The 72,089-nt window shown below is 47.1% G+C and overlaps 2 protein-coding genes across 3 annotated transcripts; one reads left to right on the plus strand and one right to left on the minus strand.

Moving 5' to 3' along the window:
• The first annotated feature begins 6,613 nt into the window (after window positions 1-6,613).
• On the plus strand, window positions 6,614-17,148 carry LOC132820826 (protease-associated domain-containing protein 1-like). The gene is made up of 5 exons (XM_060833164.1): window positions 6,614-6,816; window positions 8,366-8,504; window positions 9,629-9,738; window positions 14,892-15,059; window positions 17,028-17,148. Exons 1-5 carry the CDS (start codon window positions 6,614-6,616, stop codon window positions 17,146-17,148), a joined length of 741 nt encoding a protein of 246 aa, XP_060689147.1.
• Window positions 17,149-20,241: 3,093 nt separating this feature from the next.
• On the minus strand, window positions 20,242-55,008 carry smyd5 (SMYD family member 5). Of its 2 annotated transcripts, none has more exons than XM_060828086.1 (13): window positions 54,899-55,008; window positions 50,031-50,139; window positions 49,114-49,253; window positions 46,217-46,338; window positions 42,059-42,128; window positions 38,897-39,001; window positions 37,301-37,363; window positions 36,428-36,498; window positions 34,980-35,086; window positions 27,987-28,043; window positions 27,166-27,260; window positions 26,025-26,095; window positions 20,242-20,547 (listed from the first exon to the last, which is right to left on the minus strand). In XM_060828086.1, the coding sequence occupies exons 1-13, from the start codon at window positions 54,986-54,988 to the stop codon at window positions 20,409-20,411; spliced, it is 1,239 nt and encodes a 412-aa protein (XP_060684069.1). In that variant the 5' UTR covers window positions 54,989-55,008; the 3' UTR covers window positions 20,242-20,408. The 2 variants fall into 2 exon arrangements, with proteins under 2 accessions (XP_060684069.1, XP_060684074.1); XM_060828091.1 differs by lacking the exon at window positions 54,899-55,008 and adding an exon at window positions 52,506-52,589.
• Between the last annotated feature and the right edge of the window lie 17,081 nt (window positions 55,009-72,089).

Consider the following 72,089-nt stretch of genomic DNA (forward strand, 5'->3'; position numbering starts at 1 on the left):
ACTCCTTTAGTTTGGAGGAAGTGGGAGGATTGAAAAGAGAAGTTATTCAGGGTGAGGACCAGTTCAGTCAGTCGAAGGAGGGTGTCAGTGGAAGGGTACTGGTTAGTGCGGCGGGAAAGGAAGAAGCGGAGGGCTTTGAGTCCTTACACATTAATTAGTCTCAGGGGAACATTCCTGTACCTAGCACCTGTTACAAGGAGGCGCCCACCTACCACCTCCTTAACCTCAGAGATGGTGAAGTTTCCTCCTCGCAGCAGAATACCCACCCCAGAGAAATGGCAATCATTGCCTCCTGACCAGATCGAAGGGCCATGGCCCCATAAGCTTGACCATTTCCTGTCGCTGCTGAGGTGTGGGATCCCACACCCCTGCAGAAACAGGAGGCTTTGATGTTGGCCAGGTAAGCCATATTGAGAAGTGACTTTTACGCTAGGCAAGTTCATGCTGGCAATGTTCCAACCCATTTTAAGAGTTTTAGATCACCATACTAAATAAAAAAGGTTCAAGTTGAAGAGTATGGTGCTGGAAAAGGTTCCTCTACACTGGGGAGACAGGACGCCAACTTGCGGATCGTTTCAAAGAATATCTCTGGGACACACGCACTGACCAACCCCACCGCCTTGTGGCTGAACTCTTTAACTCTCCCTCCCACTCCACCAAGGACATACAAGTCCTGGGCCTCCTCCACTACCGAACCCTAACCACCCGATGCCTGGAAAAACACCTCATTTCGCCTTGGGACCCTCCAAACACATGGATCAATGTGGATTTTACCAGTTTCCCCATTTCCCCTCCCCCACCTTAACCTTCCAACTCGGCACCACCCTCTTGAATGGTCCTACCTGTCCATCTTCCTTCCAATGGTGGATATTTCGGTGTATAATGCAAAAGTTGCAGGGTCAGTTCATTCCAAAAAGGAAGAAAGATCCTAGGAGGAGGCATGGGTGGCCGTGGCTGGCGAGGGAAGTTAAGAAACATATAAAGTTAAAAGAGAAAAAGTATAACATAGCAAAGATAAGTGGGAAAATGGAGGACTGGGTAGCTTTTAAAGAACAGAGGATTACTAAGAAGGAAATACACAGAGAAAAAATTAGGTACGAAGGTAAACTGGCCAATAATATAAAGGAGGATAGTAAAAGTTTTTTTAGGTATGTGAAAGGGAAAAAAATGGTTAAAACTAAAATTGGGCCCTTGAAAAGAGAAACAGGGGAATATATTACGGGGAACAAAGAAATGGCAGAAGAATTTAATTGGTACTTCAGATCTGTGTTCACTGGGGAAGACACAAGCAATCTCCCTGAGGTAACAGTGGCTGAAGGATCTGAACTTAAGGGAATTTATATTTGTCAGGAGTTGGTGTTGGAGAGATTGTTAGGTCTGAAGGTTGATAAGTCCCCGGGGCCTGATGGTCTACATCCCAGGGTACTGAAGGAGGTGGCTCGAGAAATCATGGATGCGTTGGTGATTATTTTCCAGGGTTTGATAGATTTGGGATCAGTTCCTGTGGATTGGAGGGTGGCTAATGTTGTACCACTTTTTAAGAAAGGTGGGAGAGAGAAAGCAGGAAATTATAGACCTGCTATAATTTCCTGACCTCAGTGGTGGGAAAGAGACTGGAGTCTATTATAAAGGATGAAATTATGACACATCTGGTTAGTAGTAACAGGATAGGACAGAGTCAGCATGGATTTATGATGGGGAAATCATGCTTGACTAATCTTCTGGAATTTTTTGAGGATGTAACTCTGAAGATGGACGAAGGAGATCCAGTAGATGTAGTGTACCTGGACTTTCAGAAAGCTTTTAATAAAGTCCCACACAGGAGGTTAGTGAGCAAAATTAGGGCACATGGTATTGGGGGCAAAGTACTAACTTGGATTGAAAGTTGTTTGGCTGACAGGAAACAAAGAGTAGTGATAAACAGCTCCATTTCGGAATGGCAGGCAGTGACCAGTGGGGTACCGCAGGGATCAGTGCTGGGACCGCAGCTTTTTACAATATATGTTAATGATATAGAAGATGGTATTAGTAATAACATTAGCAAATCTGCTGATGATACTAAGCTGGGTGGCAGGGTGAAATGTGAGGAGGATGTTAGGAGTTTACAAGGTGACCTGGACAGGTTAGGTGAGTGGTCAGATGCATGGCAGATGCAGTTTAATGAGGATAATTATATGGTTATCCACTTTGGTGGCAAGAACAGGAAGGCAGATTACTACCTAAATGGAATCAATTTAGGTAAAGGGGCAGTACAGAGAGATCTGGGTGTTCTTGTACACCAGTCAATGAAGGTAAGCATGCAGGTACAGCAGGTAGTGAAGAAGGCTAATAGCATGCTGGCCTTCATAACAAGAGGGATTGAGTATAGAAGCAAAGAGGTTCTTCTGCAGCTGTACAGGGCCCTGGTGAGACCACACCTGGAGTACTGTGTGCAGTTCTGGTCTCCAAATTTGAGAAAAGACATTCTGGCTATTGAGGGAGTGCAGCGTAGGTTCACAAGGTCAATTCCTGGAATGGCGGGATTACCTTACTGAAAGACTGGAGCGATTGGGCTTGTATACCCTTGAGTTTAGAAGACTGAAAGGGGATCTGATTGAGACATATAAGATTATTAAAGGATTGGACACTCTGGAGACAGGAAACATGTTTCCGCTGCTGGGTGAGTGACGAACCAGAGGACACAGCTTAAAAATATGGCGTAGACCATTTAGGACAGAGATGAGGAGAAACCTCTTCACCCAGAGAGTGGTGGCTGTGTGGAATGCTCCGCCCCAGAGCGCAGTGGAGGCCCAGACTCTGGATTCATTTAAGAAAGAGTTGGATAGAGCTCTCAAGGACAGTGGAATCAAGGGTTATGGAGATAAGGCAGGAACAGGATACTGATTAAGGATGATCAGCCATGATCATATTGAATGGTGGTGCAGGCTCGAAGGGCAGAATGGCCTACTCCTGCACCTATTGTCTATTGTCTTCCCATCTATCTGCTCCACATTCCTCTTCAACCTATCACCTTCTCCCTTACTTTCATCTACCGATCGCATTCCCAGTTACCTTCCCCCCAGCCACAGCCCCCTCCCATCTATCTCTCAGCCCACTTGGCCCACAAGCCTCATTCCTGATGAAGAGCTTATGCCCGAAATGTCGATTCTCCTGCTCCTCGGATGCTGCCTGGCTGGCTGTGCTTTTCCAGCACCATACTCTTCAACTCTGCTCTCCAGCATTTTCAGTCCTCACTTTCCCCTAATATAGGTTAAAACCCGTTTACCTTATAGTCATAGAGCCATAGAGATGTACAGCATGTAAACAGACCCTTCAGTCCAACCCGTCCATGCTGACCAGATATCCCAACCCAATCTAGTCCCACCTGCCAGCACCCAGCCCATATTTCTCCAAACCCTTCCTATTCATATACCCATCCAGATGCCTCTTAAATGTTGTAATTGTACCAGCCTCCACCACATCCTCTGGCAGCTCATTCCACACACGTACCACCCTCTGTGTGAAAGAGTTGCCCCTTAGGTCTCTTTTCCCTCTCACCCTAAACCTATGCCCTCTAGTTCTGGACTCCCCGACCCCAGGAAAAGATTTTGTCTATTTATCCTATCCATGCCCCTCATAATTTTGTAAACCTCTATAAGGTCACCCCTCAACCTCTGATGCTCCAGGGAAAACAGTCCCAGCCTGTTCAGCCTTTCCCTGTAGCTCAAATCCTCCAACCCTGGCAACATCCTTGTAAATCTTTTCTGATCTCTTTCAAGTTTCACAGCATCTTTCCGATAGGAAGGAGACCAGAATTGCATGCAATATTCCAACAGTGGCCTAACCAATGTCCTGTACAGCCGCAACATGATCTCCAAACTCCTGTACTCAATACTCTGACCAATAAAGGAAAGCATACCAACTGCCTTCTTCACTATCCTATCTACCTGTGACTCTACTTTCAAGGAGCTATGAACCTACACTCCAAGGTCTCTTTGTTCAGCAACACTCCCTTGGACCTTACCATTAAGTGTATAAGTTCTGTTAAGATTTGCTTTCCCAAAATGCAGCACCTCACATTTATCTGAATTAGGGGCAACATGGTGGCTCAGTGGTTAGCATTACTGCCTCACAGCACCAAGATCCCAGGTTCGATTCCAGCCTTGGGCGACTGTCTGTGTGGAGTTTGCACTTTCTCCCCGTGTCTGCGTGGGTTTCCTCCGGGTGCTCCGGTTTCCTCCCACAGTCCAAAGATATGCAGATCAGATGAATTGGCTATGCTAAATTGCCCATAGTGTTAGGTAAAAAATGAGGTCTGCAGATGCTGGAGATCACAGCTGAAAATGTGTTGCTGGTTAAAGCACAGCAGGTTAGGCAGCATCTCAGGAATAGGGAATTCGACGTTTCGAGCATAAGCCCTTCATCAGGAATGATGATGAAGGGCTTATGCTCGAAACGTCGAATTCCCTATTCCTGAGATGCTGCCTAACCTGCTGTGCTTTAACCAGCAACACATTTTCAGCCATAGTGTTAGGTGCATTAGTCAGAGGGAAATGGGTCTGGGTGGGTTACTCTTTGGAGAGTCAATGTGCACTTGTTGGGCTGAAGAGCCTGTTTCCACACTGTAGGGAATCTATTCTAATCTAAACTCCATCTGCCACTTCTCAGCCCATTGGCCCAGCTGGTCAAGATGCTGTTGTAATCTGAGGTAACCTTCTTTGCTGTCCACTACACCTCCAATTTTGGTGTCATCTGCAAACTTACTAACTGTACCTCTTATGCTCGCATCCAAATCATTTACGTAGATGACATAGAGGACCCAGCACCGATCCTTGTGGTACTCCACTGGTCACAGGCCTCCAGTCTGAAAAACAACCCTCCACCACCACCCTCTGTCTTCTACCCTTGAGCCAGTTCTGTATCCAAATGGCTAGTTCTCCCTGTATTCCTTGAAATCTAACCTTGCTAATCAGTCTCCCATGGGGAAACTTGTCGAACGCCTTGCTGAAGTCCATATAAATCACATCTACTGCTCTGCCTATATCAATCCTCTTTGTTACTTCCTCAAAAACTCAATCAAGTTTGTGAGACATGATTCCATGCACAAAGCCATGTTGACTATCCCTAATCAGTCCTTGCATTTCCAAATACATGTACATCCTGTCCCTCAGGATTCCCTCCAACACCTTGCCCATCATCAACGTCAGGCTCACTGGTCTATAGTTCACTGGCTTGTCCTTACCACCCTTCTTAAACAGTGGCACCACGTTTGCCAACCCCCAGTCTTCTGGCACTTCACCTGTGACTATCGATGATACAAATACCGCAGCAAGAGGCCCAGCAATCACTACTCTAGCTTCCCACAGAGTTCTCGGGTACACCTGATCAGGTCCTGGGGATTTATCCACCTTTACCCATTTCAAGACACCCAGCATTTCCTCCTCTGTAATCTGGACATTTTGCAAGATGTCACCATCTATTTCCCAGTAGTCTGTATCTTCCATATCCTTTTCCACAGTAAATACTGATGCAAAATACTCATTTAGTATCTCACCCATTTTCTGTGGCTCCACACAAAGGCTGCCTTGCTGATCTTTGAGGGGCCCTATTCTCTCCCTAGTTACCCTTTTGTCCTTAATGTATTTGTAAAAACTCTTTGGATTTTCCTTAATTCTATTTGCCAATGCTATCTCACATCCTCTTTTTGCCTTCCTGATTTCCCTCTTAAATATACTCCTACTTCCTTTATACTCTTCTAAGGATTCACTCGATCTATCCTGTCTATACCTTGCATATGATTCCTTTTTTCTTAACCAAACCCTCAATTTCTTTAGTCATCCAGCATTCCCTATACCTACCAGCCTTTCCTTTCACCCTGACAAGAATATACTTTCTCTGGATTCTTGTTATCTCATTTCTGAAGGTTTCCCATTTTCCAGCCGTCCCTTTACCTGCGAACATCTGCCCCCAATCAGCTTTCGAAAGTTCTTGCCTAATATCGTCAAAATTGGCCTTTCTCCAATTTAGAACTTCAACTTTTAGATCTGGTCTATCCTTTTCCATCACTATTTTAAAACGAATAGAATTATGGTTGCTGGCCCCAAAGTGCTCCTGCACTGACACCTCAGTCACCTGCCCTGCCTTAGTTCCCAAGAGTAGGTCAAGTTTTGCACCTTCTCTGGTAGGTACATCCACATACTGAATCAGAAAATTGTCTTGTACACTCTGGATGAACTCTTGAATCCCTTTTTGGTGTGGGTGAATGGTGCAAGTTCATAGGGCTAAGGGAGCTGTGCTATTGCTCTGGGGTGGGGATGGGGGAGGGGGAGTGTTCATTGCCCTGATCTGATAACCCCGAGGATGTTGATAGTGGGAAAGTCAGTGATGGTAATGATGTTGGATGGTGCTTAGAATGTCCAGTGTTGGAGATGGTCATTGCTTGGCAGTGTGATGCCAATATAACTTGCTACTTGTCAGCTCCTGATAGAGTTTGCCCAATGAGATGGTGTGGAACCTGATGGATAGTGTATCTGTCCAATAGCCACGTGGGGTGGTGCAGTATTACCCAATGGGAGGTGGACAGGTGTGTGGCTCCGCCCACCCTGGACCCGCTGATTGACAGAGGTTCTGACCAATGGCTGTGTACTGGTACCCCGTGGATAATGCTGGTTGCCCGGGAGACGGTGCTCAGATTGACAGCGGCTGCAGGAGGATGCGGCCGTGGGTGCCGCTGGTGTACAGTTGCTTCCAGACTCTCCTCCTGCTCCACCAGGCGCTGCTCAATGCAGGTCAGTCAATGCACCGACACCGCGCATTGCATTGCCCTGGCCTGGGCGGGTGGGCCGGCACTGAGACCCCTTCTCGCTCCGGATTACCGCGGTTTCCAAAGCCCCGAGGTCGACAGGGAGACGGAGGAGAGTGACTGGGAGGGAGGGAGAGGGACGGGAAGGTTGACAGGGAGGGAGATGGAGGCTGATAGGGAGGAGGGGTGGAGGTTGACAGAGAAAGGGAGGAAGAGGTTGAGAGGAGGGGAGAGGTAGGTTGTCAGGGTGAGGGAGAGGTTGATAGAGAGACAGGTGGAGAGGGAGAGAGAGGTTGACAGGGAGGGGGAGAGGTTGACAGGGAAGGGGGAGGTTGACAGAAGGATGGAGGGAGGCTTGACAGGGCGGGAGCAGGGAGCAGGGAGGGAAAGGGGGTGTGTAGATGCTAGCAATCATTACATCCGAGAACAGGGTTCAATGTGTCTCTACTTGGAAACCCCCTGGATCACTGAGTTGACCCAAAGAGTATAGATAAAGTTGTTTCTGTGGGGTGGGGGAGTTCAAAACTAGAGGGCATAGGTTTTAAGGTGAGAGAGAAAAATTGGAAAGGGACCTAAGGGGCAACTTTTTCATGCAGATAGTGGTACTTGTATGGAATGAACTGCCAGAGGAAGTGGTGGAGGATGGTACAATTACAATCTTCAAAAGGCATCTGATAGGTATCTGAATAGTAAGGGTTTTGAGGGATGTGAGCCGAGTGCTGGCAAGTGGGATGAGATTAGGTTAGGATATCTGGTTGGCATGGACTAGTTGGACTGAGGGGTTTGTTCCCATGCTGTACATCTCTATGACTCGATAATCTCCTCTGGCAGCATCCACTCCATAAACTGAGCTGGCTGAATTACCTCACCTGTGCCTGTCATCATTCTATCATTCCTGCCAGGCGGACTGCAGGATGACCGGGCACAGCTGCAATTCAGTTAAAGTTCAGTTCAACCAAAACAGAAAATGCTAACTCCTCAGCGGGTCATGTAGAAGGAAAGTCAGAATCATATTGGAGTTTGATAACCATTCCACAGATTTAGTAAATTATAATCAGGTTTTATGCAAGTGAAGTGAGGGTTCGAAAACAAAACCAGAAATTGCTGGAAAAGCTTATCAAGTCTTGATAGCATCTGTGGAGAGAAAGCAGAGTGAATGTTTCGGGTCCAATGACCCTTCCTCAGAAATGTTCCAGCTGTTAGAATAGATAGATGCTTAATGATTGCTGCAGATATGATGGGCTGAAGGGCCTCTTTCTGTGTGGTTCAAACTGAATGGCTCTCTAATGATATCTGGATGTGGATGATTGAATGGATCCTCTGAATTGGGGAGATTTTCTTTTCCAGTGTGTACAGAAGAAGGTTCAGTTGGTGTTTAGCAAGAGAATGTGGCTTGAGAATGATACAAGGAGATGGTCTTAACCTGTGAGTGAGGCCAGAGATTTACTGAAGTCATGGGTTAAGGTCATGGTTGGGGGAAAGTGAGTGGGTGGGGGGGGGGGGGGTGAAGGGGGTTCTTAGAACTGTAAACATGTACCTGCTGCCCCAAACCCAATTCATTAAACTAGAATAGTCTGTTGATAGATTGTCGAGATTTATACTGTTTTCTGTGTTTCATTCAGGTCTAGGGGTCAACGAATATTTATATTTCCAAGTGCTGAGCCCTGGAGACATACGCTACATCTTTCAGACTAATTTGGCCAAGGACTTTGGAGGTATTTTTGTAAGTACCACTTCACTTTACAATATCTGCTGCAGTCCTCCAACATTCAGTGAACTTGGACAGAGGACCAAACACCACAAGGATAGTGCTGCTTTCTCGTCAGTCTGACATAGAACATAGAACAGTACAGCGCAGAACAGGCCCTTCAGCCCATGATGTTGTGCCGACCACTGATCCTCATGCACCCTCAATTTCTGTGACCGTATGCATGTCCAGGAGTCTCTTAAATGTCCCCAATGACCCTGCCTCCACAATTGCTGCTGGCAACGCATTCCATGCTCTCACAACTCTCTGTGTAAAGAAACCACCTCTGACATCCCCTCTATACTTTCCTCCAACCAGCTTAAAACTATGACCCCTCGTGTTAGTCATTTTTGCCCTGGGAAATAGTCTCTGGCTATCGACTCTATCTATGCCTCTCATTACCTTGTGTACCTCAATTAGGTCCCCTCTCCTCCTTTTCTCCAATGAAAAGGAGACCAACTTTCATTGGACATAGAAGAAACAATTTTAAGGAACCCTTGGTGTACAATTTCATAGATCCCTGAAGGTGTCAGTACAGTAGACATGGTGTGGAAGAAGGCATACAATTGAATACAAGTGTAGGGAGGTTATGCTTCAGTTATACAGGACATTAGTGAGACCCCATCCGGTGTATTGTGTACTGTATTGATCACCTTATTTAAGGAAGAATGGGCCACAGCGTTGCAGTGATAACATCGCTGAACATCCAATTGCACTGGCAGATAGTGTGGGGACATGGGATCAAATCTCCCCCCTCCATGGTCCCTAGTGGAATTGAAACTCAGTTCCTGATTATTTAGATTTAATTTCAGCCATGGTGACTACAGGAGTATCATTGGTTGTAACCAATTGGAGCTCACAGATGCTGCTTAATGTGGGAAATCTGCCTTCCTTACCCTGGTCTGCCCTATATATGACTGTAGACCACTGACTTTCTGAAAATGTCTGAACCTGTCCAGTTGTATCAAGCCACTGCAGACAAGTCGGTCAATAATGGATGGGTATCCAATTCTGATTCTCCTGGTGGTGCCCAGATTCAAAGCAAGAATACACCTTGACTTGTTTGCAATGTTGACTGGGCTCTTTCTTTCTTCATGCAGCACACGAGGTATGAGCAGATCTATCTGGTTCCTGCTGAGCCACCCCACGCCTGCAGTGATTTAAACAATGGCGCCTTCATTCAGGATCAGATTGCCTTGGTGGAGAGAGGGTAAGTTTCAGCAGCTCAACACTGCTCTACAGCCACATTTGCATTCAACTGGCACCTTTCAGAAAGCTCGGTTATCCAAATGATTTGGAGATGCCAGTATACGAAATGCTTCATAGTCATCTCTGTTAGAGACAAGGGAAGGCCATTTTTCCCCTTGAGTCTATTCTTTTAAGTAGATCTGTGTGGAGTTGCACAATCTCCCTGTTTCCGCATGGGTTTTGTCCAAGTTCTCCTGTTTGTTCCTACAGACCAAAGATGTGCATGTTATTTAAAGTCTGGTTGAAGATTTGTAGCTCGGGTGTCCGTTGTTGTGGTTCTGTTCGCCGAGCTGGAAGTTTTTGCTGCAAACGTTTCGTTCCCTGGCTAGGGAACATCATCAGTGCTATTGGAGCCTCCTGTGAAGCGCTGCTGTGATGTTTCTTCCGGTATTTATAGTGATTATAGATAATCCCACTGACACCCACAGTTACTTTGACTGTACATCCTCACACCCTGCTTCCTGTAAAAACTCCATTCCATTCTGAGCAGGAAGGTTCATTTCCAGACATTTCATCATCCTACTAGGTAACATCTTCAGTGGGCCTCCAGGCGAATCACTGTACATGATTCCTGATTTCCATTTACTGGCTTTTATTGGGAGAGGAATTGAGTTTCGGAGTCCTGAGGTCATGTTGCAGTTGTATAAGACTCTGGTGCGGCCGCATCTGGAGTATTGTGTGCAGTTTTGGTCGCCATACTATCGGAAGGATGTGGAGGCACTGGAATGGGTGCAGAGGAGGTTTACCAGGATGTTGCCTGGTATGATAGGAAGATTGTATGAGGAAAGGCTGAGGCACTTGGGGCTGTTTTCATTGGAGAAAAGAAGGTTTAGGGGTGACTTGATAGAGGTGCACAAGATGATTGGGGTTTAGATAGGGTTGAACATGAGAACCTTTTTCCACGTATGGAGTCAGCTATTACGAGGGGGCATAGCTTTACATTAAGGGGTGGTAGGTATAGGACAGATGTTAGGGGTAGATTCTTTACTCAGCGAGCTCATGAGTTCATGGAATGCCCTGCCAGTAGCAGTGGTGGACTCTCCCTCTTTTTGGGCATTTAAACGGGCATTGGATAGACATATGGAGGATAGTTGGCTAGTGTAGGTTAGGTGGGCTTGGATCGGTGCAACATTGAGGGCCGAAGGGCCTGTACTGTGCTGTATTTTTCTATGTTTCTATGTACTATGTTTGGGCTTCTTTGGGTTGGTGATCTTGTTTCATGTGGTGATGTCACGTCATGTGGTGATGTCATTTCCTGTTCTTTTTCTCAAGGGGCTGGTAAATGGGGACGGACTCGATGTGTTTGTTGATAGAGTTTTGGTTGCAATATCGTGCTTCTAGGAATTCTCGCGTGTGTCCCAAGATGGATGTGTTGTCTCAGTCGAAGTGGTGTCCTTCCATATGTGTATGCCAGCGACCTAATTCCATTAGACTTATAATAATGATGGAAAAGGATAGACCAGATGTAAAAGTTGAAGTTCTAAATTGGAGGAAGGCTAATTTTGACGGTATTAGGCAAGAACTTTCAAAAGCTGATTGGGGGCAGATGTTCGCAGGTAAAGGGACGGCTGGAAAATGGGAAGCCTTCAGAAATGAGATAACGAGAATCCAGAGAAAGTATATTCCTGTCAGGGTGAAAGGGAAGGCTGGTAGGTATAGGGAATGCTGGATGACTAAACAAATTGAGGGCTTGGTTCAGAAAAAGAAGGAAGCATATGTCAGGTATAGACAGGATAGATCGAGTGAATCCTTAGAAGAGTATAAAGGCAGTAGGAGTATACTTAAGAGGGAAGTACGGAGGGCAAAAAAGGGGCATGAGATAGCTTTGGCAAATAGAATTAAGGAAAATCAAAGAGTTTTTACAAATACATTAAGGACAAAAGGGTAACTAGGGAGAGAATAGAGCCCCTCAAAGATCAGCAAGGTGGCCTTTGTGTGGAGCCGCAGAAAATGGGGGAGATACTAAACGAGTATTTTGCATCAGTATTTACTGTGGAAAAGGATATGGAAGATGTAGACTGCAGGGAAATAGATGGTGACACTTTGCAAAATGTCCATATTACAGAGGAGGAAGTGCTGGATGTCTTGGAACGCATAAAGATGGATAAATCCCCAGGACCTGATCAGGTGTACCCTAGAACTCTGTGGGAAGCTAGAGAAGTGATTGCTGGGCCTCTTGCTGAGATAGTAGTATCATTGATAGTCACAGGTGAGGTGCCGGAAGACTGGAGGTTGGCTAACATGGTGCCACTGTTTAAGAAGGGTGGTAAGGACAAATCCATCTTAGAATTTAATTTTAAACCAGGAAAACAGAATGGAATCTCAAAGGAAGTGACTGTTTCCTTTGAAAGCATAACCAGGTAAAGGGCTCGACAAATGTAGGACACCAGCTGAAGGCCTGATCTTTTCCAGCTGTGATTCTACACTGTGACTTTTCTCTGAGTCACCGATACCTTCTAATATAATTGTTAAGGATTGTAATAGTGCTGGAACTTCACTTAGATATTTCCCGGTCAGCATGTTCAGAGGTATTATTACACACTAATTGTATTGAACCTGGGCCTTCTGATCTACACGTAGATTATTTATTAGATTGTTTTAGATTCCCTACAGTTTGGAAACAGGCTCTTCGGCCCAACAAGTCCACACCGACCCTCTGAAGAGCAACCCACCCAGACACATTCCTCTACGTTCACCCCCGACTAATGCACCTAAAACTACAGGCAATTTAGCATGGCCAATTCACCTAGCCAGCACATTTTTGGACTGTGGGAGGAAACCCACGCAGAGACGGGGAGAATGTGCAAACTCTACACAGACAGTTGCATGAGGCAGGAATTGAACCTGGCTCCCTGGCACTGTGAGGCAGCAGTGCTAACCACTGAGCTGCAGTGCTGCCCCGAAAGTGGTAGTGACGCTACCACTGCATCAGAAAGAGCTCTTTCGAGTGTCACTGATGTTTTGATTGGTGAGCTGTGCATGCTGTGGAGTTAACCCATAAAGGACAGCAGTGTGCTTCATCATCAAAGAGTGGATCCTACATGGATTGTAATTAAAGGGAATAGCGTTGCATTTAGTCAGTCATGGAGGTTCACAGCATGGTAACAGGTCCTTCAGTCCAACTTGTGAAAACTAGTCAGGATGGACAATTAATCCAGCCCCATTTGCCTGTGTTTGGTCGATTGATTGATGTTGATTCATTGTGTTTTACTTGACCACCGCTGAAACAAATGACTAAACATGAGCTTCCCCACTTCCAGTAATTACTCCTTTACCTCAGCTTTCAACTCTTGTAACCATCTTCAAGATATTTTTAAACAACTTGCTCAACTATGATATGACACATCTCTGGAGCAGGTGGAATTTGAATTCAAGCTCCTGGTCTAAGGGGTACGGACACTCCCATGACATCCAAAGAGCCATTCACTTAATCTTCTAAACTGGAAGAAAAAGACTCGTTCATGCAATCTGACCCCATCATTGACCCGTTCAAGCCTCACAGCTCTCAGGTGAATCTGTAGTGCACCCTCTCCAAGGCTCAGACTGCATTTCCTGACTGATCTAACTGGAACTGAATGCAGTCCTTACAAACGATATCCCAGCAGAGCTCTGTACAATTGTAGCCAAGCTTATTTTTGCCTGGTGAAGTGACCGAGTGAGCCAATCAGTTGAAAGACAATTAGGAATGAGCAATAGATATAGACTTCGTCAGTGACACCTCACATGCCTTGAAAGAAAACTAAAGCTTAACATAAGACATTGGAAAAAAAGATTGGTGCTTTATCTGGGACTTTGCTGTGCACAGATCGGCTGTTGCATTTCACTCTTTATCTGTGATGACATTTCCCAGTGAATCGAATCTCCACGTTAATTAAAAAGTTTCAATTTTTCTATCAGATTTACTGCTCACTCGTGTTCCTGGGATCCAAGTACTCACCTAGAGAAAAGTGGCTGAGGTTGAAAATATCATTGACTAGACTGGTTGTGTTGACTGGACAGTTTTCAAATCCCTTGCTATTCAGTACTCAGTGTAACCTGCAAGATGGTTTGTGTGAAAGATTGTGGTTTTGCTGTGTCTTTCTGAGCATCCCTGAGATTCTGCTTTGATACCACTGGCTCCTTCCCATGTCTGGGTGGATTAATGCGGTGTATGTGTGACATAACATAATGTTCTTTCTTTGACAGGGAAACCAGACCCCAACCACTGTGCAGTCAGTGCTGCTATCGTTAGTTACAATAGTCAAAGGCCAATCCCAGAGGAGCGGTCTAGCTCCCCTCATATGTTGATAGAAGTCTATAGCACAGACAAAGGTCTTTCAGCCCATCAAGTCTGTGCTGGTCAACAACAAACTGCTAACAATCCCAGTGTCTGTGTGAGTTTCCTCTGGGTGCTCTGGTTTCCTTCAACAGTGCAAAGATGTGCAGGTTAGCCTGGATTGGCTATGCTGAACAACCCATTGTGCCCAGTGAAGTGCAGGCCAGGTGGATTAGCCATGGGAAATGCAAGGATGGGCTAGGTGCTGGGTCTGGGTAGGATTCTGTTTGGAGATTCAGTGTGAACTCAATGGGTCAAATGGCCTGCTTCCACGCTGCAGGGAGTCTATAATCCCATCAGGGGAGGTAATGGCCAAGTGGTATCATCACTGAACTTCTAACCTAGATAATGTTTTGGGGACATAGGTTCGAATGCCGTCATGGCAGCTGGTGGAATTTGAATTCAAAGACATCTGGAATTAAAAGTCTAATGATGACCAGGAATCCATTGCCGATTGTCAGAAAAACCCATCTGTTTCACTAATGTCCTTTAGGAAAGGAAACAGCCATCATTACCTGGTCTGGCTGATATGTGACTCCAGACCCACAGTAAAATGGTTGACTCTTAACTGTCCTCTTGGCAATAAATGCTGCCCTAGCCAGCAATACCCATCCTGTGAATGAATAAAAGAGAAAAACAAATTTTCCAGCACTCGGCCCTGTACAGTTATGGGAATGTGTTCCGAAAATTGTTCCCTTGCCTGAAACAGTGAAACGTGACAGGGAAATGTGTGCCCGCAGTGGGAGGGGGAGCAATGGATGCAACAAGTCTGTCTGTCTCTCTCTCTCCGTGTCCCACAGGGCCTGTTCATTCTTGTCAAAAGCTCGCGTTATCCAGGAGCACGGTGGCAGAGCAGTGATCATCTCGGACAACATGTATGACAACGACAACTCCTATATTGAGATGGTGCAGGATGGTACGACCAGGGACAGTGACATCCCAGCACTGTTCCTCCTCGGGAAGGATGGGTGAGTTTGGGTATTTCCCGTCAGCGCTTCCTTGGACAACATCTGCACTTCGATTGGGTCAGCCAGGGCAGAGAAAAATCAACTGAAATTGGACCAGTAAATCGGGGCTGCAGAGTCTAACAGAGGTGCACAACTGGAATATTGCATTCAGTTCTGATCGCCATGCTTTAGGAAAGATGTGAGAAGGTGTGGGGATACCAAGATTGGGGAGTTTTAGGTCTGAGGTTGAAAAGATAAGATAGAAGAGCAGGATTAGGCCAGTCAGCCCACTGAGTCTGGTCTGCCATTCAATCATGGCCGATCTGTTTCTCAAAATCATTCTCATTCTGTCTTCTCCCCATAACCCTTGATCCCCTTAGTAATCAGGAATCTGTCTAGCTCTTCTTAAATACACTCAATGACTTGGCCTCTACAGCCCTCTATGGCAATTCCACAGAATCACCACCCTGTGGCTCAAGAAATTCCTCCTCATCTCAGCTATAAAGGGTTGTCCCTTCACTCTGAGTTGATGCTCTCGGCTTCTACAATGGAAACATATTCTCCATGTCCACTCTATCCAGGCCTCTCGATTTTCTCTAAGTTTCAATCAAAATCTCTCTCTTCCTTCGAAACTCCATTGAGTACAGACCCAGAGATCATATGACAACTGCTCCTCGTATGACAAGCCCTTCATCCCTGGGATAATTCTAGTGAACCTTCTCTGGACCACCCTCCAACACCAGCACATCCTTACTTAGATACGGGGCCCAAAACTGTTCACAATATTCCAATGGTGGCACAGTGGTTAGCACTGCTGCCTCACAGCTCCAGAGACCCAGGTTCAATTCCTGCCTCAGGCGACTGACTGTGTGGAGTTTGCACGTTCTCCCTGTGTCTGCGTGGGTTTCCTCTGGTTTCCTCCCACTGTCACAAAGATGTGCAGGTCAGGTGAATTGGCCATGCTAAATTGCCTTAGTGTTAGGTAAGGGGTAAATGTAAGGGTGGGTTGCGGGTCGGTGTGGACTGGTTGGGCCGAAGGGCCTGTTTCTGCACTGTAAGTAATCTAATCTAAAATGCGGTCTGACCAGAGCTGTGTACAGCCCTGCTCTTGTATTCCAGCCTTCTCAAAACGAATGTTAAGATTACATTTTCCTTCCTAATTGCCAACTGAACCTTCTTGTTAACTTTAAGGGAATCCTGAACGAGGACTCCAAAGTCCCTTTGTGCTTCACATTTCTCAAGCCTTTCCCATGTTAGAAAGATTGGGGTTGCTTTCCTTAGAACATGGAGATCGAGGGGAGATTTGATTGAGGTGTGTAACATTAGGGCAGACCTCAAGAGAAAGAGAAAGGGGGGATATTGCGACATAGCAATAGTTTTTATAACTCTGTACTTGGAACCTGGGTTCAAGTCCTATCTGTTTCGGACGTGTTTAATAACATTTCTGAACATGCTGATGCAGCAAAAACATCCACATCTGCAGTATGAGGCTTTGTCTCTCTGCAACAAAAATAAAGATGCTGCTCTGATTGGACAAGGATGAGGGGATAGAAATATTGATGCTTTGGGTAAGAGGTGCAGAGGCAGATGGGAAGGAATGTCTTCACACAGCGAGGGGTAATAGCCTGGAACTTGCTGCCCATGCACAGGGAGTAGAGACAGCAAATGGTTTCATAGAGCAAATTGGGAGGCAATTGAGGGAAATAAACTTGGAGAGCTCCTGGGAGCGAGCCAAGAAAAAGGCAGTTGCAGAAACATTCTTATTACACAGTTGTGATGTAGAATGTACTGCCCGAAAAGCTGATAGAAACAGATCCAAACATAACAATCACAAGAGAGCTGGATAAATTCCTGAAGGGGCCACGGGGGACAGAGAGCAGAGGAGTGGGACCAAACCAAACAGACAGCACAGACATGATGGGTCAAATGGCCTGTTGGGCAGGTATCATGCTATTATTTGACAGTGTTTGCTTTCCCCACTGTTGGCAGGTACATGATCAGGCGATCTTTGGAGCTGCATGGTCTCCCGTGGGCTGTCATCTCCATCCCAGTCAATGTGAGTGGGATCCCAACATTTCAGCTCAAACAGCCACCATGGACCCTCTGGTGACAGCAGCCAGCCCTCGGACTCTCAGCCAGTCCGTTTGCACTAATCTCTCTTGATCATACTTTGTGATGTCTTCTCAACTTTATTTAATAAATTAATCTGCTGTTAACTTTCTACCTCTCGCTGTTTGTTTCCATCTTTCCTGTAGTTATGGACTAGGCTGGAAACATGCTGCCACATACTTGTCCATTTTCATGCCTACGTTTCGCATTCCTGCAGTAGTCACAGGATCTTCTCGTACAGTGATTCCTTCCGGGGACATCACCCAGTCTCTGTCCTGATACTCATTTTGCTGCCACAGGGACCCCTGGCTGACTGGCCGAGCATAAACCCATGCCAGTTCAGAGGTGTTACAATTCATCTGCCTGCCAAGCTTGGTTTTGTGGGGAGGGCTTTGCTGGAAGTTTGAGTGGAACAAGTCAATCCGTTCAGGGCTGGAAGTCTGCTGTCCCTCCCCAGTCTTTGCTGACACTCGGAGCCACACCACAGTTGAAGCATCACCAGCCTCTGATTGATAACACTCCACTTCTATCAACCCAGCAGTGTTTCAAAATAGCAGCTCACACCCCACCCTGTCCCAACTGTAAAGGACAACATGACCCTGAGGGTGAATTAAACATCTGGATAATAATCCATTACCAATTTACTACTTGCCGCAAAGGAAACCCTCCCCACAAGCGCACACAGAGTAATGTTACCGGACTGATAATCCAGGTCGAGTCAAGAAGTGTGGCACTAGAAAAGCACAGTGGCAGCAGCCGAGGAGTAGACGAGTTGACATTTCGGGCAAAAGCCCTTTGTCAGGAATGTAAATATCCTGAGCTAATTAATGCTCTCATGATATGGATTAAAATCCTGCAAGATCAGATTGTGAAATCTAAATTCAATAAAAACTTGAGTTCAAGCTTGTCCAGTGGTTAAATATCCATCTGGTATAATGATACCAGGGAAAGAAATCTGCCATCCTTACCTGGTTTGGCCTACACGCGACTCCACACCCAGAGCAATGAGTTTGACTCTTAAACTTCCTCTGAAATAGCCCAGTGATTAGAGTTAGACAGTGATGTCCACCTCCCGTGAAACAATAAAAAGAACCAGACTCCATTTGCTGTTTTCCATCATTTTATTGAGTACATGCAGATTGGTCACACCTCAGTGCTGGGAGAATCTGTGATGATTAAATGGGAAGCTGCTACACTGCTGACCCAAGTGGAGCCTGACTGCTCTACCCTAAAGCTAAGTATTGATATAGAATCTTTCTAGATTATATGCAAAATCTCACCAAAATCATCTCTTTACCACTCCCCATTCCGCCCCCCCCCACCCCACCCCCAACCTCACAAAGTTCACATTGGGACCTGGGATACACCAGCCTCAGTACAGTGACCCCCCCTACTCCCACCTCATGTCACTGATGGCCTTTCCAATTATGGCCCTTATCCACCAACTACCCCCCCCCCCCCCACCCACAGCCACCCTCTTTACTGGGATCAGCAGGACTGTGATCAGGATAAGAACAGTTCAGCACCTCTTACCCTCCCTTAGCAGCCTCCAAGTTCCCCCTGATCCTGCTCCCAGGGTTACTGGAAAGCAACGAGAGCTGTTGCCCTACTCCACGGTAGATGAATGACGTGAAACTGGACATTCCTTGTTCACTCCTACCCTCCCTGGAAGAGACTAACGATGCAACTCAGGGGAATCACCAATGAAGCGAGACAGAGAATTGGGAAAAGGCTGGTGAGGACCATGAACAGCAGGAAGGACCAGATGGGCCAAACAGCCTTTTGCTGCAATGGCCTACATAAAGGAATCACATCAATGAACTGCCCACATACAATGTCTGACTCCACTGTGTCCTGTCACTATGCAGGGAGGACAGAGAGAGAGAGACATACACACAGACAGACAGGTAGGCCGTGAATAGGAACATGTCAGGACTCTGGGCCACTGAGGAGCAGCTCACAGGTTACTGTAGGCCCAGCAATAGATTGGCAGACAGACAGTCTCACTCACTCGTGTGGAGTTAAAAAGACCCAGGCACTAGAGACTGCTACCTTATCCCCAAGGCAGATAGTGGAACAGATGCACAGAAAGAGACAAACATCTCACAGCAAGAGATGTGTGTGTGTGTGTTTATACACAGACAATCCCACACAGACAATCCACATTGAGAAAGACGTACACACACACCCACACCCACCCAGAGAACTACTCAGCCCCTGCCCATCTCCCCCCCCCGCCCCCACCCACACCAAGACAGGAACCCACACACATACAGTCCCACACCAAGACAGGAACCCCCACACACAGACCCACACTGAGACAGGAACCCCCACATAGACAGCAACAAAATGCAAACATCAGAAACCACATTCTCACACAGCACACTGTAACCAGCTGTTGTCTCTCAGCACTTTAGATCCATTTAAAATAATTCTCTTGCAGCTGGAGAGAGTGCATGTTACACCAGAATTTAATACAAGTGTAACCTGCCCTCCAAGCTCTCCAGCCTGAAGCCTTGCTTTCACCTTCATGGAGGTGCTGGCTGGGCTGGGGAATAGGCTCAGGGATCTACTGGCCACCTCTTTGTAATCTCATCCAGCATCTACCAAGACAGGGCACTGACGGGAGGGCTATCCCACTGGGGGAGGGGAAGCAGCATTGAGGGGAATGCAATGCTTCAGGCTGTGTAGACCCACTTGGCAAGAGGGATCACTCAACAGTGATTGAAACTCAAACATCAGTCTCTGGCTGTTCCTCGCTGCCCCTCCCCACCCCATTGCCACCTACCCCCCCCCCTCCAAGCCCAGTCCGTCACTGTACATCACAGGGCTGCTGTCACAGGGGTGTCTATGGCACAGATTCTGATTACTCCCACCAGCACGCCTGGTGGAGGGGGGGGGCAAGAAGGCGACAATTCAGAAGGTGACAATTCTGCAGGAGGAGAAGGTAATGGAAGGCAGTGCTCATGGGGAACAGGAGACTTCCCCCTTGAACAACAACCCCCTCCCCAAAACAGTAACTATCTTCCTCACTCACATGAAGCAACTGGTGTGATTGAGGAACCAGCCTGCCCAGTGCTTGTACAGATTTGTATTTCCTGTGTGTGTGTGTGTGTGTGTGTGTGTGTGTGTGTGTGTGTGTGTGTGTGTGTGTGTGTATATGTGTGTGTGATAATGATGTCTAGCGGTGGTTATTGCATTGTTGGAAAAGGGCCTCTGGCATAGCCGTGTTTCTGTGGAACCCTGTGCCCAGTCACTGCCTTACACATCGGTCATCTCATCCTCCAGCTCAGCACTCTCAGCATCAGCTTCAATCTCCTCTTCTTCGTCTGAGGTCAGGTCAGGGTCAGCGGCCTGAGCCACACATTTGGGACAGGAGCAGACGAACAGATAATTCTCCCTTCAAAAATAAAACAGATTTCAGATATAACCTAAACTCTCCCAGGTCATGTACAGCGCTGGGTTACATACAGCGTACAGCTCCCTCCACACGTCCCCCATCAAACACTCCCAGGACAGGGACAGCACACGGTTAGATACAGAGCAAAGCTCCCTCTACACTGTCCCCATGAAACACTCCCAGGTCATGTACAGCACCGGGTTACATACAGTGTACAGCTCCCTCTACACGTCCCCCATCAAACACTCCCAGGTCATGTACAGCACCGGGTTACATACAGTGTACAGCTCCCTCCACACGTCCCCCATCAAACACTCCCAGGTCATGTACAGCATTGGGGTACATACAGCGTACAGCTCCCTCCACACGTCCCCCATCAAACGTTCCCAGGACAGGGACAGCATTGGGTTAGATACAGAGTGAAGCTCCCTCTACACTGTCCTCATCAAACACTCCCAGCACAGGGACAGCATGGGGTTAGATACAGAGGAAAGCTCCCTCTACACTGTCCCCATCAAACACTCCCAGGACGGGGACAGCATGGGGTTAGATACAGAGGAAAGCTCCCTCAACACCGTCCCCCATCAAACGTTCCCAGGACAGGGACAGCATTGGGTTAGATACAGAGTGAAGCTCCCTCTACACTGTCCTCATCAAACACTCCCAGCACAGGGACAGCATGGGGTTAGATACAGAGGAAAGCTCCCTCTACACTGTCCCCATCAAACACTCCCAGGACGGGGACAGCATGGGGTTAGATACAGAGGAAAGCTCCCTCAACACCGTCCCCCATCAAACACTCCCAGGACAGGGACAGCATAGGGTTGGATAGAATTAAACTCCCTTGACAGTGTATCTAATCCATGCTGTGCCTGCTCTGGGAGCAGAATGTTTCTGACGCTCTGGTCAGATCCTCAACTCTGGTATTGTGTCCAGTCTTGGCAACACAAGAACACATGAACCAGGGGCAGGAGTCGGCCATTTGGCCCCTCGAGCGTGATCCACCATTTAATAAGATCATGGCTGATCTTCTCACGGCCTCAGCTCCACTTCCCCGCCCTCTCACCATAACCCTTAATTCCTTTACTGTTCAAAAATCTGTTTACTTTAACAACATTGAACGAGGTAGCCCCAACTGCTTCACTGGGCAGGGAATTCCACAGATTCATAACTCTTTGGGTGAAGAAGTTCCTCCTCAGCTCCGTCCTAAATCTGCTCCTCCTTATTTTGAGGCAATGCCTCCTTGTTCTGATTTCACCCACCAGTGGAAATAACCTCCCTGCTTCTATCTTATCTATTCCCGTCATAATTTTATAGGTTCCTATAAAACTCTCCCCTCATTCTTCTAAATTCCAGTGGGTATAGTCCCAGTCTACTCAATCTCTCCTCATAAGCCATTCCTCTTAATTCTAGAATCAATCTAGTGAACCTCTTCTGCACCCCCTCTCGTGTCAGTACATCCTTTCTCAAGTAAGGAGACCAATACTGCACAGAATACTCCAGGTGTGGCCTCACCAGCAGCACCCTATACAGCTGCAGCATAGCCTCCCTAGTTTAAACTCCATCCCTCTAGCAATGAAGGACAGTATTCCATTTGCCTTCTTTATTACCTGCTGCACCTGTGAACCAATGTTTGTGATTCATACACAAGGCACCCAGCTCCCTCTGCACAGCAGAGTGCTGCAATTTTTCACCATTGAAATAATAGTCCATTTTGCTGTTATTCCAATCTAAATGGATAATCTCACATTTGCCAACATTGTACTCCATCTGCCAGAGCTCTACCCACTCACTGAACCTATGTCACTCTACAGACCTTGTGTCCTCTGCACACTTTGCTCTGTCACTCATCTTAGTGTCATCTGTGAACTTTGACACACTACACATGGTCCCCAACTCCAAATCATTGATGTAAATTGTAAACAATTGTGGTCCCAACACGTGTTGGCAAGTGTAAAGACCGCATTTTTTATTTGTCTTTATTTTTACATTGTGGAACTAAACGGGGAAAGAATACTGCTTCAAACTAAGGAAACTGCAGAAAAAGATGTTGCAGTTTTAAAAACGCTAACACCGTAACACACGAAGAGTTGCACTTAGATGGTTGCTTTGTTCCAGCAGTGGGGGAGGAGTTGAGTAAATCTTTGGGAAGATGTATGTGCCCCAAGGCACCGTGGGTCTGTGTTCAGGTTTTGCCTGTTAACTGGTTTTTCACTCAAGACCAACCGTGAATCACCAACATGACACCAACTTAATGATAACCAACTTGGGTATGAACAATAGAGCAGCAGAAAGCCTCCAGACTATAAAAAGACAGCATCTCCTCTGCAGTGAGGTAACCTACAACTGAAGGATAGCTAGCTATTCCCTTCACTCATTTGCTGTAAACTATTCCCTCTAGCTAGCGACTGAATAATTCCTGTGCCAATTACCCAGTGCCTTTAGTAAAGAACTGCAAGGATTTGGAAAGAAGAAAAAGAGCACTTTGAAATCGCACCACAAACCTCCAATGTCTTGTACTTTATCTGTAACATTCACATTTACTTACTTGTCTGTCTGATTGCATGCGTATGTAAGGATTTAAGAAAGTGGTACAATGAATAAAAATTATAAGTTGACCATTCATGTTTTGTTTGCCTGTGGTCAAAACCAATTTAAGAGTTTTCCAGCCCAGAAGGAGGCCATTCCACCCATCGTGACTGTACTAGCTCCTTAAAGCTAGTCACACTCTCCAGCCCTGTCTCCGTAGCCATCTAACTTCATCCCTTTCAATTATATATCCAGCTCTCTTGTGAAAGCTCCGACGGAATCCACTTTCACCACTCTCCCAGGCAGCACATTCCAAATCCTGACAAGTCTCTGAGCATAGAAGTGGGTTTCTCCTTATCTCACTCCTAGCTCTCTTGCTGACAATCTTGAAACTGTGAGACCTAGTTACTGACACACGGAAACAGAATATCCTTCTTCACTGTCAAAATTGTTCTTAATTTTCAACACCTCAATAAGGTTATCTCTTAATCTTTGCTGCTCTAAGAAGAATAAGTCTAATCTCACTAATCTTTCTTTATATCTAAAATTCTTCATTCCTGGTCTCATTCTAGTAAACCTCCTTTGAACTCTCCCCAGGGCTTTAACATCCTTCCTGAAATAAGGTGTCCAGAACTGAACACAATACTCCAAACTTGGTCTGACCAATGACTTGTAGAGGTGTAGCATCACTTCCCTTGCCTCAATTTATAAACCCCAGGATCCTACCCTGCCGTGTGGCTTAGTGGTCAGCATCGCTGCCTCACAATGCCAGGGACCCAGGCTCGGGCGACTGTCTGTGTGGAGTTTGCACATTCTCCCTTTGCGCACGTGGGTTTCCAGCAGGTGCTTCATGAATGAGGACTCCCTAAGCCTCAGAGAATTATGCAAATGAACCCCAAGGTCGCCGTGTCCCTGTAGTTCCTTCAAAGTTGAATCATTGAACCTGTCCTGTCTCTCCATGTTTTTGCTATCAAAATGCACGGCCTCACGTTTCTCTCCAATGAAATCCATTGATTTGTAAGAAATAGTAGTTTCTTGTTAAGTACAGAAACCTGGTCAGTGTTTTCAAGCAGGTAAACTGGAGTCCTTGAGTAATTTAATTAATCTCTAACTTGTCAGATGACTTGGGAACAGTGGGGCTCTATCTCAGTGACTGGTAACAGAGGCACAGGAAGAAGGATCTTTGAGTGGGAGCATACGAGATTAACCAGAAGTAATCCAGGGCTGCTGGAGGTTCAGCTCCAAGGCTCACTGGAGATGGTGGGGCTGTGTCCTTGAAGCAAAGGCAGTCGAGGGAGGATGTGAGACAAAGGTACATCATTAAAGCAGGCTTAGGGAGGTTAACAAGAAAAGAAAAACTCTTCCCATTAACCAACGGAACAAAAGCTGGAGGGCAGGGATTTAACATTTTGGGTACAAACGTGAGGGAAAATCTTAAGCAGCCAGTGGTACAGACCAGAAATCTGAAGCCCAATTCGGGCTGAGGGAGGTGGAGAACAAGTGTAGACTTGATGGGCCAAATGACCTCTTTTTGTACCATGACAGGGTCTCCAGAGGGACAGAGGCAGATTCAGCATTGTGCAAAAACCTGACAGGAGTGTCATGTGGAAAAATGAGAGATTGGCAGGAAGAATGGAGGAGCGGAGTATTATTTAAATGGAGAAAGAGTGCAGACAACTACATTAAGGTGGATTAGGGAGCCCTCATTCATGAATCACAAAAACTAGAGCTCTTTTTTAGAGGGTAATTGGGAAGACAAATGGATTGTTGGCCTTTATTTCAAAGGGAATGGCGGATAAACGTAAGGAGACTTTGCTGAAACTATACAAGGTGCTAGTCAGCCCACAGCTGGAATACTGTGAACAGTTCTGGGCCCCTTATTGAAGGAGAGGTATTTCAGCATTGGAGGCAGTCCAGGGAGGGTCCACTCGACTGATACTGGGTAAGGAGGGACTGTCTAATGAGGACAGGTTGAGTAGGGTCGGTCTGTACTCTTTGGAGTTTAGAAGGATGAGAGGTGATCTTATTGAAACAGACGAGCTTCTTTGAGGACTTGACAGGGTAGATATGGAACCTACCGGGTTGTTTCCCCGAGGACCAGATGGTATAATCTCGGATTAATGGCTGGCACATTTAAGACAAAGACGAGGAAGAATTTGTTCTCTCAGAAGCGAGGGTACCTGTGGAACTCCTTACCACAGAGGGCTGTTGAGGAGAGGTCATTCAATATATTCAAGGTTCAGATAGATTTTTAATTTGTAAGGGGATCAAGGGTGATGGGGAAAACACAGAAAGAGGAATTAAGGACTATCAGAGCAGCTATGGTCTCACTGAATGGCGGGGCAGACTCGATAGGATGAATGGCCGACTTCCGTTCCTACGTCTTCCTACGGTCTTCCGGGTATTTGAGAGAAATTAATGTCAAGGTGTGTGTGGACCAAGTGGGGTAATGAGGAATGGCTGGGCTGCTCTGTGGTTAGACTTGATAGAGCAAGTGGCCTCTTTCCATGTCATAAAATGACTCTACATTGTCACTCTGAGACTTGCCCGTGGCCAGAATGAATCTGGAGGAACAGGACCCCATCAGTGAGTGGTGAAGCTAATACCTTTTAAATGGGAAGGGGAGGAATACTCAAAAATGGAGGAAACCGCAGAGCTGTTAGTGTGAAGAGTGGGCCAGAATTAAACCACTTTCTCAAAGAGTTGGCCCAGGCTTGATGGGCTGAATGACCTGCCCCTGGGCTGTATTACACTATGACAGAAAGTAACATGTTTTTGAAGGTGTCCTGTGCTGACTGGAAGGTGGGGTAAAGGGGAAGGGAGCAAGAAGCCAGGAGAGAGAGAGAGACAGTGAAAGGTGGGGTTCACAACATGGGGATGAAGTTGGTGATGGTGGGGTCAGGCATCATCAAAAGGCAGGGTCAGGATTGTGGAATGAGGCGCAGTACCGGAGGATCCTGTGTCGTGTGTGCCTGCTCCGATCTCGCTGACAGCAGTCCAAGTACGTGATGCACACTTCCTGTGAAAAAGACATGTCAACCATCAATTCCATGGCTCCATCCCCTCACGTATCCCACTCTCTGTCGCTGTGTATTCATCAATATCCCACAAACAATGTACACATACAAACACATCCCCTGCTGTCCTTTCCTGGAACAGGAGGCCATTCAGCCCCTCAAGCCCATTCTGCCATTCAACTAGACGTTGGCTCCACTGATCCCTATAGGTTCTGGACAAGGTCATGAAGAACAGCGACCTCAGTGTTGAGGCTGAATACTGATAGTGAGGAAGAAGAATCCATTTGGGTGGAAGCAAACTGATAATCCCTGCAGAGTCACACATTCATCAGCAAGGTGAAGAACAGAGAACATGCCACCAGCACGAGACTGAACCCATGGTGAGGCAAAGAGAGAGAGAAAGGAAGTGGGAGAGAGAGCCAGAGAAAGCGTGACAGAGAGAGCGCGAGAGCGCGAGAGAGAGAGAGAGAGAGAGAGAAGAAAAAAAGAGAGACAGAGAGAGATTGACAGAGACAGAAGGCCAACGTTTTCATGCAGAGGGTGGTGTGTGTATGGAATGAGCTGCCAGAGGAAGTGGTGGAGGTTGGTACAATTGTAACATTTAAAAGGCACCTGGATGGGTAGATGAATAGGAAGGACTTAGAAGGATATGGGCCAAGGGCAAATGGGACTACATTAGTTTAGGATATCTGGTCAGCATGGATGGGTTGTTTTTTTGTGACTAGACAGCTCTAAAATGGAATGAGATTGCTGACTTGAGGTGTCTGACTAACGTGCCCTTTTATCACTTTAAGGGAAGAGAGAGGGTTAATTTAACAGCACTTTAAAAGAACCAGCACAGGCTTAATAAAGGAAGTGACCTCTTCCTGCACAAGGTACCATTAGCAAATTCAACATCTGACCTGTTTACACTTTAGCAATGGGGAATTGGACTCGTTGCGAGCTCCCTGTCCACTCTCTCTCCTGCAGCATGAGACAGAAGCCACACTATGCCCAGGCAGGTTGGTCCAGTTACATACAACCACAAGTGCTGCAGGGTCAATAAAGGTCAGTTCCTGTGGCCAAGCCTTACCTCTCCTGCTTTGATATCTCGGAGCGCAGTCAAGTGAAGGAGGAAGTTGTTCTCTGGGAAGGAGGTTTCAGCATTGGGGTCACAGCTATGATTACCTACAGAGGAAGGTCAAAGGTTAGAGTTGTCAAGGGAGCAGGGATAGTGTATGCAAACAGAAGACCTTCCTTGCATAGAAACCGTACAATATAGCGGGGTGCCATCTCACCCTTTGAGTCTGTGCCAACCTAGAGATCTTCCTACACTGTCCCCATCAAACACTCCCAGGACAGGGACAGCACGGGGTTAGATACAGAGTAAAGCTCTCTCTACACTGTGCCCATCAAACACTCCCAGGACAGGGACAGCACGGGGTTAGATAGAGAGTAAAGCTCTCTCTACACTGTCCCCATCAAACACTCCCAGGACAGGGACAGTATGGGGTTAGATATAGAGTAAAGCTCCCTCTATACTGTCCCCATCAAACATTCCCAGGACAGGGACAGCACGGAGTTAGATACAGAGTAAACCTCCCTCTACACTAACCCCATCAAACCCTCCCAGGACAGGGAGAGCACGGGGTTAGATACAGAGTAAAGCTCCCTCTACACTGTCCCCATCAAACATTCCCAGGACAGGGACAGCACAGGGTTAGATACAGACTAAAGCCACAAAAAGTTAACCTGTATCTTTGTTATTATAATCCAGTTCTCGCAGTGTCACCCATTAACCTTTCCTCGCCAGAGCACTGTGTTAATTCCTTGCTTGCAATGGTGTATGCTTCACTTAACGTTGATAGGAAATCGATGCCTGTGGTGCTTCTGTCCTGGATCCTAGTTACTTACAGCAGCTTTGCAGCACGTACAGGCCAGATCCCTCGCAGTTCAGGAATTCCCCACTCTCTGTGGAAGAACAAAACATATCAGTCCAGTGATTTCTTTTTTCCTGCTCCCCCTTACGGCTGGCCACTCAACCTCAACACCAAGCTGAGAACACAAGCTCCAACAATTGCACCGGGGTTGGGGGCTGATGGATTCCAGTTAGGAAGGGAAATAATTGCAGTTGTATAAGACTCTGGTGCGGCCGCATCTGGAGTATTGTGTGCAGTTTTGGTCGCCATACTATAGGAAGGATGTGGAGGCACTGGAACGGGTGCAGAGGAGGTTTACCAGGATGTTGCCTGGCATGGTAGGAAGATCGTATGAGGAAAGGCTGAGGCACTTGGGGCTGTTTTCATTGGAGAAAAGAAGGTTTAGGGGTGACTTGATAGAGGTGCACAAGATGATGAGGGGTTTAGATAGGGTTGACCATGAGAACCTTTTTCCACGTATGGAGTCAGCTATTACGAGGAGACATAGCTTTAAATTAAGGGATGGTAGGTATAGGAGAGATGTTAGGGATAGATTCTTTACTCAGTGAGCTCGTGAGTTCATGGAATGCCCTGCCAGTAGCAGTGGTGGACTCTCCCTCTTTATGGGCATTTAAAAGGGCATTGGATAGGCATATGGAGGATAGTGGGCTAGTGTAGGTTAGGTGGGCTTGGATCGGTGCAACATCGAGGGCCGAAGGGCCTTTCCTGCGCTGTATTTTTCTATGTTCTACATGGACTGAGTTAGAGAGTGGGACTCAGGTGAATTTTACAATTCTGTACTAGAGAAGCTGGAACTGCTCCCTTGCAAGAGAGACTATCAGATCTATTGGAGGTGTTTAAATTATAAAGGGGTACTGTAATAAAGTAACGAAGGCAAAGCAGCTTGCAGGGTCCACACAAAAGCACAGGTTTAATTTGATTGGCAGAAGAAGCAGAGAGACAGAGAGAAACTCAGCATGTGGCTGAGATCTGGAATGCACCTACTGAAAGGGAGCCAGATGCAGTTTCAATACTAACTCCTGTGAGAGAGTTGCAATACTCAGAAAATGCAGAAAACCTACAGGGTCATGGGAAAACAGCAGGGGGTTGGGACTAATTGCATGACCTTTTTCAAAGGAACAACACAGGCCCCATGGAGACAAGGTCTGCACCTCCCTGAGACAATATGGCACACCCAGAACTCCACCTCATCTCACAAGAGCAGAGTAGATACAATTATTTCATGGGTGTATGGGCATCACTGGCTGACAGTTGGCATTATTGGCCATCCCTAGTTGCCCTTGAGATGGTGCCTTTTTGAACCAGTGGGTTGATGTAGAATGCCCTTAGAGAGGGAATTCCAGGATTTTGACCTGGCAACAGAGAAGTAACGGCCAAGCCAGGATGGTGAGTGGCTTGGAGGGAGCTCCACTCCTACCGTATGCTCAGGATATGGATGTCACAGGGAGGCAGGTACAGATGGGAGCATCGTCTCTGGTGCACTCTGGCCACATACTGAATGGGATGAGCGCAGACAGGTTAATAATTACTGAAGCGCTGAAAACAAAGGAATTTTGCTAACACTGGTCACACATACATGACACTTGACATGCACAGCCACAATATATACCCAGGTCACACACACACTTGCATTGGTGGTGTAGTGGTAATGTCACTGGGCTGGTAATCGTCCAATCTGGGGCTGAGAGTTCGAATCCACCGTGGCAGAAGGTGATGTTTGAAATCAATAAAAAAATCTAGAATAAAAAGCTCATGTAACCTCTGTCGATTGTCACAAACACCCACCTGGCTCTCTCATTCCTTTAGGAAACTTGCTGTCCTTATGCCATCTGGTCTACAATGTGAACCCACATGTGGTTCACTCCAAAGTGTAGTCTGTAATGGCCCTAGCCAAGCCATTCAGTTCAGGGAATGGGCAATAAATGCCAGGTTTGCCATTGATACCCATAACCCATGAAAAAAAAAACCCTTTTCCCCAAAACACTGCCTACTCTCGGACTGCGGGACAGTTATACAAACACGACACAAATGTATACGATCCACAAACACACACTTGAGGAAGGCAATGGCCTAGTGGTATTATCACTAGTCTACTACTTCAGAGACCTAGATAATATTCTGGGGACCTGGGGTTCAAATCCTGCTCATGGTGGAATTTGAATTCAATAAAACTCTGGAATTAAGAGTACCCTAATGATCCCACAGCAACCTGATTGATTCTTAACTGCGCTCGAAGCAATTAGGGATGGGAAATAAATGCTGTGACGCCCTTATTCTGTGCAAGAATAATTTTTAAAAAACCCCAAACACATTGTAGAGAAGCACTGGATACCTCCTTGCAAAGTTCACCGTACTAACATCTGGGGTAGTAAGAAATAACACCACAGAGGCCGGTATTCTGTCACCAAGTCACCCTTTATTGCCACTTAGAGAGGCCTTAACACTGACCTAGCTTTGTCAGCGCCAGCACTGAATGAACATGATGTCCGACCCTTGTGTTTATTTTTTTTTTCAGAACCTTTGACCCTCCTGTTTATATCCGTCATCCAGGGCTCCTTGATTGAACCACATTAACAGCCCCAATCAGGGGACTCATATTTTGTGAGGTCCACCTGGCTGACCTTATTGCAATCACTACACTGTACCAAAACCTGGCAGACTGGTTAAGCAACTTTCTGAGAGTCACATGGAATCATATCTTACAGACAATGCAGAATAGAACATTGAACATTCCAGCACAGTACAGGCCCTTCTGCCCCTCGATGTTGTGCTGACCTGTTGGAACCAATCTGAAGCTGGTCTAACCTGCATTATTCCATTTTCATCCATATGTTTATCCAATGACCATTTTTGAAAAATTCCCTTAAAATTGGTGAGTCTACCACTGTTGCAAGCAGTATGTTTCACGCCCCTACTACTCTTGGAGTAAATAAACTATCTCTGACATTTGTCCTATATCTCTCACCCCTCAATTTAAAGCTATGTCCCCTCATGCTAGCCATCACCATCCGAGGAAAAAGGCTCTCACTGTCCACCCTATCTAACCCTCTGATTATCTTATATGTCTCAATTAAGTCACCTCTCAACCTTCTCTCTAACAAAAACAGCCTCAAGTCCCTCAGCCTTTCCTCATAAGGCATTCCATCCATCCCAGGCACCATCCTAGTAAATCTCTTCTGAATCCTTTCCAAAGTTTCCATTTCCTTCCTATAATGCTGTGACCAGAACTGTACGGAATACTCCAAAATGTGGCCACAGTATGATCTCATGGTTCCGAAACTCAATCCCTCTTCCAATAAAACCTATCACACCATGTACCTTCTTAACAAACCTATCAACCTGGGTGGCAACTTTCAGGGATCCATATACATGGACACCGAGATCTCTATTCATCTCCACTACCAAGAATCTTACCATTAGCCCAGTACTCTGCATTCCTGTTACTTCTTCTGAAGTGAACTACCTCACACTTTTCCGTATTAAACTCCATTTGCCACCTCTCAGCCCAGCTCTTCATCTTATCTATGTCCCTCTGTAACCTGCAACATCCTTCAGCACTACCCACAACTCCACCGACCTTAGTATCATCTGCAAATATACTAACACATTGTTCTACGTCCTCATCCAGGTCATTTACGAAAATGACAAACAACAGTGGACCCCAAAACACTGCGGTGCCCCACTAGTACTCCAGGATGAACATTTTCCATCAACCACCACCCTCTGTCTTCTTTCAGCTAGCCAATTTCTGATCCATACTGCCAACTTACCCTCGATCCCATGCCTCTGTATTTTGTACAATATCCTCTCGTGGAGAACCTAAAATAGGGGCTAATGTATTAGCATGGATAGAATATCGGCTGGCTGTCAGAAAACAGAGTGTGCATAAATGGGTCTTTTTCAGATTGGGAGGATGTGATGGGTGGAAACCTTAGGGGCCTCACCTTTTCACGATTTACATCAATGACCTAGATGAGGGCTGCAAAAACACGGTGCTCTTGTGAGGACAATATAAAGAAGGTACAAACTGACAGGTGAGCAAAAATCTGGCAGGTGGGAGCGTAGTAAGTTATTATGACAGGAACTGAATATAATAGTTAGTTATTCAGAGCATTGTTGAGACACACTTGAATACTGTACACCTTTTGTCACTTTATATAAAGAAGGATGTAAATGTATGGGAGGTGGTTCAGAGTCAGTACATCAGATTAATACTGGGGATGAGTGGGTGGTCTTATGAGAAAAAGTTGAATTCCACTGGAATTTAGAAGAGTGAAGGGTGACTTGACGGAGTTGAATAAGATCCTGAGTAGTGTTCACAAGATGAATGCACAAAAGATGTTCCCTCTCATGGGTCAATCCAGAATTAGGGGGCACTGTTTTAAAATTAGAGGTCCCCTGTTTATGCGTGAGATGCAGGGAATTTTGTTTTATGCAAGACAAATGAATTAACAAATGCAAGGTAGGAGACAGAGGGTGGTGGTGGAGGGTTGCTTTTCAGACTGGACACCTATGACCAGTGGAGTGCCACAAGGATCGGTGCTGGGTCCACTGCTTTTCATCATTTATATAAATGATTTGGATGTGAACATAGGTGGTATGGTTAGTAAGTTTGCAGATGACACCAAAATTGGAGTTGTAGTGGACAGCGAAGATGATTTTCTCGGAGTATGACGGGATCTTGATCAGATGAGCTGAGGAGTGGCAGACGGAGTTTATTTCAGATAAATATGAGGTGCTGCATTTTGGAAAGGCAAATCAGGGCAGGACTTATACACTTAATGGCAAGGTCCCAGGGAATGTTGCTGAACAAAGAAACCTTGGAGTACAGGTTCATAGCTCCTTGAAAGTGGGGTTGCAGATAGTTAGGATAGTGAAAAAAGCATTTGGCATGCTTGCCTTTATTGGTCAGTGTACTGAGTATACAATTTGGGAGGTCATGTTGCAACTGTACAGGACATTGGTCAGGCCATTTTTTGAATACTGCATGCACTTCTGGTCTACCTACTCTAGGAAGAATGTTGTGAAATTTGAAAGCATTCAGAAAAGATTTACAAGGATGTTGCCAGGGTTGGAGGACTTGAACTATAGGGAGAGGCTGAATAGGCTGGGGCTGTTTTCCCTGGATCGTTGGAGGCTGAGGGGGTGACCTTATGGATGTTTATAAAGTCATGAAGAGCATGGATAGGGTAAATAGACAAGGCCTTTTCCCTGGGGTAGGGGAGTCCAGAACTAGAGAGCATATATTTAAGGTGAGATGGGAAAGATTTAAAAAGGATCTAAGGAGCAATGTTTTCAGTAAAGGGTGGTGTATATATATGAGCTGCCAGAGGAAGTGGTAAAGGCTGGTACAATTACAGCATTTAAAAGGCATCTGGATGGGTATATGAATAGGAAGGGTTGAGTGCTGGCAAATGGGACCAGATGAGGTTAGGATATCTGTTCGGCATGGACGTGTTGGACCACAGGCTCTGTTTCTGTGCTGTATGACTCTATGACTGAAAGAAAATTGTTACATATCTACACCTGAAGTGGGGCGTCAGTGTTAGTGCCCTGTCCCCTAATAAGTTGTTGTGTGTGCAAGTGAGACTGTGCGTCTGCTGGCAGAATGTTATTTGTTGGTTGGGTGAGGGAGGGAGTTCGGTGCAGAGGAGATGCTCCTTTGTATTTTTCATCTTTTGCTCAATCTGGGCACTGGTCCTAACTCGACTCGAGAAATATCTGGTGGGTGGTTAAATTCTCCTCCAATCCTATGGCTTAAATGTGTGATGGAACTGGCAATAAGGCCAAGAAAAAATATTTTAAAATTCAATAACTGAACAAACAAGTGAAACAGTATATTTAAACACATTGGGGATGGCAGGAGAGCCGATGTATCGAAGCTGCAGCAACAACCTGGAACAGGCAGAAGCTCCTGCCTGACCTTCTGTCCCTGGACAGTGACCCTGCCCGCAGGGGTGTCACTGCATCCCAGAGTCAAGAGTCTGAGTAACATTCCCTCACCCTGCACAGCTCAGACACTCCAAGCTGAACCTACTCGGGCTGCAAACACGGTCAGTGGAGAGGTTAGATCCGAATGAAACTGCAATCCAGGAGTGAAATTCCTGATAAATAATGGGGTCAAACATAATCGGGGGGAAAACACAGAAATGTGGAGTAAACAGAGTTTATCAAATGGCAGTGCAGACTCAATGGGCTGAGCGAGCTGTGATGCTCATCTGTGAGTTCCCACCCTCGCACAACCACTCCACGCCTGACCCCGCGCGCGCAGACACGCCACGCCCGGCCCCGCGCACAGAAACTCCATGCCCAACCATGCTCACTGGCACGCCACGCCCGACCCCGCACACAGACACGCCACGCCTGACCCTGGCACAGGCATGCAACGCCCGAACCCGCGCGCAGACACTCCACGCCCGACCCCACGCGTAGACACGCCACGCCCGGCCCTGCGTGCTGACACGCCACGCCCGACCCTGCGCACACAGACATGCCACACCCGACCCCGCGCACACAGACACTCCATGCCTGACCCTGCGCACACAGACAACGCCACGCCCGACCCCGGCATAGACACTCCATGCCTGACCCGCGCACACAGACACGCCGCGCCAGGCCCCGTGCACACAGACACACCACACGGGACCCTGTGCACACAGACACACCACGCCTGACCCGCGCGCGCAGACACTCCACGCCTGAACCCACGCGCCGACGCACGTGCGCGTACACACACCCACACTTATATATCCATACCCAACACTCAATGCACACACATGCATACAAACCCACATTCGCACTCCACACCCCCACAGCCCTATACACACACACAAAGCCTAATCCGCACACCAACATATACACAGTCCCTCCAGTGAACCCACCCCCACGCGCACACACACCCTACACCCCCCCCCCACTCTGAACACCATGCGATGCAGAGAAAGGCACTGTTCCCTACCATTCCTACCTTTCTCAATGTCTTTGTACAGCTGGTCTATGAAAGCATCCAGCTCTTCCCTCAGCTGTGCAGGAAGCTGGAGTGCATCACAGCCATGGACCCACTGACTCAAGGAGCTGTCAGACAATCAAACATATCATCAACTCATCTGTAGGCACACAAGGTAGCCATTCAGCCCCTCAAATCCATGATATAGGAAAACACAAGGTCGTCATTCAGCTGCTTGTATCTGCTCCTTATTTGACGGGATTGATGCTGCTATGTATAGTCTCTCCACCCACTGCCTCGATTGCATTACCCCGAACATCCTCACTGAGGATCATATATAACCGACTCAATTGGCACGCAGCCACAACTTGTTATTTGTCTCAAACTGGTACTGCCCACTGTGTGAAAGTGTTCTTGCTAACAGCACCCCAGGACAGGCCAGATAAGAAGGCAAACTTCTGTCACATTGTTGGGGACTTCAGCTATCCCCTGCTCTTCCCCCCCTCCCTCCCCCACCCACCAGCAGAGACACTTTTCAGCTTCCTCATTCCTCTGAACTACCTTAATCCGAATGCCCCCCTAATGTGTTAAACAGACGATATGGGACTGGAGTCACGTGTAGGCCAGTGATGAAGCAGAGCTGTCACTAAACCCAACCCTCTCTCTTTCTATTCAATCTCATGACGGCCTGGGATTTGAACTCTCAATCTTCATAACTCAAGGTTGTGGCTTTGGTTCCAAACACGAGCCCACAAAGCAGGCTGACACACCGGTGGAGTGTGGAGAGAGGGCAGCACTGTCAGAGGAGCTACCTTCCAGAGAAGGCATTCAACAAAGGCCTGGTCTACCCTCACGGGTAGATACAAATGACTAGTGTCACCACTTAGAAGTAAGAGAGAGGAGTCTTCCTCAATGTCTTCAGACAATCTTCACCAGGAAGACAAAAACAAAATAACGTGGTTATTATCAGAATGGTGTGGAAGCACAAATTGGTGATCATATTTTCAAGTTATGTCTGTAACTGTATTTTAAAAAATACTTCATTTGTTGCAAAGTTGTAGGCTTATTCACATTTGGCATAACTGGCAGGACCTGGGTTTGCTTCCTATCCCAGATTGCCCTTGAGAAGCAGATACCAGAGGTCGAGAATGGCGTCATACAAATGCACTTTTTTAGCTGAACCAACCGAGCAAGGCAATGCTCCACGAATCGCAAGTGGTCTCGGCTGGGAGAGGTTTCTGGAAGGGGTGGTCAGTCGGGCCTCATTCAGACCACACTGCCACCGACCGCACTGATGGGCCTGGCCTGTGATCTCACCGCAGTCAGACAAGCCTCACCATTGGGGTCTCGCCTCACAACATCTGACTGACATCAGACGAGCAGTGATCAGGGTAATCGGGGGAAAGGAGCTTTCCCCCCCTCCCCCCAGAGGGTAAATAGATCCCCAGCTGCACGAGGACACCACCCACCTGGTCCCGATGCCTTGCCCATTGGTTCCAACCAACGCGAAGAGTGAGCGGAATCCCTCAGGAGTGAACCACTGCGAGAATGAGGGGGGGGGGGGGGGGGGCGGAAGGAGTGAAAGGAGAGGCACATGTAGGGGAGAGCGGTAGGAGGGAGAGTGGAGAGGAATGTAAGTTGGGGGGAGGAGGGGGAGTGGGAGGGCGGGAGAGAGACAGTGTAGAAGAGAAAGAGAGCAGGAGTGAGAGAGAGAGAGAGAGAGAGAGAGAGAATGTGAAGCATGAGAGATGGGGCAGAGGGGAGGGGCGAGTGTGAGAGAGAGAGGAGGGGTGTGCAAAAGAGAGAGGAGGAGTGAGGAGAAGTTTGGGGGGTGGGGGGGGGGAATGGGGTGCCAGGGAGAAGGGAGGAAGATAGAGAGACAGTGATTGCATGAGGTGAGTAGTAGGTGAGAATGAGAAGAGGAAGGAGATGGGGTGTTGAAGGATGGGGGTGCAGGCAGGGGTCAGAGAGGAGGGGGCGAGAGAGAGAGAGAGAGAGAGAGAGTGTGAGAGAGAGAGAGTGTGAGAGAGAGTGTGAGAGAGAGAGAGAGAGAGAGAGAGAGAGAGAAAGACAGAGAAAGGATTAAAATCCATTGTCAGGGAAAATCCACAAGATTGATTATTGAGTTATCCAGTTCAGCAATTATGTTAACCCAGTTAGTTCACTGAGTTTACCTGGTTAGGTCACATGACAATTACTGGTTAGTTGAGGATGCTGTGTTAAACTGGCTTGGTTACTAAGCTAACGCGATGAGATATTGAGTTTGCTGTGCTCAGTTGTTAGGTTAGGTTAGTAAGACCACCCAGTTGCTAATCCAGTTAGGTTGTAATTTGGTAGCTTACCTGGCTGAGGGTGTCCTCATAGAGAGCTTTAGTGAAGAGCTGCCGTAATGTTTCCAACTGACCCTGAAATAAAACAGCAGAGATATGAAGCAGCCAGTAAGAGAAGTTGAAGGAGTGTCACCGTGGCTCAGTGATTAGCACTGCTGCCTCACAGTGCTGGGGACACGGGCTCGATTCCACCTTTGGAGTTTGTACATTCTCCCCGTGTCTGCGTGGGTTTCCTCCAGGTGCTCTGGTTTCCTCCCACAGTCCAAAGATGTGCAGGTCAGGTGGGTTAGCAGTGGGAAATGTAGGGTTACAGGGATAGGGTAGGAGGATGGGTCTGGACAGTATGATTTCGGAGGGTTAGTATGGACTCAATGGGCTGAATGGCCTGCTTCCACAGGGATCTTAAAAACAAATAAAACTGAAAATGTAAAAGCTTCTGACAGTGAAAGGCCATCTGGTTAATTAATATTCTTTCGGAAGGAAATCTGCGACCATTACTTGCTCGGGCCTACATCTGACTCCAAACTTACACCTCAGGTACCTAACTCTTAATTCTTTCATGGAACGTGGACGTTATTGGCCAGGTCAGCATTTGTTATCCTTCCCAGTTGTCCTTCAACTGAAAGGCTTGCCAGAACCATTTTGGAGGGCAGTTAAGAGTCAACCACATTGTTGTGGGTCTGGAGTCACGTGTAGGCCGGACCAGGTAAGGAAGGCAGTTTCCTTCCCTGAAGGACATTAATGAACTCGCTTTTTACAACAACCAATGATGGCTGCCATGGCCACCATCACTGAGAATAGTTTTCAATCCTAGATTTTATTAATTGAATTTAAATTCTGCCAGCTGCCATGGTGAGATTTGAACTCATGTCCCCACAATATTCACCCAGGAGAATGATGGCCTGGTGCATATTAATTCAGAAGGTTGGCTAATGATCTGAGTTCGATTCCCACCAAGGCAGATGGTGAAATTCGAAGTCAATTTAAAAATAAGTTCTGGAATTAAAAAATCTACTGATGACCATGAAACCATTTGCCGATTGTCAGAAAAACCCACTAGTCCAGTAATGCCTTTCAGGGAAGGAAATCTGCTATCCCCACCTACATGCACCACCAGACCCACAGCAATGTGGCCGACTTTTAACAGCCCTCTGCAATGACCTAGCAAGCCACTCAGTTCAAGGGCAGCTAAAGATGGACAATAAATGCTGGCTGGCCAGACACGTCCATGCCCCGCGAGTGAATAAGTAAAGAAAGAGCGATGGCTGTACCATTGCACCACAAAATGCTACTTCCCTCTTCTTGCAAAGTGCGCCATTGAGAAAACCAGTCGGAGGAAAACCATCGTTACCTTCTCAGGGACAACGGGTAATCGGCCACAAACTGACAGCATTTCCCACAGTTCGAGGAGGAGTGCAACTGGGTGCCAAGGATAACAGCAGCAGCAGCAGCAGCTACAAATCCAACAGCACCCAGTTAGTCGGACTGTATACTGACTCCTTCATGACCTTGTTTAAGAAGTCCCTCACCGACCGTGCGGGTCAGGTTATTTTCCGGAACACGCCACCATTCCATGGAGAAGACACTCAGGCCAATGGAAACTCCCACCTGGAATTTGTCGCCGATCAGTTTGTGAACGATCTCCTCCTCCTCGTTGGCTGTTCGGCTGCAAAACTGAGAGAAAAGCTTCACCCAGCGTGCCTTGTCTTTAGCCTTTGAACAGAGAGGGGGACAGAAATGAGGACGTTAAAGCGAACCCTGCACATTTTCAAACACCAGCCACTGGTTAGCAACCTCACACCAGCCATGGACCCATTCCCATGCAGTTCTTAAATAAGGTGACAGAAACCTAGAGAAATTATTATCACTCACAGAGCAAGAGCTACACTAACGTAAAACAGTTTCACAATATTTAGTGCAAAAGACAAATCATGTTAGGAACTTTGAAATTCCAAAGACCAGGGTCCATCTGGCTCACTTTATACCATCCTCACAGTCACACACTCCAACTATAATCAGGCTGACTATTGCTGAGAAACGAAACAATTCTCCAAGCTTTCCCCTCTCGCTCACTAGGACACACACAAGAATGCCAAACCTCAACACAAACGGTGGCTGATTGGTTGGCAAGTGGCATCTGATTGGCTATGGAGAAAACAACCAGCTCTCCAAGTGCCGGGTAACTAAAAGAATCACTAGCGAGTTTTGATATGATTTGTAGCTCAGGTTGAGGTTCTCGATGCAGGTTTGCTCGGTGAGCTGGAAGGTTCATTTTCAGACGTTTCGTCACCCTATTAGGTAACATCGTCAGTGAGCCTCCGGATGAAGCACTGCTGGTGTTTCCTGCTTTCTCTTTATATGTTTGGGTTTCCTTGGGTTGGTGGTGTCATTTCATGTGGTGACATCACTTCCTATGGTGATGTCATTTCCGGTTCTTTTTCTCAGGGTGTAGCAAACAGGACCCAAATCAAAGAATTGCTATCTCTGACCTCAAACAGAATCAACTTGCCAACCAATCAGCAGCCTTTCCTTCCACAGTGTAAATTATTTGAAATTTGGCACTCTTGCCTTCTGTCCTGATGACAGCAGGTGAACATGCCTCTCTTATCTGCAACATTCAGGTTCTGTATTACCAAAGGACTGTCTACACAAGTGATACTGGTTAATTACAGAAATCGATCTCCACTGATGGGTTGACAACAGACCCAGTCACGAGGCGTGCAAAACCCTCAGTGATGGAGAGAGTTGGGGCTCAAAGCCCAAAGTTACTTGCACCCCCAACATGTCACACTCACCCCGTCACTACTGACGAAACGCATCCCTAAATGTTGCATTCTGAAAGAAACGTATCCAATTCTCACACGAATGAATCAGTACTATCAGGTTCCACAATATCCCATACATATGGTGGCTCAATGGTTAGCACTGCTGTCTCACAGCACTAGGGACCCGGGTTCAATTCCCACTTTGGGCAGCTGTCTGTCTGGAGTTTGCACATTCTCCCAGTGTCTATGTGGGTTTCCTCCGGGTGCTGCGGTTTCCTCCCACAATCCAAAGATGTGCGGGTTAGGTGAATTGACCATGCAAAATTGCCCATAGTTGTTAGATGCAAGCGTAAATGTACGGGAATGGGTCTGGGTGGGTTGCTCTTCGGAGGGTCGGTGTGGACTTGTTGGGCTGAAGGGCCTGTTTCCACACTGTAGGGAATCTAAGATACCTAAGAAACCTGCCTTATACAATGCTCATAAAAAGAACACTATTTCAAAATACAGGCACAGTTATTAAACAGAAAAACCAACATCTGTTACACTGTCCATTGATCTTTCTGCCTGTCTGCTTTTCTTCACTCCACATGATGAAGGGGCAGTGCTCTGAAAGCTTATGATTTCATTTAAGCCTGTGTTATGAAGGTGTAGAAGTGTACTATACATTTAAGAGAATTGAAACATGACCAGAACTACCTGACTCAGCAAAAGTGTTCTGAACAAGGTAACGATGTAACATTTGGTCGAACAACTAGCTAAGAGCGGTGTTGCCAGGATAAAAAAAAAACAAATTCAAATTCAGCCAGTTTAAATTATGCCCCAAGATACCAAACTCCAATCAAGTTTGAACTTGGTATTTTGACAATATTAAAACCAATCTGATATTTTGGTTTATAGGGATCAGACATTTTGAACAGTTAGCCAGAGTGGCAAAGAAAACTCCAAAAGACCAACAGATGGAGGCTGCTAGCAAGAGCATTCTGAGAGGTACCTGTCTGGAGAAGGAGTCTGCATGGAGAGAAACATTGACCCCGGCCGGGAGAGAAAATCTACAGAGGAACATACAATGAGAAGATTCGACAGCTGGCTGGTTTTGAAATTTGATTTTCTTTTGTAAATCCTAATGGGGGTTTTATCGAACTGGTAGAGGGGAAGGTAAAAGATAGGCTCAGAGAAAGGAGTTGCAAATAGTTGTTAGTTAATTATTCTCTGTTAGACTTAAAAATATAAAGTTGCTCGTTTTTACTTTAAATAGTGACTTTTGGGACAGTTCTTTGCTTCTCGAATTTTCACAGGTTACAGCACGGGGTAAATCTTTTGTGTTGCTGGTTTAAATGAGCAGAGAGGATTTCTCCCGTGTCGTAACACCTGTTCTACGATAACATGGCGTCATGCCACTGCTGAACTTATCCAGCACACAAGCTGCTCTGCTTTCAAATAGTGCCACAGGATCTATAACCAATGGGGGTTGCAATTTAACGGAACATCTGAATGAAAGATAGCACATCTGGAAATGCAGCACTCCCTCTGTATGTATGGGGAGTCAAGATTAGAGTGGTGCTGGAAAAGCACAGCAGGTCAGGCAGCATCTAAGGAGCAGGAAAATCAAAGTTCGTCAATTCTCCTGCTCCTCGGATGCTGCCAGATCTGCTGTGCTTTTCCAGCACCACTCTAATCTTGACTCAGATCTCCAGCCTCTGCAGTACCTACTTTTGCCTACGTATGGGGAGTGTCACCCTGGATGATGGACTCAGTTCTCTGGACTGGGACTTGGACATGCTGATCGAAGAGGTGATATTTATCCACAGCCAGGCCTGTGGGTTCTATTTTTAACATTAAAGGGATTATATAAATGCAAATTGTCACCATTGCTGAGGTCAGCTGACCCAGGATAACCAAACTGAATTAACACCACTTTCTATATCTCTGAGTGAAAAGAAACCCATCATTCATCAGTTCAGGTACAACAAGACATACCTTACAGAGCCTGGCAATCTCTAGTTACCTGTTTCACCATGGCAACCATCCTAACCATCAGCATAATGCTGGCTGTTTCTGGAGGGTAGTGCATGTTCCTGTAACAAACAGAAGAACTTTTATTACCACTCAATGACCCATAACCCTGCACATGGAGTGGCAAACCCATATCTGAGCATGAGAGCTAATTGACCCGGATATGGCTCAGTCACCATTTTAAAATCAACTATTTTTACAAGCTTATGACAAATTCCAATGTGTAGATTGGTTGTACAAACTGCCTGTATAAACTTGTCAGGCTGTAATCACACCCTTCTGCAGCTTGTCTCACCGCAGTGCCTCCAATGTCCAGCAATGGACTTGATGGGCGGACTGGTCTCTTTCTCTGTCATATTGACTCTGTAGCTCTGAACTGCTTAAAATCTCTCAGCAGAACCTCCTTTCCAATCGTATCAATTCTTTTCGGGCCAATGTGGATAAAGCCAACTGGACCCCTCTCCACCCCCTTGAAGTTCTTCCCCAGCCACAAGGCGATGTCCTTAACCCTGGCACTGGGCAGGTAACAAGGCCTTCAGGACTCATGCTCGTGGCTGTAGAGAACAGTATCTACCTCCCTAAATATACTGTCCCTTACTGCCACTACATTCCTATTTCTCCTTCCCAGTTGACTGGCTCCCCATACCAAAATGCCGAGGTCACTTTGTGCATCCTCCTGCAGTCACCATTCACATTCAGACAGCTTCCAAGAACCCCTTAACTGCTGGACAATTACAGAAACTGAGGCTTTTTGGCTGTTGCCCCGTACTTGTCTCACCTACAACCATACCTTCCTGTACTTGATCACAGATGTTTGAATTACCCAATTTAAGGGGTGTAACCACCTCCTGAAGCAATGTGTCCAGGTAACTTTCCCCTCCTTGATGTGGTGTAATGTCTGTACGAGACCCGAGATCCAAAACTCGGATCCAAAGTTGATTGACCTGTGACACTTGCTTCAGGTGTGATCACTGTAGTTTACCTTGGCATCCAGCAGCACCCACAAGCTGCAGCTGCAACACATCATCCAACCGGTTATCTCCATTGTTAGTAATTAAAATCACTTCAGTATCCCTGCTCTTTACATTTTATTCTACTACTTCCCTTTCTTTAATATGAATCAATCTTGTACCTAACAGGTTATTTTTCAAACAAAAGGGCTGGAGACACAAACATAGGTGTTACTTTCACTTTTAACGACTAGAAATACTCACCCATCACCTGCTTTGTTGAAGCAGAAAGTAACCATCATCCCTGGATGACTCAACAATAACACCATTAAGATCAGACTCTATTCCATTTGAAACTCTTTGCACAACTTCAAATTGCTGCTAGAACAACGTTTTATTAATTATCATTCTTTTCATACACTGTAATTTGTACCCCACTGTGCCTATTGTCTTGAAGTGTCAGGAATTACTTTGCTGTCTTGGTGGTTCACACTTGGTTTACGCACTTTGTGCTGCCCTGCGTAGGATGGTGTAGTTTTGGGCTCTTTGTTAGCACCTTGGTCCTGGAGGAACACTTCTCGTTTTTACTGTATCAGCTATATACAATAGAAAAGACAAATAAAGCTACTCTTGACATGACCATTCTGCTGCTGTAACTCTATTGCACGCAGAAACATGAGCAGGATCACAACCCAACTCCAACTCTGGCTTTTTTTTTTATCATTGACAGGATGTGATTAGATTAGATTACTTACAGTGTGGAAACAGGCCCTTCGGCCCAACAAGTCCACACCAACCCGCCGAAGCGCAACCCACCCATACCCCTACAATTACCCCTTACTAACACTATGGGCAATTTAGCATAGCCAATTCACCTAACCTGCACATCTTTGGACTGTGGGAGGAAACTGGAGCACCCGGAGGAAACCCACACAGACACGGGGAGAACGTGCAAACACCACACAGTCAGTCGCTTGAGGTGGAAGTTGAACCCAGGTCTCTGGCGCTGTGAGGCAGCAGTGCTAACCACTGTGCCACCGTGCCGAGCAGTGATGTGGGCATCATTGGCTAGGCCAGCATTTATTGTCCATCCCGAATTGCCCAGAGGGCAGTTAAGAATCATCCACATTGGCGGGAGTCTGGAGTCACATGTAGGCCAGACCAGGTAAGGATGGCAGTTTCCTTCCCTAAAGGACATTAGTGACTCAGATGGGTTTTTCTAATAATCAACAATGGATTCTGGGCCAAGATTAGATTCCAGATTTTAAACTGAATCCAAATTCCACAATATGCCCAGGTGGGGTTCAAACCCAAAATCCCAAATCAGTTCCAGGGTTTCTGTCATAATTGTCTAGTGATAATACCATTTGGCCATGAGTAACATCCACTAACATAGACATCTGAGGAGCAGACTCCCTCACCAACTAGAGTCATAGAGATGTACAGCATGGAAAAAGACCCTTCAGTCCAACCCCTCCATGCCGACCAGATATCCCAACCCAATCTAGTCCCACCTGCCAGCACCCGGCCCATATCCCTCCAAACCCTTCCTATTCATATACCCATCCAGATGCCTTTTAAATGTTGCAATTGCACCAGCCACCACCACATCCTGTGGCAGCTCATTCCATACATGTACCACCCTCTGTGTGAAAAAGTTGCCCCTTAGGTCTCTTATATTTTCCCCCTCTCACCCTCAACCTTCTAGTTCTGGACTCCCCAACCCCAGGGAAAGGACTTTGTTTATTTATCCTATCCATGCCCCTCAATTTTTTAAACCTCTATAAGCCTCCAACGTTCCAGGGAAAACAGCCCCAGTCTATTCAGCCTCTCCCTGTGGCTCAAATCCTCCAACCCCTGGCAACATCCTTGTAAATCTTTTCTGAACCCTTTCAAGTTTCACAACATCTTTCCGATAGGAAGGAGATCAGAATTGCACACAATATTCCAACAGTGGCCTAACCAACTAGCTCAATGGATTTTAAATATTGCCCTTCAGGAAGGACACAGAGGCCTGAGAGCAAGACAATAGCAGCTTCACCTGAATACATCCCCAGCAACACAAATTCAATTCATCCAGGACAAAGTAGACCATGTAACTAGCACCCCATCCAGTATTTGAAATGTCCACTCACTCCAACACTGAAACTCAGTAACAGCAGTGTGTACTATCTACAAGGTGCCCCACAGAAATTCACCAAAGATCCTCAGACAGCACCTTCCAAACCCCCAACCGACCTAGAAGGACAAGGGCAGCAGGTACATGGAAGCACCACCAACTGTAATGTCGCCATCCTGACTTGGAAATAAATCGCCGTTCCTTCACTTTCGCTGGGTCAAAATTCTGGAATTCCCTCTCTCAGGGCATTGTGGGTCAACCCAGAGCACATGGACTGCAGCGGTTCAAGAAGGCAGCTCACTATGAACACTGATGCCTGTTGTGAAACTGCTTAATGACTGAGCTTTCATCGTCCTCTGGGGAGGAGAATTCCAAAGATTCATTGCCATCCAAGTGAAGGAATTACCCAAATCTCAGACATCAAAGGCCTACCACTTATTCTGCTTTACAAGGTGGCAGTGGAGTAGGCCGCTCAAGCTGCAACCCATTCGCTCCGCCTACTCTTCTTCTTTCTCTTCTTTTCTCCTTACGCCTCGTACTTTTTCCCTTTTTTTTTAAGCTTTGACTCCCGGCCACCAACAACAACACTGACCTCCCGTGAGGAGCGACGATCCTCAGTCTCTGGCGAGTAATGACTCCCGGCCTGGTGCAGTGGCCTCCAGGCAGAGTGCCGCAGCCTCTCGGTGATGGTGTGGCGGCCTTATGGCATTGCACATCGTCGGCACGAGGTGGAGCCAGGGTCTGGTGGGGACTGGAAGCTAAATGGCAGTGTAGTCTGCTGCACTGAGCTCTTTCCTGTCATGCTGAATGCTTTCTTTATGTATTGGCTAAAATCTTGGAACTAATGAAGTAGTGCCGAGGTACTTTTGTATCTAAGTCAACGCTGGAACTGGTAACTTATAAACGTGTCCCTACACTCATTGAGTATATATGACAATAAAGGCTGTTCTAGTCTATTCTATCCTGAGATGTTACTGATTCTCGACTCAACAGCCACTGGAAGTATTTTATCTGTATCCACCCTGTCATGCTTGTCAGGAAAGCTGTAAGTCGGAATACGTTCAGGTAAAATTTCACTCACCGCCAGGCTTCCTGCAGCTGATTCAGGGGGTGCTGAGGGTCATCTTTTGAGGGGCCAAGACACAGGACCTGGTGGTACTGCTTCATTGCAGCCTGGCGGCACTCAGTGCTGCAGTACAGCTCCTGGAGAGAAAGACAGCGTGATTACAGGGGAATTCTGCACTGTCTCTGATCATCCCTCACTGTTAGAGGGTCCGCACTGTCCCTGATCATCCCCCACTGTCCCGATCATCCCCCACTGTTAGAGGGTCCGCACTGTCCCAGATCATCCCTCACTGTTGCAGGGTCTGTGATCATCCCCCACCGTTACAGGATCCGCACTGTCCCTGAGCATCCCCCACCATTACAGGATCCGCACAGTCCCTGAGCATCCCCCACCGTCACAGGGTCTGCACTGTCTCTGACCATCCCCCACTGTTAGAGGGTCCGCACTGTCCCCGATCATCCCCCACCGTTAAGGGTCCGCACTGTCCCTGATGATCCCCCACTGTTAGAGGGTCCACACTGTCTCTGATCATCCCCCACTGTTAGAGGGTCCGCACTGTCCCCGATCATCCCCCACTGTCCCTGATCATCCCCCATTGTTAGAGGGTCCGCACTGTCCCCGATCATCCCCCACTGTCCCTGATCATCCCCCATTGTTAGAGGGTCCGCACTGTCCCTGAGCATCCCTCACTGTTGCAGGGTCCGCACTGTCCTTGATCATGCCCCATGTTAGTGGGTCCGCACTGTCCCTGATCATACCCCAATGTTAGAGGGTCCGCACCATCCCTGATCATCCCCCACTGTTACAGGGTCCGCACTGTCCCTGATCATTCCCTCACTGTTAGAGGGTCCACACTGCCCCTGATCATCCCGCACTGTCCCTGAATATTCCCAATTGTTAGAGGGTCTGCACTGTCCCTGATCATCCCCCACTGTTAGAGGGTCCGCACTGTCCCTGATCATCCCCCACTGTCCCGATCATCCCCCATTGTTAGAGGGTCCGCACTGTCCCTGATCATCCTGCACTGTTAAAGGGTCCACACTGTCCCTGATCATCCCTAATTGTTAGAGGGTCCGCACTGTCCCTGATCATCCCCCATTGTTAGAGGGTCCGCACTGTCCCTGATTATCCCGCACTGTCCCTGGTCATCCCGCACTGTCCCTGATCATACCCATTTGTTAGATGGTCCGCACTGTCCCTGATCATCCCCCATTGTTAGAGGGTCCGCACTGTCCCTGATTATCCCGCACTGTCCCTGGTCATCCCGCACTGTCCCTGATCATACCCATTTGTTAGAGGGTCCACACTGTCCCTGATCATCCCTAATTGTTAGAGGGTCCACACTGTCCATGATCATCCCGCACTGTCCCTGATCATCCCGCACTGTCCCTGGTCATCCCGCACTGTTAGAGGGTCCACACTGTCCCTGATCATACCCATTTGTTAGAGGGTCCGCAATGTCCCTGATCATCCCGCACTGTCCCTGATCATCCCACACTGTTAGAGGGTCCACACTGTCCCTGGTCATCCCGCACTGTCCCTGATCATACCCCACTGTTAGAGGGTCCGTACTGTCCCTTATCATACCCATTTGTTAGAGGGTCCGCACTGTCCCTGATCATCCCACACTGTTAGAGGGTCCACACTGTCCCTGATCATCCCTAATTGTTAGAGGGTCCACACTGTCCCAGGTCATCCCCCAGTTAGAGGGTCCACACTGTCCCTGATCATCCCGCACTGTCCCAGGTCATCCCGCACTGTCCCAGGTCATACCCATTTGTTAGAGGGTCCGCACTGTCCCTGATCATTCCCCACTATTAGAGGGTCTGCACTGTCCCTGATCATCCCACAGTTAGAGGGTCCACACTGTCCCTGATCATCCCCCACTGTCCCAGGTCATCCCGCACTGTCCCAGGTCATACCCATAAGTGAGAGGGTCCGCACTGTCCCTGATCATCCCCCACTGTTAGAGGGTCTGCACTGTCCCTGATCATCCCCCACTGTTAGAGGGTCCACACTGTCCCTGATCATCCTGCACTGTCCCAGGTCATCCCGCACTGTCCCTGGTCATACCCATTTGTTAGAGGGCCTGCACTGTCCCTGATCATCCCCCACTGTTAGAGGGTCCGCACTGTCCCTGATCATCCCCCAGTTAGAGGGTCCACACTGTCCCTGATCATCATGGTCTTACGGTGGCACAGTGCCTAGCACTGCTGCCTCACAGTTCCAGAGACCCGGGTTCAATTCCCGCCTCAGCAAACTGTCAGTGTGGAGTTTGCACATTCCCCCCCGTGTCTGCGTGGGTTTCCTCCCACAGTCCAAAAATGTGCAGGTTAGGTGAATTGGCCATGCTAAATTGCCCGTAGTGTTAGGTGTAGGGTAATGGGTCTAGATGGGTTGCTCTTTGGAGGGGCGGTGTGGACTTGTTGGGCCGAAGGGCCTGTTTCCACACTGTAGGTAATCTAATCTAATCTAATCCCGCACCGTTAGACGGTCCGCACTGTCCATGATCATCCCCCACTGTTAGAGGGTCCACACTGTCCCTGATCATCCTCACTGTTAGAAGGTCTGCTCTGTCCTCGATTAGCTCCCACTGTTAGAGGGTCCGCACTGTCCCTGATCACTGCAGTGACTGTTAGAGGGTCCGGACTGACTCATGACACCACCTACCACCTGTTAAACAATCCGACAACATCCTCTAGCATAGCCCCCTCCACTGCTCTGTGTCATGGTTGATGTTTCAGTGGTGCCCAGTCTGTAGTTGAAGTGGCAGTCCCACCTGGACATGTCAACCTGCTCACAGGCGGCTTGTCCCCCTCCCTCCATGTGATCCTTGCAGCAAATACATGTTATTCCCAGGTGGATTCATGGAACAGAGCGTGGCCTGTGTATTGTGCCAGCAGGTCCGTTACCTTGCAGGCAGGGCAAGTATCCAGGAGCTCCTTCCGGACGCTGCACTGTTCAGGGTGCGGGAGGATCAAAGTGGGGTTTGCCGACAGTCTGCGGCTGTTCTCCTCAGCTGTTTCCAGGGACCTCATACAGTAATCACAGGCTGGAGAGAAATTCAACAACATGACAGGATTGCAACTGTTTCAAATTTCCTTCTTCACTGTCCCCATCACACTCTCCCCAGACAGGGACATCACGAGGTGGGGAGCTTAAGCAGTTGTGACAACACATCAGTTGCCGATTCCTACTTGTTCGAATGCTGAAGCACCTCGAGTAACCGATTATTGTACAAGAACCAACTGCTGCATCGGGATTGCCTTTCTTGGTGAAATTTAATAAAGCAGTGGGGATTTTTAAAATTTCACTCACGGGACCTGGGCTTTGCTGCCTGGGCCAGCGTTTATGGCTTGCCCTTAGTTGCCTTTGGGACGTATTTGATGATAGTGAGGCAGATTTTTAAGTACATAGCTCCAATCCTGGGAACCTTTAATCACAGGGTTCAGTCTGGTCATTTGACTTGCAGATGTGGAACACACTATCCCCAGTTTGCTGCCTGAGAATATTAATCCTGGAATGCTTTTGTTGGGCTGGGTGATGTGTTGCACATTATCTAAATCCTATATGGCACATATGCATATTTTGTTAAGTGTGTGCACATTGTGTGGAATTGAGTGTATACTGCATGGAATTACACATGAATTGAATTGCACATATATATTGCATATGCATTGGATATTACATGGAATGTTCATACAATTTGAGCATAGTGCCACACAGTTCTGTCCACTAGCGTAACCAGGGGAGTGTCTGAGAGGCTACTGCACTCGCCCAATGTGTGAACCAATGCGTGTTGCCAGTTGATGCTCTCTCTGCACCTTACCTTTGTACTTGTATAAGGCATTCCAGAGGAACTGTGCTGAAACAACTGGCTGCTCCACAAAAATGGTCTCCCCTTTCCTTATGTCCGTACTGGCGAAGAGTCCTTTCCCCTTGGAAACAAAAGAGTTTAAATGGAGCAGTCCTGTCAGAAATGCTGGAGACACTTGACCTGCGCTGAAGGAGGACAAGGGGCCTTAGGTAAGGTTTGACAACCCAGGGGGGAGGCTGCTCATCCCAAAGACCCAACACATAACTGAAAAACGTGTCCAACCACAGTCCGTCTCAGTCCTCATCTTCTTACATCTCATATTATCATGACTCACTGAGGGAGCGCACGGGAAATTGAGCCCCACGATTCCCAGGGCAAATGAAACTACCGAAAGACCGTAAGACATAGGAGTGGAAGGAAGGCCATTCGGCCCATCGAAAGAGCCAATTTATCTCTGATTTGGAGGAGCCAGTGTTGGACTGGGGTGGACGAAGGGCTTATGCCCGAAACGTCGAATTTCCTGTTCCTTGGATGCTGCCTAACCTGCTGTGCTTTAACCAGCAACACATTTTCAAAAGTTAAAAATCACACAACACCGGGCTTATTTGGAAGCACTAGTTTTCGGAATGCTGATCCTTCATCGGGGGGACCACCTGATGAAGGAATGGCGCTCCGAAAGCTAATTCTTCCACATAAATCTGTTGGACTATAATCTGTGATATTCAATTTATCTTTGCCTGACTGATACCCAGGATGAAAACAAACCACACCAGGTTCCTTCAGTCACAAAATAAGGTTTTTTTTATTGTGAAACTCTCAACTTGAACTTTACTCCTTCCAAACACCTTCCCTCAACCCAACCCAACCCTCCCCCCACTCCCGAAACACACACGTGCACACAGACAGACAAAGAGTAAAATACATATCATTAGTGGAGGGCCAAAACAGAGCATTTCCAAATCACAGTCACTGGACGGATCCTTTTTCTTGCTTTGATGTTATTTGCACAGCAACGATTATCTTTAGTTCAATGGCTGTTGGACAGGATTCAGCGTCTAACTAATTGCCTTTGGATTTTAAAACCACTTTCTCAGCATCCCTGCTCCTTCAACAGAGAATGAGAGATAGCTAGTTTACAGAGAAAGGGGACAGCGCGGTGATGAAGCTAGCCTAACAAAGTCTCCTTGCTTTTACTCTGTTTCACTTCTCTCACTGCATTCTGTTAAACTGCAATCTGACCAATCAGAGGCGTGTTGCTATGCTGGGTTCTCCTGGACCTGTGGGCAACTTGTGCAAATTGAAAGCCAACCAAAACACTGTACCTGGGCAAAATTACCCGGAACACAACCAGGTGGTATTAATTTGTCTGAACACAGTGTTTCCAGAAGACCTGGGTTCAAGTTCCATCTGCCCCCGAGGTGCATCGTTATAGATCGTAACAGTTTGATTCAGAAACATCTCCAGATGCAGACCTGCTGAACAGCTCCTGGGAAACCAGTCTTTGGGTTCCAGGAGGACTATGGTTGCAAAGTTGAGACTAAAAGGACCTGACAGAAGGGTACCACCAGCTGTGGAGCATGTGGCTTAACTTATCTCCAGACCTACACTGTCTCATACGCAGCAGTTAGAGCTTCACTTGTTTTCCCAAAGCTGCGGATTATAGAGGTTTATAAAATCATGAGGGGCATGGACAGGGTAAACAGACAATGTCTTTTTCCAGGGTTGGAGGAGAGAGGTTTAGGGTGAGAAGGGGAGGATTTAAAAGGGACCTAAGGGGCAGCCTTTTCATGCAGAGGGTGGTGCGTGTACGGAATGAGCTGCCAGAGGATGTGGTGGAGGCTTGTACAATTGCAACATTTAAAAGGCATCTAGATGAGTATATGAGTACGAAATGTTTAGAGGGATATGGGCCAAATGCTGGCAAATGGAACTAGATTAGTTTAGGATATCTGGTCAGTATGGAGGAGTCGGACCGAAAGATCTGTTTCCATGCTGTACATCTCTATGACTCCATAATTCATTGCATATTTTCCATTTTTTAAAAGTTGTGACCATTTCTAACGCTTATAGTCCATTGTCCATAAAGAATAAAAATGAAAAGATTTAGAACACAGAATATAGAGAAGATTTAGTCTCTCAAAATTTACAGCACTCAATGGATCAATCATTGGTGTTTTAAACTTAAATAAAAGCAACTACATGGGCATGAAGACAAGGCTGGCTAAAGTAAACTGGAAAGTTAGATTGAGGTATCAATAAGGAGAAATACACTGGCAGAAATTTAAAGGATATTTCAGAATAGCCAGTAAGAAAGAGAATGCACACAACTTAGGAGCAGAAGAAGGCCATTCAGCCCATCGAGTCTGTTCCACCATTCAATGGGATTATGACTGATCTGATAATCATCAACTCCACTTCCCTGCCTTTTCCCTATAACCCCAATTGTCTTATTGATTAAAAATCTGTCTATCTCGGCCTTGAACATACTAAGGATACAACTTTAGCAGCCCTCTGCGTGAAAGAATATCACAGATTGAGTATCCTCTGATAGAAGAAATTCCTCCTTATTTCTCTTATTCTAGGATTGTGGCCAGTGGTCCTGAGTCTCCTATAAGGAAAAGCAATCTTTCAGCACCTAACTTGTCAAGTCCATGAGATATCTTTTATGTTATAATAAGCTCAAACATGACCTTAACTGTGTCCCCCTCCTCTCTCTCTCTCTCTGGGTAATCATGACCCCTCATCCCCAGCCCTTGGATTCTTACTCTCCTTTCCAATTCTCTGAGGGACTCAACTCCCCTCCCACTATCTACTTCTAGAGCAGCCGATCTCTACAAAGGGATCCCATGTCTTCCACAACCCCCGCCACTCCTCTCCCATTTGGGTGGGGGTGGGGGTGGGGGGGTGGGGTCAGTGGCCCCATAATTCCCAATAACTTTCTCTGGTTGTATTCTACAGCTCTACAACCTACCTTACCCTCTCCCTGGGGACAATCCACAACCCATCTGTAACCAATTCTCCAAATTCTCCACACATTCCCAGCCTCTCACTCTCTGGGAGGGATCCTGGATCCCACATCACACCCTCCTCACTCTGGGAAGGATTCACACAGTCTCCACTATCCTCACTCTGGGAGGGATCCGCAACCCACCTCGACAGATCCCACACTCAACCCACCGCCACGCTGGGAGGAATCCCTGATTCCACAGCGCACTTCCCACCCTTCACTCTCACTCTCCAGGATGGATCCCAACTCACACCCTCCCCCCTCAATCTCCGGGAGGAATCTCACCCCGCACCCCCCCTTCCAACCCAACTCTCCAGGAGAGATCTCACGCTCCACACACTCCACCTCATTCTCCAGAAGGAATCCCACCCTCACTCTGTGGGAGGGATCCCACACTCCCCCCTCTCTCCAACCCCCCCCCACTCTCCAGAAGCGATTCCACACATTCACCCCCCACACACTCCCATTTCCCATTCCCCAGAAGGGATCCCACACTCCCCTCCCCCCCTCACTCTCCTGAAGGAACCCCACACTCGTAACCCCCCTTCACTCACCTGAAGGGATCCCACACTCTCCCCCCAACCCCGAAGGAATCCCACACTCTTCCCCCCCCCCTCACTCTCCTGAAGGGACCCCACACTCTTCCCCCCCCCCACTTCACTCTCCTGAACGGATCCCACACTCTCTCTCTCTCTCCCCCCTCCTCACTCTCCTGAAGGGATCCCACACTCTCTCCCCCCCCCCCCCTCACTCTCCTGAAGGGATCCCACACTCTCTCCCCCACCCCCTCACTCTCCTGAAGGGATCCCAAACTCCCCCCCCGCCTCACTCTCCTGAAGGGATCCCACACTTCCCCCCCCCCCCTCACTCTCCTGAAGGGATCCCACACTTCCCCCCCCCCTCACTCTCCTGAAGGGATCCCACACTTCCCCACCCCCCTCACTCTCCTGAAGGGATCCCACACTCTCTCCCCACCCCCCTCACTCTCCTGAAGGGATCCCACACTCCCCTCCCCTCACTCTCCTGAAGGGATCCCACACTCCCCCCCACCCCCCCCACTCTCCCCACTCTCCTGAAGGGATCCCACTCTCTCCCCCCCCCACTCTCCTGAAGGGATCCCACTCTCTCCCCCCCCTTCGCCCCCCCTCACTCTCCTGAAGAGATCCCACTCTCTCTCTCTCTCCCCCCCCCCCTCACTCTCCTGAAGGGATCCCACACTCTCTTCCCCCCCCCCTCACTCTCCTGAAGGGATCCCACACTCTCCCCCCCCTCACTCTCCTGAAGGGATCCCACACTCTCCCCCCCCCCCTCACTCTCCTGAAGGGATCCCACACTCTCTCTCCCCTCACTCACTCTCCTGAAGGGATCCCACACTCTCCCCCCCCCCCCCTCACTCTCCTGAAGGGATCCCACACTCCCCCCCCCTCACTCTCCTGAAGGGATCCCACTCTCTCTTCACGCCCCCCTCACTCTCCTGAAGGGATCCCACTCTCTCTTCACGCCCCCCTCACTCTCCTGAAGGGATCCCACACTCTCCCCCCCCCCCCTCACTCTCCTGAAGGGATCCCACACTCTCCCCCCCCCCCTCACTCTCCTGAAGGGATCCCCTCACTCTCCCCCCCCCACACTCCCCCCCCCCCACTCCCCTCCCCCCCCCTCACTCCCCCCCCCCACTCCCCTCCCCCCCCTCACTCTCCCCCCCCCCCCCCGGGCGGATCCCAGCTCCTGCGGACCCTGCTCTTACCCGGGGGACCCTGACCCTCCAGTGGGGCCTGTCCCAGGTGCAGCCCCCTCGGTGTCCGTGTCCCCGGAGCAGCCTGGCCCCGCTCCCGCTCCAGGATCAGGCCTCAGCCTCAGCCTCGGCCTCGCTTACCTTCACGTTACTGATGAACCGAACCTCGACCCGTGTCCCGGCCGCCGCGTCTCTGCAGAGCGAGAAGAGCTCGCACATGGGAGCCGCCATCTTGCTATCCTCTCAACTCTGACCCCTGACCCTCGCCACCCACCGCTAGGTTCAACCAATCAGAGCAGAGCCCGCCTCAGGGGTAGGACAGACCAGCAGGTGGATGGGAAATTGTAATCATTAAACCTCCAAAATACAATCCAAATAATCATTAATACTCCTAAATATAACTCAACTCATCATTAAAACACCAAATATTACTCAAATACTCATTAACACTCCAAAATATAAACCAAATAATAATTAACACTCCAACATATAACCACCCTCTGCATGAAAAAGTTGCCTTTTAGGTCCCTTTTATATCTTTCCTCGCTTACCCTTAACCTATGCTCTCTGGTTCTGGATTCCCCCACATCAGGGAAAATACCTCTCTATTTATTCTGTCCATGCCCCTGATAAACCTTTATCAGGTCACCCCTCAGCCTCTTAACGTTTCAGGGGAAAACCCCAGCCTAAAATATAGCCAGATAATTATTAAAACTCCAAAATGTAATCCAAATAATCATTGAAACTTCAAACTATAACCTAAATAGTCATTAAAACTACCAAATGTAATCTAAATAATCATTATGTCAATAGTCTGACGAGGGAAGAGGCCACATTGGACCTGGTACTAGGGAATGAGCCAGGCCAGGTGGTAGAAGTTGCAGTGTGAGATTTCTTTGGGAACAGTGACCACAATTCTATAAGTTTTGAATACTCGTAGATAAAGAAGAGAGTGGTCCTAAGGGAAGAGTACTAAACTGGGCCAAGGCCAATTATATCAAAATTAGGCAGAAGCTTGGAAATGTGGATTGGACACAGATATTTTAAGGAAAGTCTACATTTGAGATGTGGGAGGTTTTCAAAGATAGGTTAAAGATAGTGCAGGATAGGCATGTCCTGTTGAATTAAGGGGGGGTTGGTATAGGACAGATGTTAGGGGTAGATTCTTTACTCAGCGGGTTGTGAGTTCATGGAATGCCCTGCCAGTATCAGTGGTGGACTCTCCCTCTTTATGGTCATTCAAGTGGGCATTGGATAAGCATATGGAAGTTATAGGGCTAGTGTAGGTTAGGTAGGCTTCGGTCGGCGCAACATCGAGGGCCGAAGGACCTGTACTGCGCTGTATTTTTCTATGTTCTATGTTCTATGTTCTATGTTCTACATAAGGTCTAGGCAGCTGAGAACAGAACAGCCCTGGAAGAATATCGGAGGAGTAGGACAAGTCTTACACGAGGAATCAAGTGGGCTAAAAGGGATCATGAAATAGCTTTAGCGAACAGATTTAAGGAAAATCCGAAAGCATTTTATTCTTGTATAAGAAGCAAGCGGGTAACTAGAGAAAGGATTGGTCCACTAAAGGATAATGAAGGAAGGCTGTGTGTCGAACCTGAGAGAATGAATGATTACTTTGCATCAGTGTTCACTGAGGAGAGGAACATGATGAATGTTGAGATTAGAGATAGAAGTTTGATTAGTCTGGATCACGTTGACATAAGTAGGAAAGATGTGTTGGGTAGGCTAGATGTTATTAAGGTGGACAAATCCCCAGGACCGGATGGGATCTATCCCAGGTTGCTGAGGGAGCTGAGAGAGGAAATAGCTGAGGCCCTGACAGATATCTTTGTGGCATCCTTAACACAGGTGAAGTGCCAGAGGACTGGAGGGTTGCTCATGTTGTCCCCCTGTACAAGAAGGGTAGTAGGGATATTCTGGGTAACTAAAGACCAGTGAGCCTGATGTCAGTGGTGGGAAAGTTGCTGGAGAAAGTACTGAGGGATAGGATCTATTTATATTTAGAAAAGAGTGGGCTTATCAGTGATAGGCAACATGGTTTTGTGTGGGGAAAATCGTGCTTTACCAACTTAATAGAGTTTTTCAAGCAAGTGACCAAGTTGATTGATGAAGGAAAGGCGGTTGATGTCATATACATGGAGTTTAGTAAGGCGTTTGATAAGGTTCTTCATGGTAGACTAATGGAGAAAGTGAAGTCACATGGTGTGCAGGGTGTTCTAGCTAGGTGGATAAAGAACTGGTTGAGCAACAGGAGACAGAGAGTAGTAGTTGAAGGGAATTTCTTGAAATGGAGAAAGGAGACCAGTGGGTGTTCCACAGGGGTCAGTGTTGGGGCCACTGTTGTTTGTAATATACATAAATGATCTGGAAGAGGGCACTGTTGGTATGATCAGCAAGTTTGCATGATGATTGGTGGAGTAGCAGAAAGCATAAGGGACTGTCAAAGAATACAGGAGGATATAGATAGACTGGAGAGTCGGGCAGAAAAGTGGCAGATGGTTTTCAATCCAGACAAATGTGAGGTGATGCATTTAGGCAAGTCTAATTCTAGAGCATATTATTCAATGAACGGAAGAGCCTTGGAAAAAGTTGATGGGCAGAGAGATCTGGGAGTGAATGTCCATTGTACCCTGAAGGTTGCTGCACAGGTGGGTAGAGTGGTCAAGAAGGCATATAGTATGCTTACCTTCATTGGACGGCGAATTGAGTATAAGAGCTGGCAGGTCATGTTAACAGTGTTTAAAACATTGGTTCGGTCACATTTAGAATACTGTACAGTTCTGGTCGTCACATTACCAAAAGGATGTGGACTCTTTGGAGAGGGTGCAGAGAAGGTTTATGAGGGTATTGCTTGGTATGGAAGGTGTTAGCTATGAAGAGAGGTTGAGTAGGTTATGTTTCTTTTCATTAGGAAAAAGGAGACTGAGGGGGGACCTGATTGAGGTTTACAAAATCATGAAGGGTATAGACAGGGTGGATAGAGACAAGCTTTTTCCCAGGTTGAAAGATTCAATAACGAGAGGTCATGCTTTCAAGGTGAGAGGTGGAAAGTTTAAGGGGGATACACGCAGCAAGTACTTTACACAGAGGGTGGTGGGTGTTTGAAACACGTTACCAGCAGAAGTGATAGAGGTAGGCACGTAGATTCATTTAAGATATGTCTGGACAAATGCATGAGTAGATGGGGAGAAGAGGAATACAGATGCTTAGGAATTGACCAACAGGTTTAGACAGTACATTTAGATCAGCTCAGGCCTGTTCCTGGGCTGTAAATTTTCTTTGTTCTTTGTTTTATTAATACTCCAAAATATAACCCAAATAATCATTTAAAAAATCCAAAATATAATCCAAGAAATTATTACAACTCTAAATATAACCAGATAATTATTAAAACTCCAGAATATAATGCAACTAATTATAAAAACTCCAAAATACAGTCAGGTAATTATTAAAACTACAAATTATAATGAAAAAATATTAAAACTACAAATATAATCAGATAATTATTAAAACTACAAAATATAAACCAAATCATCATTAAAACTCCCAAATATAATCTAAATAATCATTAAAACTCCAAAATATAGCCAGAGAATCATTACACCTACAAAATATAACCCAAATAATCATTAAAACTACAAATAAAAACAAGGTAATTATTAAAAGTACAAAATATAATCAAATAATCATTAAAACTACAAAATATAACTAGATCATTATTAAAACTATAAAATATAACCCAAAAAGCCATTAAAACTCCAAAATATAACTGGATAATTATTAAAACTACAAAATAAAATCTAGAGGGCATAGGGTGAGAATGAGAGGGGAAAGTTTAAAAGGGACGTGAGAGAGGGAACCTTTATATGCTGAGGGTGGTGCGTGTCTGGAATGTGCTGCCAGAGGATGTGGTGGAGGCTGGTACAATTACAGCATTTAAAAGGCATCTGGATGGACATATGACTAGGAAGGGTTGAGAGGGATATGGGTCAAGTGGTGGCAAATGGGACTAGATTAGTTTAGGATATCTGGACAACATGGGCGATTGGACTGAAGGGTCTGTTTCCGGGCTGTACACTCCCCAACATCACCATTTCACAGAGATTCAAATCCAGAGAAGTTACCCCCTCGAGATCAAATCTTTAAGTTTGACTGAACTGATTTTTCCCTGTTCCTGTCCTGTGAACTGAGAGTCATTTTACAATTACAAAACTGAGACATGAGGCTTTCTCTGCTTTGAATAACCTACGGATTTCTTAGCAAACAATCCTGGTACAAAACCTGGACTGTCTCAGACTCCTCCCTCCCCTTCCTAGACCTTTCCATTTCTATCTCGGGCGACCGACTCAACACAGACATCTATTATAAACCGACTGACTCCCACAGCTACCTGGACTACACCTCCTCCCACCCTGCCCCCTGTAAAAACGCCATCCCATATTCCCAATTCCTTCGTCTCCGCCGCATCTGCTCCCAGGAGGACCAATTCCAACACCGCACAGCCCAGATGGCCTCCTTCTTCAAGGACCGCAGATTCCCCCCAGACGTGATCGACGATGCCCTCCACCGCATCTCCTCCACTTCCCGCTCCTCCGCCCTTGAGCCCCACTCCTCCAACCGCCACCAAGACAGAACCCCACTGGTTCTCACCTACCACCCCACCAACCTGCGCATACAACGTATCATCCGCCGCCATTTCCGCCACCTCCAAACGGACCCCACCACCAAAGATATATTTCCCTCCCCTCCCCTATCAGCGTTCCGCAAGGACCACTCCCTTCGTGACTCCCTTGTCAGATCCACACCCCCCACCCACCCAACCTCCACCCCCGGCACCTTCCCCTGCAACCGCAGGAAATGTAAAACTTGCGCCCACACCTCCACACTCACTTCCCTCCAAGGCCCCAAGGGATCCTTCCATATCCACCACAAGTTTACCTGTACCTCCACACACATCATCTATTGCATCCGCTGCACCCGATGTGGCCTCCTCTATATTGGTGAGACAGGCCGCTTACTTGCGGAACGCTTCAGAGAACACCTCTGGGCCACCCGAACCAACCAACCCAATCACCCCGTGGCTCAACACTTTAACTCCCCCTCCCACTCCACCGAGGACATGCAGGTCCTTGGACTCCTCCACCGGCAGAACACAACTACACGACGGCTGGAGGAGGAGTGCCTCATCTTCCGCCTGGGAACCCTCCAACCACAAGGTATGAATTCAGATTTCTCCAGCTTCCTCATTTCCCCTCCCCCCACCTTGTCTCAGTCGGTTCCCTCAACTCAGCACCGCCCTCCTAACCTGCAATCCTCTTCCTGACCTCTCCGCCCCCACCCCACTCCGGCCTATCACCCTCACCTTGACCTCCTTCCACCTATCCCACCTCCATCGCCCCTCCCCCTAGTCCCTCCTCCCTACCTTTTATCTTAGCCTGCTTGGCTCTCTCTCTCTCTTATTCCTGATGAAGGGCTTATGCTCGAAACGTCGAATTCTCTATTCCTGAGATGCTGCCTGACCTGCTGTGCTTTGACCAGCAACACATTTGCAGCTGGTACAAAAGTAGTGCAAATTACAGTTTTCAGTTGAAGTCACCTATTCCCTCAACTGCTTGAGGAAAAAACATCTTTTCCATGGGAGAGACTATCCTTGCTTCTGACCCCATCCAGGTTCCTCTAAATTGCCCTAAAAACTTTCAACCTCTAACTTTACTCAGATAAAATCAATCCGTGAATAATCTGAACCAAACAAACTAGCTAAAGGCTTTCAATCCCGCTTTACCTATTGTAAACCATCACATTATAAACAACTTTCCATGAACATTTCAAGAATTCACAATAATCTGCTCTCTGGCACATAATGAATTAGGTCACTGTTCCAGATAGACTACCTCACCTTTTTTTTAATGAATTTTTTTTACAGAAAGAATCAAGACCCAACTGTTTTGAAATCCCAGCCCGAAAATGGTATTTATTATATAAATCATATATATTTCACCATGTCGTTCTTAATAATCTAATGGTAGGCACTAGAACAATAATGGCTTCTCTTTCTGTTCCCACACCATTTGTTCTGGTGTTCCCCAAGATTTATCCATTGATCGTGCCTACTTCTTATCTACATGCTGTCCCTCAGCAGGATCAGCTGAAGGCACAACTTTGCTGTCACACATTCCCTAATGGCACCCAGATCTAATTCACATTGACCTCTCTCTCAGCTCCTCCACTGTCTCTCAATTGACAGACATAGTATCCAATATCTAATGCTAACTGAGTCAAAATCTCTTCCAATTGAATTTGTAAAGGCTGTCTTTGGTATTCTACTCATTTGCAATCAACTCTAATTGGCAACTCTGAGCTTGAACAAGACAGTTCACAAAAACAGAGATTACTGGGGCAAGTCAGCATCTATGGAGAGAAAACAGAGTTAACGTTTCGAGTCAATAGAGTCAGAGAGATGTACAGCATGGGAACAGATCCTTTGGTCCAACCCATCCATGCCAACCAGATATCCCAACCCAATCTAGCCCCACCTGCCAGCGCCCGGCCCATATCCCTCCAAACCCTTCTTATTCATATACCCATCCAAATGCCTTTTAAATGTTGCAATTGTACCAGCCTCCACCACATCCTCTGGCAACTCATTCCACACATGCATCAGCCTCTGCGTGAAAAAGTTGCCCCTTAGGTCTCTTTTATATCTTTCCCCTCTCACCCTAAACCTATGCCCTCTAGTTCTGGACTCCCCTACCCCAGGGAAAGAACTTTGTCTGTTTACCCTATCCATGCCCTTCGTAATTTTTTAAACCTCTATAAGGTCACCCCTCAGCCTCCGACGCTCCAGGGAAAATAGCCCCAGCTTGTTCAGCCTCTCCCTATAGCTCCCTATAGTTCAACCCTGGCAACATCCTTGTAAAGCTTTTCTGAACCCTTTCAAGTTTCACAACATCTTTCTGATAGGAAGGAGACCAGAATTGCATGCAACATTCCAACAGTGGCCTAACCAATGTCCTGTACAGCCGCAACATGACTTCCCAACCCCTGAACTCAATACTCTGACCAATAAAGGAAAGCATATCAAACGCCTTCTTCACTATCCTATCTACCTAAGACTCCACTTTCAAGGAGCTATGAACTTGCACACCAAGATCTCTTTGTTCAGCAACACCCCCTACGACCTTACCATTAAGTGTATAAGTCCTGCTAAGATTTGCTTTCCCAAAATGCAGCACCTCACTTTTATCTGAATTAAACTCCATCTGCCACTTCTCAGCCCATTGGCCCATCTGGTCCAGATCCTGTTGTAATTTGAGGTAACCCTCTTCGCTGTCCACTACACCTCCAATTTTGGTGTCATCTGCAAACTTACTAACTGTACCTCTTATGCTCGCATCCAAATCATTTATGTAAATGACAAAAAGTAGAGGACCCAGCACTGATCCTTGTGCCCCTCCACTGGTCTCAGGCCTCCAGTCTGAAAAACAACCCTCCACCACCACCCACTGTCTTCTACCTTTGAGCCAGTTCTGTATCCAAATGGCTAGTTCTCCCTGTATTCTGTGAGATCTAACCTTGCTAATCAGTCTCCCATGGGGAACCTTGTCGAACGCCTTACTGAAGTCCAAATAGATCCCATCTACCACTCTGCCCTCATCAATCCACTTTGTTACTTCCTCAAAAAACTCAATCAAGATTGTGTGACATGACTTCCCACGCACAAAGCCATGTTAACTATCCCTAATCAGTCCTTGCCTTTCCAAATACATGTACATCTGCCCCTCAGGATTCCCTCCAACAACTTGCCCACCACCGAGGTCAGGCTCACTGGTTTATAGTTCCCTGGCTTGTCCTTACCACCCTTCTTAAACAGTGGCACCACGTTTGCCAACCTCCAGTCTTCTGGCATCTCACCTGTGACTATTGATAGAAATATCTCAGCAAGAGGCCCAGCAATCACTTCTCTAGCTTACCACAGAGTTCCAGGGAGCACCTGATCAGGTCCTGGGGACTTATTCACCTTTTAGGAGAAAGTGAGGACTGCAGATGCTGGAGATGAGAGCTGAAAATGTGTTGCTGGAAAAGCACAGCAGGTCAGGCAGCATCCAAGGAGTCAGCCGGGGCAGTCAGGTTTGTGGATTTTGGGCAGGAGGTAGAAACGGGCTGTGCGGGGTGGTGGGACTATGAGGCTGGAGGCGGTGGATGGGAGATCCCCTGAGGTGATGAGGTTATGGATGGTCTGGGGGATGATGGTTTGGTGGTGGGAGGTGGGGTCATGGTCATGGGGGCAGTAGGAGGAGGTGTCCGCGAGCTGGTGTTTAGCCTCAGTGGTGTAAAGGTTGGTGCGCCAAACTACTACCGCGCCTCCCTTGTCTGCCGGTTTGATGGTGAGGTTGGGGTTGGAGCGGAGGGAATGGAGGGCTGCATGTTCCGAGGGTGAGAGGTTGGAGTGGATTCCTGAAGAAGGGCTCATTCCCGAAATGTCGACTCTCCTGCTCCTTGGATGCTGCCTGACCTGCTGCGCTTTTCTAGCAACACATTTTCAGCACTTATTCACCTTTACCCATTTCAAGACATCCAGTACTTTCCTCCTCTGTAATATGGACTATTTGCAAGATGTCACCATCTATTCCCCTACAGTCTATATCTTCCGTATCCTTTTCCACACTAAGTACTGATGCAAAATACTCGTTTATTATCTCCCCCATTTTCTGTGACTCCACACAAAGGCCGCCTTGCTGATCTTTGAGGGGCCCTATTTTCTCCCTAGTTACCTTTTTGTCCTTGATGTATTTATAAAAACTCTTTTGGATTCTCCTTAATTCTATTTGCCAAACCTATCTCATTCCCCGTTTTGCCCTCCTGATTTCCCTCTTAAGTATACTCCTACTGCCTTTATACTTTTCTAAGAATTCATTTGCTCTATCCTGTCTATATCTGACATATGCTTCCTTCTTTTTCTTAACCAAACCCTCAATTTCTTTTGTCATCCAGCATTCCCTATACCTACCAGCCTTTCCTTTCACCCTGATAGGAATATACTTTCTCTGGATTCTCGTTATCTCATTTCTGAAGGCTTCCCATTTTCCAGCCGTCCCTTTACCTGCGAACATCTGCCCCAATTAGCTTCTGAAAGTTGTTGCCTAATACCGTCAAAATTGGCCATTCTCCAATTTTAGAACTTCAACTTTTAGATCTGGTCTATCCTTTTCCATCACTATTTTAAATCTAATAGAATTATGGTCGCTGACCCCAAAGTGCCCCCCCTCCCCCACTGACACCTCAGTCACCTGTCCTGCCTTATTTCCCAAAGCTCTTTTTCACAAGAAGATCATTGGCCTCGAAACATTAACTCTGTTCTCTCTACAGAGATGCTGCCAGACCTGCTGAATTTCTCAAGCAATTTCCAATTTTGTTTCAGATCTCCGGCAACCTCAGTTCTTTGTTTTGTTAAGACAGTTCACAGTTTTCTCCAAGATAAGCTTCTGCCCAATTGTCTGCGCTGTTACTCGGACTGTCTGTTTCCATGTCTATAACTTCACTTGTCTCCACTTCTGCCTCAGAACTACTGCTGAAACCCTCATCCATGCTTTTGTCATGCCTGGATTCAACTACTCCATTGTATTCCTGGCTCTCCTTTCACATTGTCCTCATAAATCTGAATCATCCAAAGCTCTAGTTGCAAGTGAGGACTGCAGATGCTGGAGATTAGAGTTGAGAGTGTGGTGCTGGAAAAGCACAGCAGGTCTGGCAGCATCCGAAGTTTCAGGAAAAAGCCCTTCATCAGGATTGAGGCTGTGAGCCGAGGGGGTGGAGAGATAAATGGAAGGGGGTGGGGCTAGGGGGGAAGGTAGCTGGGAATGGAATGGGTAGATGGAGGTGTGGGAGAAGGTAAGAGGTTGGAGAGGAGGGTGGAGTGGATAGGTGGGAAGGAAGGTTGTCAGGTAGGACCAATCATGAGGGCAGTGCCGAGTTTGGAGGGTTGGATCTGGGATAAGATGGTGGAGGGGAAATGAGGAAACTGGTGAAATCCACATTGAAGCTGTGTGGTTGGAGGATACCAAGGCAGAAGATGAGACGTTCTTCCTCGGGTGGTTAGGGAGTGGCGATGGGAAGGCCCAGGACCTGCATATCCTTAGAGGAGTGGGAGAGGGAGTTAAAGTGTTCAGTCATGAGGTAGTGGGGTTAGTTGGTGCAGGTGTTCTGGAGATGTTCTCTGAAGCGCTCTGTGAGTAGGCGTCCTGTCTCCCCAATGTTGAGGAGCAATGGATACAGTAAATGACATGTGTGGAAATGCAGGTAAAACTCTGATGGATAAGGAAAGCTCCTTTGGGGCCTTGGATGGAAGTGAGGGGAGAGGTGTGGGCGCAGGTTTACAATTCCTGTGGTGGCAGGGTAAGGTGCTGGGAGGGGAGGGTGGATTGGTGGGGGTGGGGGGGAGGCATAGACCTGACAAGGGAATCACGGAGGGAGTGGTCTTTACGGAAAGCAGATGGAAGTGGGGAGGTAAATATAATCTTAGTGGTGGGGTCCGTTTGTAAGTGGCGGAAATGTCAGAGGAGGATACGATGTATACAGAGGTTGGTGGGGTGGAAGGAGAGGACTAGGGGGGGTTCCGTCCTTGTTGCGCTTGGAGGGGTGGGATTTGAGGGCAGGGGTGCGGGAATTGCATGAGATGCGTTGGAGGGCATCATCAGCCACGTGGGAGGGTAAATTGCGGTCTCTAAAGAAGGAGGCCATCTGGTGTGTTCTGTGGTGGAACTGGTCCTCCTGGGAACAGATGCGACGGAGGGAATTGGGAATACGGGATAGTGTTTTTATAGGAGGCAGGAATGGAGGAGGTGCAGTCCAGGTAGCTGTGGGAGTCGGTGGGTTTGTAGAAGATGTCAATGTTGAGTCGGTCACTGTTGATGGAGAGGTCAATTCTCCTGCTCCTTGGATGCAGCCTGACCTGCTGTGTGTTTCCAGCACCACACTCTCATCCAAAACTTTGCTGCCCTATATCTGACATTCTACTTTTTGATCAACTAGATTGATCATTTATGGTGCTGCATCATATTTTGATCGAGTATGTTGATATTTCTGGTGCTGATTTGTGATTACTTGTAGGGATTATTCGTGGTGTTGTAATTATACCAACCTCCACCACTTCCTCTTTCCCTAAACCCTCTAGTTCTGGACTCCCCCACCCCCGGGAAGAGACTTTGTCTATTTACCTTATCCATATCCCTCATGATTTTATAAACCTCAATAATGTCACCCCTCAGCCTCTGAAGCTCCATGGAAAACAGCTCCAACCTATTCAGGTGTTTTAAGCTCCTTCTAATTGTGTTTTATGCTTAGCATTTTTTAAAAACTTTTTTTTTGTATAACAGACTTTGTTTAATTTATTAAAAACCCTCTGCAGCTTCTGTCCATCAGGACAAATTTCATTTGTGGATCTTACTTGTCCAGTAACACCTGGAACCATAACAAAAGGGGAATAGGCTGAATATTATAAAAGGATAAATTTACAGAGAGGTGAGAAAAGACTAAGGGAGCAGGACTATTTGTACGGCTCTTTCAAAGAGCTAGCACAGGGCATTAGGGACCAAATGGCCTTGTTCTCTAGGATTCAATGATGAACATAAAAGATAAAGGTGGCACAGTGGTTAGCACTGCTGCCTCACAGCGCCAGAGACCTGGGTTCAATTCCCGCCTCAGGCGACTGACTGTGTGGAGTTTGCACGTTCTCCCTGTGTCTGCGTGGGTTTCCTCCGGGTGCTCCGGTTTCCTCCCACAGTCCAAAGATGTGCAGGTCAGGTAAATTGGCCATGCTAAATTGCCCGTAGCGTTAGGTAAAAGGGGTAAATGTACGGGAATGGGTGGGTTGCGAGTCGGTGTGGATTTGTTGGGCTGAAGGGCCTGTTTCCACACTGTAAGTAATCTAATCTAATTCTGTGATAGGCCAGTTGACTGAGGAGTGGCAGATACAGTTTAATTCAGATAAATGCAATGTTTTGCATTTTGGTAAGGCAAATGAGGGCAAGACTTACATGGTTAATGGTTAAAAATCACACAACACCAGGTTATAGTCCAACAGGTTTAATTGGAAGCACACTAGCTTTCAGAGTGACACTCCTTCATCAGGTGATTGTGGAGGGCTTCCAATTAAACCTGTTGGACTATAACCTGGTGTTGTGTGATTTTTAACTTTGTACACTCCAGTCCAACACTGGCATCTCCAAATCATGACGGTTAATGGTAGAATGTTACCAAACAACCGATAACCTGTCCTGGACTTCCCACATAGATGTGACAGTCAAAGAGGCACAGCAATGCCTCTTCTTCCTCAGACAGCTCAGAAAATTATGTCCATAAGAGCCCTCACCAACTTCTACAGATACACCACTGAGACCATACTGTCCGGGTGTATATCGGCCTGGTACGGTAACTGCTCTGCCCAGGACCGTAGGAAACTACAGAAGGCGGTGGGCAAAGCCCAGACCATCACGGAAGCCAACCTTCCATCCATGGGCTCCATTTACACAGCTCGCTGCCGCGGAAACGCTGCCAACATCATCAAAGACCCCCCCCCCACCCCCCTCACCCCGGTAATGATCTCTTCCATCAGGCAGGAGGTACAGAAACCTGAACACACGCACCAGTAGGTTCAGGAACAGCTTCTTTCCGACCGGTATTAGAATAACTTCAAATAATATTGCGCTTGCCTAGTGCCAACCCTGAATGCATCTATTTAAGGTTTTGTTTACTCTATGATCTGCCTGTACTGCTGGTACACAAAGCTTTCCACTGTACTTAGGTACACATGGCAATAAATAAACCAGACCAAATCAAATCCAACAAAGAGAACTGGTGCAGGTGCATGCTTCCTTGAAATTGGAGTCGCAGGTAGATAGAATAGTGAAGAAGGTGTTCGGTATGCTTGCCTTTATTGGTCAGTGCGTTGTCTATGGGAGTTGGGCGGCCATGTTATGGCTATCCAGGACATTGGTTCGGCAACTTTTGAAATCCTGGTCTCCCTGCTACAGGAGAGATGTTGTGAAATTTGAGAGGGTTCAGCAAAGATTTACAAGGATGTTGCCAGGGCTGGAGGATTTGAGCCTCAGGGAGAGGCTGAATAGGCTAGTGCTGTTATCCCTGGAGCATCGGTGGCTGAGGGATGACCTCATAGAGATATATAAAATCATGAGCAGCATGGAGAGGGTAAATAGCTTTTCCCAGGCTAGGGGTGTCCAAAACTAGAGGGCATAGATTTAAGGTGAGAGGGGAAAGATTTAAAAGAGACCAAAGGGACAACATTTTCACCCAGAGGATGGTGCATGTATGGAATAAGCTGCTAGAGAAAGTGATGAAGGCTGATACAATTACAACATTTAAAAGGCATCTGGATGGGTATATGGATAGGATGGGTTTGGAGGGGTGTGAGCCAAATGATAGCAAATGGGATGAGATTAATTGAGGATATAATTGGTTGGCATGGACACGTTAGACTGAAGGGTCTGATTCTGTGCTGTATAACTCTATGACTATAGGGTGGCATGGTGGCCCAGTGGTTAGCACTGTTCCCTCACATTGTCAGGGAACCAGGTTCGATTCCACCCTCGGGTAACTGTGTGGATCTTGCGCATTCTCCTGCCTGGGTGCTCTGGTTTCCTCCCACAGTCCCAAAATATGCAGGTTAGGTGGAGAGGCCGTTCTAAATTACTCATGGCGTCCAGGGATATGCAAGCTTGGTGGATTAGGCATGAGAAATGCAGGGTGAAAGGGTAACAGGGTGAGCCTGGGTGGGATGTTCTTCGAAGAGTCGGTGTGGACTTGTTGCCTATAAGAATTCTATGACTTTATTAAAGAATGAAAGAGGAGCATATTATCTAACTGATAAAAGATTGCAGAACTCTTGAGATGCAAACAGGTTATGAGATATGGGGGGAAGAGGAAAGGGATATAAGATATGAGTCACAAAGGGTTTGAATACTTGAAAAGCAAGTAATTAGGAAAGATAGTGGAGGATTATTATTTATGAGGAAGGGAATTAAATCCAGAAGTGGGAAGGCTATGCTTTTAGTGAGGGAGTTCCAGGATTTTGATCCAGTGATGGTGAAGTAATAATGATTTATTTCCACATTAGGAGTGACTAGGGGTGGTGTTCCATGTATTTGCTGCCCCTGACCTTCAAGATTGTAGAGGGTGGGGATTGGAAGGTGCAGCGAAGGCAGTGGTAAAATTATTAGCCACTGAGCTGAAACTGACAATGGAACTGATACAACCAAAAGCAAACAAACTGGTCAAATGTCTTCTTGCAGTTTGTTGTGCAATTCCTCTGTTCATCTCAGTGAGCTGATTCATTCTTATATACTACCCAGATTCTGCAGTTACTCCAATTGGCCATGAGAGGGTAGTGGTGACCAGATGATGAACAGTACAAAGGTTTCCCCAATTTATTCCAGTGATTCCTGTCCTCCAGATGGACTTCCCATTATCAGACCCTGTGCCACCCCGTCCTCCCCCAACGCTAGAGGGGTATTGGGGATACGAATGATTTAGAGGAATGTGATGGCCTTGTGGTATTGTTGCTAGATTATTAACCCAGAAACTAAGATAATGTTCTGGGGACCAAGGTATGAATCCTACCATGGCAGATGGATTGAAGAATAGACAATAGATAATAGGTGCAGGAGTAGGCCATTCAGCCCTTCGAGCCTGCACCACTATTCAATATGATCATGGCTGATCATCCTTAATCAGTATCCTGTTCCTGCCTTATCTCCATAACCCTTGATTCCACTATCCTTGAGAGCTCTATCCAACTCTTTCTTAAATGAATCCAGAGACTGGGCCTCCACTGCCCTCTGGGGCAGAGCATTCCACACAGCCACCACTCTCTGGGTGAAGAAGTCTCTCCTCATCTCTGTCCTAAATGGTCTACCCCGTATTTTTAAGCTGTGTCCTCTGGTTCGGCACTCACCCATCAGCGGAAACATGTTTCCTACTGCCAGAGTGTCCAAACCTTTCATAATCTTATATGTCTCAATCAGATCCCCTCTCAGTCTACTGATGACCAAAGGCCTGAGTTATTGGGAATGGTTGGACAAACTAGGACTTGTATAGAAGTATATAAGATCATGAGAGGCATGGGTAGGGTGAATGCGCTGAGTATTTTTCCTAGGGTTGGGGAATCAAGGACTAGAGAACATTAGGTTAAGATTAGAGGGGAAAGAATAAAAGGGAACCTGAGGGGCAATGTTTTTACACAGAGAGTGGTATGCATATGGAACGAGCTGCTGGTGGAAGTGGTTGAGGCGGATATATTAAGAACATTTAAAAGACAAATAGATGGATAGGAAAGGATTAGAAGGATATGGGCCAAGTGCAGGGAATGGGGTTAGTGTGGACGGACATTTTGGTCGGCATGGACCAGTTTGGGCCGAAGAGCCTGTCTCCGTGCTGTAGGATTCTGTGACCATGAAATCATTTTCAATTGTCAGAAGAATTGGCTAATGCCCTTTAGGGAAGGAAATCTGCCATTCTGATCTGGTGTACTTGTAACTCCAGAGCCACTGCAATATGGTGTTAACTTTCAATTGCTCTCTGAAATACCCTTGCAAGCCATTCAGCTGTATGAACCACTATGACGTCTCATCAAAGAAATAAATCCGGACTGATCACCTGGAATTGAACTAGGCAGCGGCAAAGACAATGGCAGAAACAGCCCTGTTAACCCTGCAGGCTCCTCCTTTCAAACATCTGGGGGCTAGTGCCAAAATTGGAAATGCTATCTCACAGACCAGTCATGCAACAGCCTGGCAGAGTTACCCTCATGGATTCAATTATTCTCAATGCCCTAGACTAGGGGGCGTGTTTTTAAACTGAGAGGAGAAATACTTCAAAGGTGCCTAAGAGGCAACTTTTTCACACAGAGGGTGATTCTTATGTGGAATAAACTGCCAGAGGATCTGGTAGATGTAGATACAATTAGAACATTTAAAAGATGTTTGTATATTCACATGAATAAGAAAGGTTTGGAGGGATAGGGGCCAAGCGCAAGCAAGTGGGGCTAGTTTACTTTGGCTGGCTTGGTCAGATGGGTTTGAAGGGTCTGTTTCTGTGCCGTATGATTCTAAGGTTCTATCACCATCTCTGGATATCTCCTGTCCCACCAGCACAAGTTGGAAGGGAGTTGCCCTCGGGGTCCGCAACATTTACTTCAGACCCCATGAAGCCTCATGGTTTTAGGTTGAACATGGGGAAGGAAGCCCCTTGCTAATTACCACGTACCATCCTCCCTTGGCTGATGAATCAGTACTCCTCCATTGGAGGAAGCAAAGAGGTTGGTAAAGACATAACATATACTCTAATTGGGGGATTTCAGTGTTCACCAGCAGGAGTTGCTTGGCAGCGGCATTACTGATTGTTCTGATCAGGTCCTAAAGGACGTAGCTGCTGGACTGGGTCTGCGGCAGGTGGTGAGGGAACCAACAAAAGGGAAAATCTCATCTTTACCAATCTGCCAGCTGCAGGTGTACCGGTCCATGGCAGTATCAGTAAGAGTGACCACCACACAGTCCTTGTGGAGATCAAGTTCTGCCTTCACATTAAAATTTACCTCTTGTTGTGTGGTACTATCACTGTGCTAAATGGGACAGACTTTGTACAGATCTAGCAACTCAAGACTGAGTATCCATTCGGCACAGTGGGCCATCAACAGCAGAACCTACTCCAGTACAATCTGTAAGCTCATGACCTGGCATATTCCCCACTTAACCATTACCATCAAGCCAGGGGATCAACCTGGAGAGTGCAGGAGGGCATACCAGGAGCAGCACCAAGCATACCTGACAACGAGGTGTTTACCTGGTGAAGCCACCCAACAGGACTACTTGCATACCAACAGCATGAGCAGCAAATGATAGCCAGAGCTAAGTGATACCATAAGTAACAGATCAGATCCAAGTTCTGCAGTCCTGCCATATCTCGTCGTGAATAGTGGGGGACAATTAAACAACTTACTGAAGGAGAAGATTCCACAAATATCCCCATCCTCAGTGATGGAGAAGCCCCATACATCAGCAATCTTCAGTCAGAAGTACGGAGCGGATGATCCATCTCAGCCTCCTTCAGTGTTACAAATACCAGGCTTCTGCCAATTCGATTCCCTCCACATGATATCACATGACAGTTAGAGGTACTGGATACATGGGCCCGAACAACATACTGGCTACAATACTAAGAGTTGTGCTCTTGAGCTTGTAACTGTACATGCTCTCGCTGTACAGTTACAACACTGGCATCTATCTGACAATGTGGAAACTTGCCCAGATGT

This window comes from Hemiscyllium ocellatum, chromosome 1, assembly GCF_020745735.1.
Source record: "Hemiscyllium ocellatum isolate sHemOce1 chromosome 1, sHemOce1.pat.X.cur, whole genome shotgun sequence".
Taxonomy (NCBI): domain Eukaryota; kingdom Metazoa; phylum Chordata; class Chondrichthyes; order Orectolobiformes; family Hemiscylliidae; genus Hemiscyllium; species Hemiscyllium ocellatum.

Excerpts from the sequence above, each read along its gene's own strand:
- LOC132820826 (XM_060833164.1), top strand. The coding sequence starts at position 6,614 with ATGGCTGTGTACTGGTACCCCGTGGATAATGCTGGTTGCCCGGGAGAC. Across the intron at positions 6,817-8,365 it reads CATTGCCCTGGCCTGGGCGG|ATTGTCGAGATTTATACTGT; the intron begins GTGGGCCGGCAC and ends GTCTGTTGATAG. Across the intron at positions 15,060-17,027 it reads TTCCTCCTCGGGAAGGATGG|GTACATGATCAGGCGATCTT; the intron begins GTGAGTTTGGGT and ends CACTGTTGGCAG.
- smyd5 (XM_060828086.1), bottom strand. The coding sequence starts at position 54,988 with ATGGCGGCTCCCATGTGCGAGCTCTTCTCGCTCTGCAGAGACGCGGCG. Across the intron at positions 28,044-34,979 it reads GTACAAAGACATTGAGAAAG|AGAGTGGGGAATTCCTGAAC; the intron begins GTAGGAATGGTA and ends GTTCTTCCACAG. Across the intron at positions 26,096-27,165 it reads GAGATATCAAAGCAGGAGAG|GAAGTGTGCATCACGTACTT; the intron begins GTAAGGCTTGGC and ends TCTTTTTCACAG.